Source organism: Prionailurus bengalensis, unplaced genomic scaffold (genome assembly GCF_016509475.1).
Source record: "Prionailurus bengalensis isolate Pbe53 unplaced genomic scaffold, Fcat_Pben_1.1_paternal_pri Un_scaffold_49, whole genome shotgun sequence".
In the NCBI taxonomy this organism is placed as follows: domain Eukaryota; kingdom Metazoa; phylum Chordata; class Mammalia; order Carnivora; family Felidae; genus Prionailurus; species Prionailurus bengalensis.
The window spans coordinates 241,676-313,764 of NW_025091154.1; the positions used below are offsets into that span (position 1 = coordinate 241,676).

Sequence of the window (72,089 nt, forward strand, 5' to 3'; positions counted from 1 at the left end):
ACAACACCACTCATCACCAGGGAAATACAAATCAAAATCATAATGAGATACCACCTCACACCTCTAAGAATGGCCAAAATGAACAACTCAGGAAAAAACAGGTGTTGGCGAGAATGCAGAGAAAGGGGAACTGTCTTGCACTGTTGGTGGGAATGCAAACTGTACATCACTCTGGAGAACAGTATGGTGGTTCGTCAAAAATCTAAAATATAATTACCCTATGATCCAGCAATTATACTACTAGGTATTTACCCACCCAATATAAAAATATACACATTCAGTGCAGTATATGTACCCCCAATGTTTATAGCAACATTATAAACAATAGCCAAACTATGGAAAGAGCCCAAACATCCATTGACTGATAAATGAATAAAGAAAATGTGGTATGCATGTTAATAGAATACAACTCAGTCATCATAAAGAATGAAATCTTGTCATTTGCAATAGTGTGGATGCAGTTAGAGTTTATTATGCTATGTGAAATAAGTCAATCAGACAAATAAAAATATCATATGATTTCACTTCTATGTGGAATTTAAGAAACAAAACAGATGAACATATGGGAGGAGGGAAGGGGGGGACAAATTATAAGAGACTCTTAACAATAGAGAAAAAAACTGAGAATGATGGAGGGAGGTGGGTAGGGGATGGGATAGATGGGTGGTGGGTATTAATGAGGGCGTTATTATGGTGAGCACTAGATGTTGTATGTAAGTGATGAACCACTGAATTCTACTCCTGAAACCAATATTGCATTGTATGTTAACTAACTAGAATTTAAATTAAAAAAAGAAATAAAAAATTAAAAAGGAAGTCAATAAGATGGCTTCATTTAGTACCTTCTGTCAGCAGGTTCTAGGAGAGGAGAGGTCGATGGTTACCTGGATAATGCACATAAAAGAGCGGCTGTGTATTATGCTAGAATGTAAAAGACAGGATTGCCTTGTGCCTGCTCTTTCTCTTTCTCTGCAAACCTCTTCTGATTGTAACAGATATATAGGGGCTCCAAAGAAGCCTGGCATCTTAGCCATAAACTTCCCAGAAAGAAAAGTCATTGATATTCCCTTGAAATGTGATGAAAAATAAATATCAGGGATCTGTACAAGCACATCAACCAGTTCCAGGGAGCAAAGTCAGCTGGTTCCTAACAGCTGGTTAAACTCCTTCAGGATTTGTGTACCAAACACACATGCATACACACACACATACACACACCATACCCCAAAACAAAAATATGCTCAATTTTATAGATGCACCAATATAAGCATACTATTCTCCTTGGTGCATCTTTCCACTCAGATTCAAACACATATGTCCATATAATATAAATACACACATGATTTTGAATAAGGTGCTTTATGAAAATATGTAACCAGCCTCACCCCCCTTTCCAAGCTCCTGTCTATAGGATGAGGCACAGTGAAAGTGAATGAGAGAACATCTGAGTAGAAGCTTGCATGTGTCACTAAGTGTGTCTCTGATTATATTCCACAAAACAAATAGACACTGTTTTTTTTTTATTAGTATTACTCACTATTTGGGATTATCCACTGTCTTTCAATTACCTCTATGACATCAAGTTTCAATGATCATCTATCCCTTACTGAGCCACTACCCTATGCAGAGTATATATAGCTCAGGAGTTATAGGCACCAGCTTGCTCAAAATTCATACAGATCCCAGCTTCACTATTCAATTTGCACAAATTACTTCACTATACTTCCACTTCTCTGAGCTTTAGTTTCAACTTTTGGAAAATGAGGATAACAATACTCACCTCATAAAACTTTTGTATTAAATAGGTGATTGAGAGAAGTGTTTGGGAAAAAGTATAGGGAATAGTATTCAGCAAATGATAGCTATAACTATCATCATCATTTTGGGGGAATTGGAGATGTAAAGAAGTAATTCATAAAAGAGATGTCCTTTTCCCTTAGAAGGTTGTTAAATCTCATCAATGAGACAAGATAAATACACGGAGAGAGGAAGGACATGGAAACCTAAAATTCTTTCTTTAATGTTGTTTGTTTGTTTGTTTGTTTGTTTGTTTAGAGAGCACAAGCAGGGGAGAGACAGAGAGACAGGGAGAGAGAGAATCTCAAGCAGGCTCAGCGCTGTCACCACAGCCCAACTTGGGGCTCAAACTCACAAACCATGAGATCATGACCTGAGCCAAAATCAAGAGTTGGGCATCCAACTTACTTAGCCATCAAGGCGCCCCTAAAACTCTTATTTGAGCCCTAACATGCAACTTATACTCTTAAATCTAAGCCCTGTTTTAAATTTTTAGATGATTTCAATTGTTCTAATAAGATTTTTTTTTCTTCTGTCATTCATAGCCCCCATGACTCATGCCATACATACACCATACATCCACCCCAGTCTTTCATTTCAAGAATTGAACAGATAAGTCTTTGGATAAAAAAAAAACATTTTGAGAGTTCATTTTGTACATTTTCCTGTTTCTGGGTAAGAGCCCATCTAAGGCATTCCAAACCTGAGTGAGAAGACCATGTGCATGGCCAGAGAGACTGCACCTTCCCATCTACCTTGTCTACCACTAATTTAAGAAAATTCTTCCTTACATTTAATCTCAATTGGTTTTCCATCACTATTGGCTTCTCTTTGTCACTCATTGTATTGGGAATGAGGTACACAAACCATCAAAAGCCTAAGAAAATTCTCAAATACCCACCTGGTGTCATTGTTTAATTGCTTGTCAGTCCAGGTCTCTGGACTTATATGTCTCATATATTTTGTTATTAACCTATTAAAATTCATCAAAAGATCTCTTTAAAAAGCATTAATTTGGTCCCTACCAGGGTATAATGCCCTCTGCAGTTATCTGGTCTCTCCCTAAATCTTTTGAAAGATGAAAATACTCTAATTTCCACTTGAGGGCACTTGTTGGGATCAGCACTGGGTGTTGTATATAAGCGATGAACCATGGGACTCTACCCCAAAAAACCAAGGGCACACTTTACACACTGTATGTTAGCTAACTTGACAATAAATTGTATTAAAAAAATGGTGACCACTAACTTCTGCACTTAGTATAATTTGTACTAAAATACTTTATAGCATGTATTATAATAAATATTTAAAAGTTGAGATACAAATAAAAAAAAACTGAAAAAAAAGAAAGAAAGAAAGAAAGAAAGAAAGAAAGAAAGAAAGAAAGAAAAGCTGCCTATTCCTCCCTATACACAGGCAGGCCTACACACAAACACTAGCCCTCCTATATCAAAGCATAAAACTCTGCATCAAGAAAAATGCCTGTTGTGCCCATGTTGGAGCCCAATATTATCTTCAGATATTCCCTGGAATCAAATCAATTAGATTGGGTCTTCTATCAATTTCACTACTTCTGGCCTCTCCCCCACATCCCATGGGAACATATGGAACAGAACCAGGAGAAGTCCTGTTCAGGCATTCTCCTTCCCCAGGGCTATATTTTTTCTGTTGCTCCTTTTAAATGAACAATACAGTTCTTTCTGTTGGGGATTACTCTAGGGGAGAATCTACTCCACGCCCTGTGCTACATTCCAATCTGATGGAACAGACAGGACAACCACCAGAACTCAGGCATAGCCACACAAAGGCAAAACTAGAACCGCCTGGGTACAGTTCTAGATGGTGGGTAAAGATCTAGATACAATTATAGATGTAGTTCTGGATGGAGAGAAATGCTGTTTGTCAAGGAAGTGCCCCAGAAGATAGTTTTAAAGGAGTAGCACAGTATTAGCCTGAAAGGAAGGAGCATTTTCTGTACCAAGGAAATGTGTAAGGCACAATTCAATTTAACATGAATTTGTTAAATGCCTGGTGCCCAGCTGGATGCTCTGGGGGAGTAAAAAGATATACTCCTTACCTACAATCAGGAACAAAATTTAAAAAAGAGAGACACATAGATAAATGTGGTATTTTATTTTTTATTTCAGCTTTATTGAAGTATAATTGACATACAAAATTATAAGATATTTAAAGTGTACATTGTGCGGGGCGCCTGGGTGGCGCAGTCAGTTAAGCGTCCGACTTCAGCCAGGTCACGATCTCGCGGTCCGTGAGTTCGAGCCCCGCGTCAGGCTCTGGGCTGATGGCTCAGAGCCTGGAGCCTGTTTCCGATTCTGTGTCTCCCTCTCTCTCTGCCCCTCGCCCGTTCATGCTCTGTCTCTCTCTGTCCCAAAAATAAAATAAAAACGTTGAAAAAAAATTAAAAAAAAAATAAAGTGTACATTGTGGTGATTTGATAGAAATTTACATTGCGAAATAATTCACTATGATTTCCCCACTGCGAAAGGATTAATGGTGGTATTTTAATCTATATGTTTAATTAAATGAACCTAAAGTTTCAAAAGGCATCTTGGTTTCCCTGCCCTCATCTTTACATGTGGAGGGATTTCAGCTGGCACTTTGGCTTTTGAAGTATGGTCCCTGGACCAGCATCACTAGCATCTCCTGGGAGCTTGTGAGAAGTACAAGTTCTGGGCCCCACAAGACCTACTCAATTTTGAACGCCGAGGGCAGAGCCCAGCAATCTGTTTTCACAAGCTCTCCATGTGAGGTGGCACCCACTAAAGGTTGAGCACCACTGAACAGAATACTGTTCCTCTTAGTGGGTTGAAGAGACAGTACTAACCATACCCAACTCAGCCCTTTCCAGTTTTTTTTTATTGGTTTTATTTATTTATCCAGAACCAACCTACCCACAGGACACATGAATTGCAATCTGTTCATACATAAGAAAATATAATAAATGCAGATTCTCTTCTGTGATGGGAAGCAGGGTGTGTGTAGCACTACCTGTAATAAGGAGTAAGTCAGTCTAATTGAGTAATGTGGGAACAGTAAGCCAATTAGACTGCTGAGCTAAAGCTAAGGGTTTAATCATCTGTCTTGATTATCAATGGGTTCCAAACATAGGAGAGGTAAATGGGTGTCATTCATTGTACCTCTGTAGCTCCAACAATGGGTTGTTGTAAAAAGTGGGCAGGATACAGGTTCAGGCCTTGTGCAGCAGAGAGAACTAGTTGAGAGAATAACAGGAAAGAAGAACCAGAGGAAATCCTAGAATTGTTTAAGTAAACAGAACTTTAAAAATGATCAGTTCTGACTTTTTATATTACAGATAAATAAGCAGAGCATTGAAGGCACTGAACGGCTTGATCATGGTCACATTGCTATTTAGTGGTGAAAACAAGACCAGAATCCAGGACACCTGCTCTCAGCTATTAACTTTCTGAGAGGTGGACCAAAGCAGACAACGGTAGAGAACTTTCAAGTCTAAGAATGCAGATGTCGTCAGGTAGGAGAATCAACCCCAAGGGTTTTCAACAAAGTGTTGGTTTTAAAGCCAAAGTGCTTTGTGCTCAGAGGAAAGCTCTGTCTCCAATCCATCTGTGCATGTTCTGTTGTCCCCTCTCACAGCCAAGGCTCAAGCTATACAGCCTGTTTCAGCGTGCTCTGAACACTGCTTCATTTTCTTTTGTTTTTCCTCATGGTGTTCTCAATCCCTATAATCTCTCCCTACTTCTCACATTGTCAAAATCCTATCTGTACTTGAAAAGAGCCAACTCAAATGCCATTTGTCTCCAAAGTCTTCTCTGATTTCACTAATCAATGCTCACCCCTCTGCCAGCCACAAATAATCATCCTCCATTCTGATTTCCTAAGACACTTTATTTGTATATTAAGGCAACACTTTCTACTTTGTGTTACAGCTATGCTTTAACCCTTGTGTTAGAATATAAGCTCCTAAAGACAGGGGCTATATGTCATCCTATTAGGTCTTTTTCTAGTTTCTTTTGCTTTTTTATTACAGAATAATTAATATACACTGTTTTTTAATTACTCTTAAGTGTACTATATAATGATTAAGCAATTCTATATGTTTATCAGTGTTTATCAAGATAAGTGTACTCTTAATTCCCTTTATTTCACCCATTCCCCCACCCATCTGCCATGTTGGAACCACCAGTCTGTTCCTTATGTTTAAGAGTCTGGGGCATTTTTTTTTGTTTTTGTTGTTGTTTGTCTTTCTTTATTTTATTTCCACACAAGAGTAGAAAATATGGTATTTGTCATTCTCTGACTGACTCATTTCACTTAGCATATACACTCTAGGTTCACTTAGCATATACACTCTAGGTTCATCCATGTTGTTACAAATAGCAGAATTCCATTCTCTCTTATGGCTTAGTAATATTCCATTACATAGATGATAGATAGATAGATAGATAGATATACACACACCACATCTTCTTTATCCATTTATATCAGTGGATGCTTCAGTTGCAGTCATTATCCTGGCTATTGTAAACAATGCTGAAATAAACATAGGGGTTCATATATCTTTTTGAATTCACGTAACTAAAAAGATTTTGCACTAAAATGAAACCATCAACCTAACAAAAAAGGAACCTAGTCAATCAGAATAGATGTTTCTGTTATATTCTGTAAGGGGTTAATACCCAAAATACATAAAGAATTTATATAACTCAATACCAGAAAAACAAATAATCCAGATAAAAAATGGGCATAGGATCTGAATAGACATTTTTCAAAAGAGGACATAGAGATGGAGAAGAGACTCATGGAAATATGCTCAGTATCACTAATCCTCAGGGAAGTGTATATTAACACTATAATGAGATACACTTTACACCTGTCAGAATGGATGAAATAAAAAAGACAAGAAAAGCAAGTGTTGACCAAGATATGGAGAAAAAAGAACCCTCATGCACTGTCTATGAGAATCACAACTGGTGCAGCCACTATGAGAAGCAATATGGAGGTTCCTCAAAACATTTTAAAAAGAACTACCATATGATACAGTTATTCTACTACTGGATATATTTTTAAGGTAATCTTTACACCCAAATTGCATCTGTAACTCACCAATCAGAGATTAAGAGTCGAATACTCTACTTACTGAACTGGTCAAAACCCTGCTGCTACTGGATATTTAACCAAAGAAAATAAAAACACTTTTCATAGTTTAAAAATAATTTTTTGAAGCCAGAGAGCAGCTACAGACACTTGAAAAGTGGATATTTTTTTTTTAAATGAGAAAGAACAAAGATACATCCTTCATGCCATAACACATACAGAGCTCAATAAGTTTTACCCTACCAGCATGTCATGAGCTTTCCATGTGCTAAGGGTACTCTTCATTATTGTGCAGGGGACCAAACCACATTCACGTGTGATAATGTTAAACCAAATATGTATTGGCACTGCTGAGTTCAAGGTCTGCAGTTTTGGCCCTAAATTAAGTGGAGTTTGTTAATATAATATTCATACTGTGCTGTATCCCATAGACAAAGGAGATAATAAACCCAATCAGCATCCAGACACCAGACAGGGCCCAGGTTCCAGCTACCATCTGCATCATAAGGTAAACATTCACAAAGATGCTCAGTAGTTGGAGGAAAGGCAGAGCCGGGACCTTAAAGTAAAGGGGACTGGAGTTCTGTGGCTGTCTCCAGATGACCCCAGTTATTCCAGTGATGAGAACCAGGAGCAGCACAACCCCTGAAATCCACACTGGGTCTCCAGAAAGCAGAACTGGCCACTGGGTCAGCACCAAGCACAGAAGAGTGAGAAGCAGAAAAAGCAGTGAGGAGCAAACATAGAAAACCTGGCCAGAGAGTGGAGTTGGGGTGGAGCTAACTGGAAAAAGTAGTCCCTGTAGAGTCAACCTCTCTGCTGCAAGTCCATTCTCCTCCTGTATCTCTGCTTAATTTGCCCCATTCCTCCTCTCAGGCTGATACCTGAGGATGAGAACACAATAAACAACCGGAGAGTGAGATATCAGGGACCCAGTTGAACTGAGATCCACAATATCAGTGATTCCCAAGAAGAATGCCATAATGGCTTCAATAATGCCAAAGATCACAGTGGCCATGATACGGATGTACACTCTAGTATCAATGCTAACAAAGACAGGTAACACGAGGCCATCCTGTGACATCACATGTATCTTTTGACGTATGGGGGGCATAAATCCCAAGAGAGTGGCAGCAAGACTACAGAAAAATCCAAAAGCTACAAAACAGTAGGCAGGGGCCCAGCCAATATGGAGAAATGCCTCGGGCATGGTGCTCCCAGGTGGGAGCTGGTAGTAAGCCTATAAGCCTAAGTGCTGAAGAGACACAAAATACATGAAAAAGCAGATGAACAGTGAAATCGCAAGGCCCATGGGGATGGAGCACTGGGGATTCTTGGCTTCTTCAACTCTAGTAACAATTTTTTCAAAACCTATAAATGCATAGAAACAGGTAGCTGTTCCACGGAGAATCCCCTCAAACCCAAAAGGCACAAATCCTCCAGAGCCCAGGGGGTCCAATGTAGAGGTGTCATTGAGTCCATCCATTACATAGTCCTCTTCTGTGAGTGTCCAGTTGTGCAGGTCCCCCTTAATGAAGCCAGACATGATGACAAAACTGAGAACCAAAAGTTTTACCAATGTGACCACTTTGGTAACCAAGACAAATGAAATATACCACAGATTCCAGAATTCTATGAGCAAAAATAAAAGGCCCAAAACAAAGAAGTCTAGATATCCTGTAAGGACATGGGAAACATATGCTGAGGTGCTTCCATGAAGGGTCTGAGAGATCTTGTCCAAACGTAGGTAGTCAAAAGCTAAGATCCATGCCCGGGCCACCATGGCTGTATCAGCAACAAGGGAGAGTATGAGATTCCAGCTGGTGATGAAAGCCCAGAGTTCACCAATAGTGAATAGGTGTAGAGATATGAAGAGCCAGAATGGGGAACAAGGGCACTAATCTCTGTATAGCCCAGCCCAGCCAACATAGAAGATAATCCAGCTACCAAAAAGCAGATCACAATGGATGGTCCTTCTTTACCTCTGGCCACCTCACCAGCCAGGACATACACACCTACACCCACTGTGTGGTTCACACCTAAGACCACTAAATCCAGAGTGCTCGGGCTTCTAGCTGGGTCATCTCCAGCCACTGGTGGCCACAGCTTGCATCTGTGTACCAGCTTTTGACCAAATCTGTGAAGTACCTGATCCTATGCCCATTCTAGCTGGCATTGAAAACAATTCTCGGATCAGAGAGCTGTAGCAAGCCCAGGGAGTGGAAAGTCTTGGATCAGGTTTGGTGAGGCTCCATTAATCCTAGTTAGGTGGGGAATGTCAAGTTCTGTTGCTCAGGCTTCAACTCTGCTGCTTCATATTTCATCTAGTGTGTGATCCTTCCACAATGCCTAAATAAACAATAAGTGTTTACTAAACAATGGTGTTCAACCAACCAACCAAAGCTTAGAAGTTGCATGTCACCTGTTGCATAGAAACTGATACCAAGAGATATTACAGACTAATTGACCCTTCTTTACCCACAGAACAAATGCCAGATACCTCCCAACATTCTATTTTTCATACACCACATGACATAATCCTGTTTGAATTCATCTAACTCACTCAGATTCATGTACTAATTAAGCTGTAAGTTCACAACAGGGCATGAATTTATTGTGCAATAATTCACATGTGTGATGTTTGCTTAGTGCTTGGGCATGAGTTATAACACATTAATTCATGCACTAGTGGGCCTCGCTGCAATTACAGAACCAGTTTTTAAATATCATCTGAGATTAAAATACACATATTAGTCCTCCAGTCTTAAAAGACAAATACCATATGATTTCACTTATATGTGGAATTTAAGAAATAAAACAGATGACCATAGGAAAGGTGGAAAATAAGACAGAAAGAGGGGGAAACAAACCATAGAAACTCTTAAAGATAGAGAACAAACTGAGGATTGATGAGGGCAGATTGGTGGTGGATGGGCTAGATGGGTGATGGGTATTAAGGAGGGCACATGTTGTGATGGGAACTGTGATGGGACTGTGTGTAAGTCAGGAATCACTTAATTCTTCTGAAACCAATATTACATTGTATGTGAACTAAATAGAATTTAAATAAAAATTTGAAAGAAAATTTAAATAAATAAATAAATAAATAAATAAATAAAACCCGTAGCCACAAAATCAGCTAGCTAGTGTCAGATGTCACCTTGGCCCCCTTTCTCCTCATTCTGCATCATCCATTTAGCTGTACTGATGGCAAAGAATGTACAGTCCAAACCTTTGCTTTAGGCATTTAGGTCCACAGAGGCACTGTGAAAACACAGGAAGAGGGGGAAAGGGGCAGGGACTTCATAATTACCTTCAGAAAGGAGAGGAACAAGCTGTCTGTCAAGAAAAACCTGGAGAAATTTGTGCAGTAGCCAACCAAGGTCTATTACTAAGAAGGAAGCAGACCCAGAAAGGCTGTTTTGTGATTTCTGACATTCAATAAACCTCACCCAAAGCAACCAGACAAAAATTCAATACAGATATTTCCACAGTTGTGAGAGTATGATGGGTATGGAGAAAAGAAATAAGTCATTTATCTCAGTAGGTCACAAACTAAACAATTCTGTCTGTCTCCCCCTTCTCTGGGTTCCAGGAGAGAAGGTGAGCTTACTTCTGCAGACAGTCACCTCTCTGGCCACACTGTGTTCTATAAACACCCTGTGTCATCCATGAGGTCAGCTATCAGCTACCTGAATAAACTGCCCTGCTCTGTAAACTTGCATTAAAACACTAACTAGCATGGTACTTACCTGGGTGGATCAGTCAGTTGAGTGTCAGACTTTTGATTTGGGCTCAGGTCATGGTCATTGCTCTTATGGGATCAAGCCCCATGCTGGGCTCTGTGCTGACAGAGCAGAGCCTACATGGGATTCTTTCTCTTTGCCCCTCTGCCACTTGTGCTCTCTTTCTCTTCAAAATAAATAAATAAACAAACAAGCAAACAAACAAACAAACAAACAAACTAAAAAACACTCACCTGTAATTCCCTATTAATTTTATGCAAGGAGTTACTTTTTTACTTTTACCATAAGCCAGTGTCTGAATATGGTAAATATATTTTCTTTTTCTTTTTTTTTTTTCCGCTAAATATATTTTCTAAATGAAGAAACACCACATGTGGTTCTTTCTCCCTCTGCCCCTGCTGCTGTTCGAATGGCACCTCCTCAAGGGGAGCAAGGCTTTGGATGAACAATTCACTACAATGGCCCAGAAATGAGTAGTGGAGAACAGAGAAAACAAAATAATGTAGCCCCCACTCCCCTCACTACTCTGGCTTTTGTTTTGAGAGAATTTTAGCAAATGTTGTCAGAAGTTTTTAAAGATAGAAAGATCAAGTCAAAATTGAAAAATCTTCTTTATAGATTATCAAAAGGAACCCTTGGGAAATGAGGTCAGACCTTCTGCCTACAAATCTATCTAGACCCCTTATTTGCCACTCACCATTTCCAATGTTATGGTTTACCAACCAGCAAGGGAGTTAGATAAGAAGGGTCAGTTCTTAACATGGAATCTTTATACATTATAAATGTGACTGAGTGGTTCCCCACCCACAGACTTCAAATCCTTCAGTGGTTCACCACTGCTCTCACCTGACCTGTGCTTATTCCTCTAGCCTCAAGCGCTGCCCAGTTCCTGCTCCAGATGCAAAATTCTACACTCATCCTGTTACCTTCCCTCTAATGCCCTCTTGGCCCTTTTACTTAGCTAACCCTCGCTTCTCTTTCACTTCCCAGCTCAGAAGTTACTTCTCCAGGAAGTGTCTCCTGACTCTTATGCTACCCTTCATGTGTGCTCTCATAGCACCGGGGCTTCCCCTATGTGCATTTATCTTGATGCATCAAAATTACACGTCGACTGCCTGTCTCCTCCATCAGACTGTGAGTTCGATGCTCAATAAACATTTGTTGAACAAATCTACAAACTGAGAAGAGAAACCTGAAAGAGCACAGAATCCAGAATTCCTACCTACTTTCCTTTGAGATATGTACTTTGTAGCTAAGCAAACTGTATAAACTTGGTTCAGATAAAGATATAAATTATATTAACTTCCTTATAGAAGTTGAGAAAAATGTAAAGTGTGGAGGGGAAACCAACATCTTTCATGGTAGGTATAGGCACACATGGTGATAAAGAATTATTTGCCTTTGAGGACATTTCTTTTAAAAATATCAGGCTGCTCTGGGTAATAGGCAACCAAACACCCATACATAGCCAGTTAGAGAAACCCCATTTTTTTTGAAGGCATCATGCTCAGGTCCTATAATCTAGGTGAGATGTCCTAAGGAAGAAGTTCTCATTTCAGGGGACAGAGGGAGGCATAATGAAGACATCTGGCATTTTCAAACTTCATATCCTTTCCCTCTGGAGATGCTTGTCCACTAGCCCTGTACTTCCAATGACTGTTCTAAACCACCTGAAACTGACAGGAAATTGTCTTCAGTTTCAAAGAGAAGAGACTCTAAAGGCTTCCTTTACAGGAAGACAGTACAGCTTAGTAGTTAGGAGTGAGGCTCTGCAGGTAGATGGTCAGGTTCAAATTGCAACTCAGCTTCATACCTGTTGACTCTGGGCAAATTAGCTCACCTCTTGGGGCCTTAGTTTCCACGACAGTCAAATGGGAGTAAAAGTAAATACTTCATAGGGTCCTTGTGAGGAGTAACTGAAATGATGCTTTTAGCTCAGTGCTTAGCAAACAATAAGTACTTAATATAATCTATATAATATAAGCTACTTAATATTGAAATCGGATCCAAAGTCTCTAAACTTTGAAAATCCATTAGTCTTTATAAATGTCCAGCCTGAAAATCATCCACTAAAACTCAAGCCTGTTTGTTAGCCCTCATGAAACAATGAAAAGAGTTGTATTCCATATAATTCACCTTGAAATGCTAAGGACTTTAACTAGACACCCTCATACATGTTGGTGCTAAACACCTGGGGGGGTCCTAGGCTGACTGAGTTAGATCAGGCATGAAAAAAATGCAAGGCTCAAATACAATACAGTATTACTACCATCACCACCACCACTACTACTACTACCATCTTTGCTTATGGATGTCTCATCCTATTTCTGGGAGAAGCAGTACTGGGTACTATAGAGGTAAGAGCAATGAACTTTATGTCAGAAAGTTTGGATTTGAGCCCTGGCTCTTCCACTTGAGTACATAAACTAGAGTAAATTTCTTAATCTCTCTAAGCCTCAGTTTCCTCATCCACAAGAAAACTTACTTGACTTTTCTTACAGGATCAACCGGAGAATTTGATGAGAAGATACAAACTACTATGCATTACTGGTGGGAGTGTAACTGGGGCCACCATCCTGAAGCACAATCTTAGTGAAATTAAGAATACACACTCCCTCCCACCCAGCATCCCTCTCTGAGGTAAACAATTCAAGGAAACTCTCTTCTGAGTCCACAAGGAGGCTCATATGAGCATGTTCATCACAGGACTGTTTGTAGCAGCAGAAATTTGGTAGCTATGCCAACATCTGTTACTAGAGAAACATATAAGTAAAATGTGCCACATACACACAATGAAATATTACACAGCAGTCAGAAGTGATAAAGTATATTTGCAGACAGCAACTTGTGTAGATCTCAGAAACAATGTTAGGTAGCAAAAGTAGAAAACAGAAAGAGATGTATAGTGCAATGCCACTTATATATTTAAAAACAGTGAAAAAATATTGTGTATTTGTCAAAGATACATACATATGTTAAAACTGTCACAACATTCCTCTGCCCACAATCTTCAACTGGTTTCCCTTGTATTCAGAATAAAAGCAAAGTCTGCATTTACATTGCCCTACAAAGTCCTACAGTATTTGTCACTGACTGAGCTACCTCTAATTTTTCTGTTTCTTTCTTTTCCCACTCATTTCTTTCCTAGTCACTGGCCTCCTAACCATTTTGGCCTCCTAACCTACCAGGCAAGACCCTACCTTAGGTATTTGCTGTTCCCTATAACTGCACCACTTCTAACCCAGATATTCACATGATTGCTCCCTTGACTGTATTTGGTGAAATAGCATGTTTATAGCATGGTCTTACTAATCACCCCATATAAAACTGAAATCTGCTCCTAACCACTGACAACAGACCTTATTGTCCTGATTTGTTTCCCCATAACATTTACCACTGTTTAAGGTACTATATGTTTTACTATTCTATTTGTTCATGTTTTTATCACTTCAAAAGAATGTAAGCTCCATGAAAGCAGGACTTTTTTATTGTTTTGCTCCTGGCTGTATTCCCCACTCCTATAACTGTGCTTGATACATAGACAACACTGTATTTGCTGAGTGGATGAATGCATCTAAATACACATATAGAGCATGGATTAGAAGGACATTGGTTAAATGCACTAAAGCAAGTGCCTCTAGTGAGGAGGGGAAATGAGAAGAGAAATAAGGATGAAACATAAAAAATAAAATGCATTGATACAGGGCCTGACAAGAAGCAATGGTGCTAACAGTCCATGATTAAGGGAGGGTTGACTCCATTCTGGGCACTTCAGGTTCAACAAAGGAATTTCAAGAGATGGTGTTGTGAGAGGATCTAGTTCAGGACAGACACTCAATATATTTAAATTGAAAGAGAAATGGAATACTGTAATCATCAGGACATGAAGAATACAGGGAAGGAATACCTGCTAGAAAGAGAGTGGAGAACAGGGAAGATGGGGAACCCCTCCTACTAGTTCCCTCTGAACCCATTTCCCTATTCCCAATTCCTCTTTCTCCTTCAGCTCTTTCAACTGTCTCTGGGGGCTTCTTACTGGGCACTCAGGATGCTTGCACCATGTTTCTCTCTCTGGAAACTGTCTCTAGCCAACTACCTCCCAACAAAATCACAACAGTGATTCTTGACATTTGTTAAATCACATACCCCTCTGAGGTTGGTCACATCAAAAAAATGTCCTACACCGTCCTGAAGTCCATTCATAGACCCTAAGCAGGAATCCCAGAGGAGAACCATCTGAATGGCAGGGTCAGAAATGGGTAAAATTTGGATAATTTCTGTTTTCCTCAACTGTGGAAATAGTTGTTCAGGGAAGTCCTAGTGTTCTTCCCACTTTTACTGAAGATGAGGGAGAGTGGGCTACAAAGTATGAAGATACCAGAGAAGCAACCCAGAGAACAAAACATCTGGGAACTAAACAACATGTTTTATGACTCCAAAAGAAGCAGGCAGAACAAATAAAAGAACAAGCAAACTTATATAAGAAAAATCAAACTCATGATAGGGAATACTGAGAGGCCCCACCACCTTCACCATCCACTTTGAACACACCATGATCACCACTCATGCCCAGGGTAAAAAGATTCCACAGCTCACCTCACATCATAGTTCTGATCCCATTACCCTTCTCTGTGGACTCTTTACAGAGGTCTTGGGTTACCTTTCGGCCTTTAATCGTGTATAATAAAAATGAGACAAAGACATAAGAGAAAGCTGCTCCTCTTACTCTCCTCAAGTAGAAAAATAATAGGCCTAAGTGGCAGTGAATGTCTGAGGTCATTCTTTCATTCATTCATTTGTTCATTGAATAAATATTTAGTACCTTCTAAATGCCAGTCCTAGCACTTGATGTTACAAATCCAATAGGAAGGAAAAAGACACATTCCCTTCCTACATGGCACTCATTGTTGTTAACATATTTTTACATAATATTCCGAACCAAAATGTGTGGGGTGCCTGGGTGACTCAGTCAGTTGAGACAACTCTTGATTTCAGCTCAGGTCATAATTCTAGGGTCATGGATCAAGCCCCACACCAGGCTCTGTGCTGAGTGTAGAGTCTGCTTGGGTCTCTTTCTCTCTCTCCCTCTATCAAAAAATGTGTAATCTGAATCTAATGATAAAAATGATCAGTCTATCAAACAACTCTGCAGAAAGTTTTCATTCTATAAAACAACTGAACAATGCTGTTCAAAACTGTTAATGTCAGAAGGTCACCTGGGTGGCTCAGTTGGTTGGCTGGGCATCTGACTTCAGCTTAGGTCATGATCTCACTACTTGTGGGTTTGAGCCCCTCATTTAGCTCTGTGCAGAAGCTCCTAGCTTGGACCTTGCTTTGGATTCTGTGTCTCCTTCTCTCTCTCTGCCCCTCCCCCACTCAAGTTCTCTCTCTCTCTCTCTCTCTCTCTCTCAAATATAAATAAACATTTTAAAAAAACTATTAGGAGGGCACTTGTTGGGATGAGCACCGGGTGTTATATGGAAACCAATTTGTCAATAAATTATATTTAAAAATAAAATAAAATAAAATAAAATAAACTGTTAATGTCAGGAATGACAGTCTGAGGAAGTGTTGTAGATTAAAGGAGAATAAAGAGACAGGACAATGAAATTTAATGCAGAACCCTGGATTGCACCTGGAATAGGGAGAAATATTCTAATATAAAAATATTGTGAGGAGTGTCTAGGTGGCTCAGTTGGTTAAGCATCCAACTTTGGCTCAGGTAATGATCTCACAGTTCATGGGCTCCAGCCCCAGGTCGGACTCTGTGCTGACAGCTCAGAGCCAGGAGTCTGCTTCATATTCTGTGTCTCCCTCTTTCTCTGACCCTCTCTCTCTCATGCTCAGGCTCTCTCTCTCTCAAAAATAAATAAACACTAAATTTTTTTTTAATATTGTGTAATTAGTAAACTTAGAATATGGACCATATTTCATACATGCACATACACACATATGCTCACACATTGGTGAGAATAAGCAAATGTGAAGAAATATGCATATTTGGTCAATCCTGGTTAAAGATAAATGGGTGTTAATTATACCACTATTGCGACTTGATGTAGGCTTGATATTTTCAAACAAAAATGATAGGAAGAAAACAACAATGACCTGATAATAAAGGTTATGGTTTCTCCTTCCCTGAATGCCCTTTATAAACAAGATTACTATCACTTTTGGCTGGAACCAAACCACATTCAGAATGATCTAGCCCAAAATTAGGAACTTTATTTTATTTTCAATATATGAAGTTTATTGTCAAATTGGTTTCGAAAGACAGATACCATATGGTTTCACTCTTATGTGGATCCTGAGAAACTTAACAGAAACCCATGGGGGAAGGGAAGGAAAAAAAAATTAGGAACTTTAGATCAGAGAAGTATGTGTGAAGATAAAACTCCCTGTCTTTGATTATAAGCAAAATTGTTACACAGTAAAAATATCTAGAAACAAGCCACATATTTGGCTCATGTTAGCACCGTTACAAAAACTCCATGATTTTATTGTCATTTTGTTGGACTAACAGAAACTACTGTACCAGAGCCCTAGGCTTGAACTCTAGAGGCACTGGGGAACATGTCCAGAGAGAGGAGGCAGAGAAAAATGGTACCAGGGTACCAGGTATATGTGCATGATTTAGGGGTAAATTAAGAGAAGGGTGAAAGATATCCAGAATATGTTCAGCTGTAAGTAATGCACAGATGTTATTTTATTTATTTCCCATAGCAGCCCAATGAAATAAGTATTATTATTCCACTTTACAGATCAAGAGGTTAGACAACTGTTCCAAGCTCATATAGCCAGTAAAAAGATGACCTGGAATTTGAAATTGGTTGTTTGTTACTTCAAAGACCATGTTCTCTCTCCTGCAGCATCCTTCCTCCACAAAGAGTCAAGACTCCAGAACATGGCTCTTAAAGGAGGATTTGAGGCAGTTCTCATCACTGTGCCTAGGTCACCCTCTGCTGATGTATCCCCTTTCCTCCCAAGTAGAAACTCATGGGCCAGAGCTAGAAGTACTGGGACCCTTAAATCTAAAAACTCCATCTAAACCAAGTTCTGCTAAAATCAAAATATAAACTAGGGGTGAAATATCTCCAGAATATCCTTTTAGATGCCAAGAAATATTCCAAAACATCCCTGTACCTATTCCAACAGTTACAAGATATAATTTTACAAATAATTATAATTCCTGCCCGTAAATTTAGCCTATATCCCTTTGCTTGACTTTTAGTGGAAATATAGGATACTAGATCTCTAGATGCCAAGTATAAGTCACCATCCTGAGACTTCTTTTATCATCCTATTTTTTTCATCATTCTACTTCAAATATTTTCTAGTCACTATCTCATTTTTAAGAAGAAAAAAAAACATCTTCAGTGCTGTTAGGGAGTGTTAGGGAAGAAAATGAAACCTTGATTATCATTGTGTAAAAGAAGATGGGGTGGGAAGCAGACATTTTCTCAAATGGGAGACCAATGACAGGAAGATGGTTACAATTTTCTTGACAACCTAAGTATCTCCAGTTTGCGCTGCCATCACCTAAGCCATCATTTAAGCCATCAGCCTTCACCCAAGGCTTCCAAATGCTTCTGGATCACACCATTAGGATTCATCTGTCAAAAAGGACAGTCACAACTGGGACAAAGAGGGTAGGAATGCAGATGGTGCCAATTTAATCATGATGGTTTAACAAAACATCTTTTTAAGTTTCCTAATTCACTTGGCCATTTTGTCCTCAGACTTGGCTGCCAATCAGGAGAAGCCTGGGAATGTTTGCCAGTGAATGGCAATGTCCTCTTATCTTTAACCCAGATGTAGTACCAAATGTCAGCTCTCTAGTCACTCCAAAATGTGACTAACTCAATTCCAGAGATAAGACATTAAGTGATGCTAGGGGAAAGGACTTTAAATCTCTCAGATTCATTGTTCTGGTTTGGCTGCTGTTGACAACAAGAGACCTGACCTAGCAGAATATAAAATGGTCATTCGTGTTCCTCATCATGACCCATGTCTGTAACCAACCCTGAACTCACAGCCCCTAGAGAATTGTTAGTATTTCTTAATCATCCATGGAAATAAGTACAAAGACCAATGGACATCAGACATCACTACATACCTCTTTGTCTATTTTTGGACCTCCTAATAATTTTTTACAAATTTATTAATGAATATGGACTTGAGATAAGAAACAATGGGTATTCTGAACATGCTGTTAGTATAGGAAGATCAACAGAGAAGATAAAGGATTGCCTTTCTATTTTAGTTCCAAAAGGAAGAAAACCCCAAATATATCCAAAATCAAGGGGATTGACAAAGCAACCTCTAAGGATCCTGAATTTACTCATTGAAATTCTATAAAATTTCGGAAGAAATCTAAGAAATTCCACCTGAGCTCACTGGTTTCAGGTATTTGGAGATCACTAACCTAGCCCTCAATTCAATTCAGCTGACATGAAGTCACTTATACACTTAGAACCTTGTCCACACTGGACCTCTATCTAGTAGGTTTCTATGGTTTGCAAGCACTGCCTATTCAGGGGCAGCCTCCTGCCATACTCCCTGGTCCACATTTCTGGTTAATAAAATGGGTAACTCTGAAAAAAATGATATCCTCTCAGCTCTCAGTCAGATTCACCCAGCAGCCTTCAGAGAGTACTGCCCTTGAAGAAGGATAAAGCCTTAAATCACATTGTTCCTGATCACTACATTGTAGCAGATAACTGAAGTGTGAGTGCTCTCTGCCCTCCTTCTGGAAAATGACACTTTCATCAAGTCTTAAGAACATTCCTGACATGCACATGTGTTCACATATACATGTGCACACAACAATCCCAACCAGAGGTACAGTTTCATGCTATTAAGTCTTAACTTCTACGATTATATTTCCAAGGCTTTGTTCTCACTATTATTCTACCACTTTCTATTACTGTTAACTTTTTCTGTGGCTCTCCTGCTTGAACAAGACAAATCTTTCCCCACATACGCACATCTTGCTGCCATTAACATCAGAAATGAAACAAACTGTAAACATGAACTTACTTCCAAAGCTTCTCTTTTCACACCTACAGATAGATATCTGATCTCTCCAGTATTTTCTCCTTGCTCCCTGCTCTCCCCTTATTCATGTTCAGTGGCATAACTCACTGGCTTAGAACTTTGCTCAAGGATAACACCCAGTTAGGGAAGAGGGCAGGAGTAGTAGTTAGTAAGGGGAGATCATGAGCAGAGCTTCTGCCTAATGACACTTTCAGCTTGTCTTTCTTTACCCCAGGGAAACTGGGATGCAAAGAGCTAACTGGCCACAGCCAAGGAAGTACCCCAGGATCTATAGGCCAGTTTGGTGATGTCAGAGATCTGACACAAGATCTGAGGTCCAAGTCTCTTCCACTACAACAAAGTCAATGTGCAAAGGAAGTAACACAAGTCAGCTCAAGGTGCATTATCTGTGACATTTATGATTTGCTTTGGTGTCATCTCCTTGATGTGCAAAAACTGAACAGACAGAAACAGAGAGTTTTATTAGTTCTATTGCTTTATATTATTTGGAAAATGAGTCACCTGATGCTTTGGCATTAGGCAACATGACACAACACTCAAACTTCAAAAACTACATTTAAAGCTAGCCTGCATAAGGGAGGAGTGTATAATAGTTAATTGATGGAGTGATGTGTAGAATGGGATTTCACTTGTTTCAGGAAAATAAGGAAGGACATGAAATATCCTTATATTGTAATCTCCCAGAGAAAATATTTTCTGATTTGCCCCTATTTTTCCTCTACTGCTTGGAAATAACTATAAAAATGGGCTCTTTGTAATTTGGGTTGGATCTAAAATAAGAAGTTGGGTGGTTTCTCAAGTAGAAACCACAACAAGTTTCTAAGAAATACTGTATTCAATCCATTAAAGATTAGATTTCAAGTAAGTGTAAATGAATACAAAGGTAAATTCCAAATTAGAAAATTCAGGCACCACACTGATTCTTTGTACAAAAAACAAACAAACAAACAAACACACAAACAAAAACAAAAGCAAAAAAAACTCAAGCAAAAGCAACATTTTTCTTCCTCCTAAATTCTCAACACCAACATTATTATCCCCAAATCATCACAAACTCAGCTACACATAGTGCAAGACAATGGTGGCAAATAAAGAATTCCCATCTCTGAGAACTTACAATTAAGGAAATTTCATGAAGATTTACTCACCTGCCAAAATAAGTAAAACATACATAACTAAGAACCAAGAAAGGTATTCCTGGATTAGAAATGAATAGTCAAGGCTAGGGCAAGCTAAGATCCCAGATGGCTTCCCAGTTTATGGAAGATAAGAGTAGTAAGGACATAATTTTCCAGTGTTGGCAACATTAGGAAATATCTTCTGTACATAGTGGATCAGCCTGACAAGGCCACAAGGGGAATTACCCCATCTTCATTGTGTATGATGTTTCCCCAGGAAAACATCAGTTCAAGCTACATCTTCAGATTAGGCCATGATTCAATGAATAGAGCCTCTTTTAGGCCTTCAAAGGAAGGTATCAAGGGTATCAAAGGATACCCTTCAACAAAAACGTGAAACAAACTCCACCACTACATGAGCTAGTAAATCCAGTTTTCCTGACAAGACACATTCATTTAAATATTTGCTACCAATATTAATACATTATAGATACTAAAATACAATAATAATAATAATAATTTCTCAGTCTGTGCAGAAAAGGAAAATAGAGAGAACCCATTGAAGTAGTAATAAATGTGTAACTTTTTCCCTGGGGAAAGAGAGGGAAAGTTCAGATACCTTCTCTGAAAGGTCTGAAAGAAAGCTAAAAAAAGCTGAAAAAGCAAACTCAGATCATACTAAAGAAAATAAATGTCTAAACATATCTACCAGGAGTCTTCTGATAACAACCTCACCAAGTGGATCAATTACTAGTCATCTTCCCACCTATGATCTTATTTCTACTGTATTTTGTTTGCTACTTACCAGGAAGAAGCCCTGTCTCTATAAAGTAAAAAATTCCTTAGGGTAGAACCTGCTTCATTGTCTCTAAATGAGGCTAAAAACAATAATTTTGTGAGTAAATATTATTATTTGCAAGCAAGACTTCAATTTGAAGGCATGACAGCCCCCAAAGTGTCTGTTCATTAGACCAAGAGGAAACATAGCACGTCCTTCTACTCACCTACCTTCCCTACCACCCCCAGCTTGACACCTCTCAAATCCTATCCCAGTCTGTCCGAAGCTGAATTCCAATTCACTGAAAACCAATTTAATACAGACTAACATGCTCAAGACTAAGTGTATGTAGACTAAATCCATCCAGCCAAATATAGACCAAAACCTATAGACACGTAGACCAAAACATTTTTCTTTCCTTCCCACAATATCTATGGAGTCCCTGCTACGTGCATACATTACACTAGTATCATTGCATCATTAATTAGGTAAATGTTCAGATACCCAGAGCCTCTCTAGAGGCTGTATAGACTCCATATTGTCTCATATCATTCTGAGACAGTTGTGAACAAAGCAGCTTTTCTTAGTTCCTCTGAGATAAGTTCAGGGAAGACAGAGTTAAATGCAATGTTTCTCATTCAGGATTTGACACATTTACAGGTTTAGCTTTAGTCAGAATCCAGTTTGGGAAATTCTTAACATTTCTATCACACCAAAACAAGATGATCAACCTGACAATTCAGAAAAGCCTGAGCTTGTGCTTCTAGACGTTTTCAGAAACTAGATGGGCTACGAGGAAGAATCAGAATTAGATTTTCCAAACATGAATCAGAAAGAGAGCTGGGAAAAGCCAGGAAGGGTATGTAATTAAGGGATTAGAAGGTGATATGATACTTTCATGTCCATCCAGTGGTTCCGTCTATCACTATACCTTGTCTCCACTTTTAGAGTAGCAGTTGTGGGTGGTCAGAGCCCATGGCTCCTTTTTCCATATACCTCCTCTCAATATACACCGTCAGTAATACACTGCACACAAGGTGGCTTGGGAAAGTCTAACTATCTCTTTGGTTACTCTCCTTCATATTTTTAAATGTGGCCTCTGCCCTCCTATGTAAGTACTTGGTTATCTTTTTCTCTGTCCTCTCTCAATAGACTGTGTTTGGTTCCTCTCACAGCCCTATATGGCTGCTCCACACCTCCACCATCTCCCTTGGAAAGTTAATTGTTTTTGCTTTGTTTTGTTGTAGGAAAAACACAAGATCATCCGAGTCATATGAAAGTTATTTCATGCCTCACAATCCTGAGTTCCTATCCAAATAAAACCATAGATCTACATGACTTTTTTCACCAACCTCCATCTGCCTTACCCCACCTCAGGCAACATAATCTATAACAAAGAGCCTCTGTCACCACATTTTGAGAGGCACTCTTTTCTCCTACTCCCTAGTTCCTTCTAACCTCTAGTCTGCTTTGAGATTTCTGCAATAATGAAAGAAAAAAGGGATGAGAAAAAAACAAAATAATATAATCCAAAAATGATTTTTATCAATTTGGAATATATTTAGTAAAGAAAGTTGGCCTTTCCACATGACTTTGCTTAAACTAAGTTTAAATGAATCTGACTTCTGGAAGCACATAAAATGTATCAAGTGATAATAGGGGAAAGTTCCCAAAATAACTACTAGAGAGCAAGAGAAAGACAACCTATAATGAAACATTTGCCACATATAATCAATAAAACAGGTGCTGTGCATGAGTAAGTGTTGTCTGGGCTTCTAGTATTGGGCTACAGCTGACAGTGTACAAGGAGGTAGGGAGTAAAAGATGGAGAACAACTTAAGATTCCAGGTGCCTTTCAAATTAAAGAGTTGCAAATATGTTTCTTGATAAAGCAAACTACCTCTTGGAGACCCAGTGTTTTAAAGACCACTAGGCAGGCACACCCTTGGGGAACTTCGTAATCTTTCCTCCTACAGGCTGACCTAGCCTATAATCAATCCCCACCACAGTTTTTAAAATTAGATAAGAAAGGCAGGGAGATACCTTCAGCAGCTGTAAAAATAGATATCTAGCTCCTTCAGCATGGAGGAAGAAGATTCTCGAATCCTGTCCTCATGGTGTACCACCTTATTAAACTGGACCTGCTATTCGGCAAAGTCCACACCAATGTCTTCCCTAAGGAAACATGATACAGAGACTCTCAGAATACCCAGTGAGAAATTGTGACAAAACATGAAGTAAGCAGCAGATCCAGGTGCAAGAATGTTCATTCATTCAAGGAACATGTCTAAGCATACTATGTGCTGGGCCCTGTGGGAAAGACAAAGATGAAGAAAGCAAGCTCTACACCAGGTCAGAAAGGAAAGGCCAGGAAGGAGGGCAGGGAAAATATGTGGGAAGGACTCTGTAGGAGAATCACCAAGGAATAACCTCCCCTAATATTTTCTGGTCTGGAGAATTGAGTGTAGGCCTCCAAATCACTCAGACCCCAGCAAATCTACCTTCCCTTCCCAGAATTGCAATGTCTCTGGTCTGAACCCCTCAATCCAAATTCTAGCTCTGGTGCCATGAAATACTTTCTGCTCAAACCCCACAGGGTTTGGACAGCCAGCTATACTGCAAAACCAGCCTTCTTCCTCTATGGCTGTCTCATTTTTCATGCCATCTCTATAAACAGGAGAAATCACTTACCAATGAACTTTTTCTGTCTCAGAAGCTAAGACATGAGAAGAAAGTGCAAGTCAAACCCAGGGGCATGTAAGGAGTTTGGCCAACCAGAGTCAGGACTTGGAGTGGAGCTTAGCTGGGCCCTCTGGACGTAGTGCCCTTGAGGAGGTGGGGCCTTTAGCGAGGCATGGCTTCAAGAAGGGTGGGAACAGGTGAAGGAGGTGGCTTTGCCAAAATTCTGGAGGAAAGCTGGAGATGGGAAATGGAAGACTATTAGGGCCTTGTCTGGTTGAGGTGGTGGGATGACGGCTTAAATGGGACTTTGTTGGAAACCTTGTTGGCATCAAGATGTGAACTTAGAAGTAAACAAGCTTCCTAGAGTCCTGCATATGGAGGGGATCCTTGCTAGCAGAATAGTATGAGGAGCCTGGTGGAACCCAACCTGGAAGCAGTGTGAGAGGCAGCAAGAGGGTAAAGCTGATGGCAGACTCACTCCTAGAAAACTTCAGAACACAAAATATTTGGAGTCAGAGAGACAGGCCCACAAACAGACAAATCTGCCTGACAGAGATGAGGGTGAAGGAGGCAAAGTAGGAAGGAAGAAGACAGTGTTGCAGTGAGGAGAGGGAAGGGAACAAGACAAAGAGAAGGGGGTAGGTGTGGAGTAGGAGGAGGGAGCCAGGCCAGGGAGGGGACATATATTTGCTTTATGATCCTCTTCCATTTCACCTGGTCCCTGCTGAGCCTGGTCCCCTCTCAGGTGCTGCTGGGGGGTGGATGTGCCCAGAAATCTGATAGGGTGAAGCTGTTGTCATCGCTGCCCCAGGCTCTTTCCCAGTGTCAACCTGGGGATCCCAGAGGCCCCTACATGGATATGAAAACTTCTTCCCCTACCATATCTCCCCAAATGCTGTAATCAAAAGATGCCTGAAGCTTAGACCTGTTTTTTAGAGTTAATGCAGCCTGTCACAAAGAGAAAAAGGGAGAGTGGGGGCTAAGGAGAAAGAGGAACAGAGACAGGGAGGCAAGGGAGTCTTACAAGCTCTAGGTAGAGTGCAGGGGACAGACTGGTAAGGGATCACATGGAGAAGAGGGAGGAGAGGGTAAGGCCTGGGACTATGCATTGAGAGCTAAATAAGTAAGCACCATGTACAGTCTGAGCAATACAAGATACTAGTGACTCTCCATTAATTTGGGGTCAAAAATGTAGACATCATCTGAGAAGTCACCATCAATGCTTTCAAGCAGCTCTTCACTAAATAGCCCCACAAATGGATATATTAAATTTTAGAAAAGGAGAAACTGAGGCAGAGAATAGAGACCTTGAGGCCAATATACATGCTTAAATCTATGTTTCAAGGTGCCAGTGATGAAGCAACCAGCCACATTTGTCAATACCCAAGACTTAGCATGGCAAGCTGAACCCTGACTTTTCCCCCAGGCTTTCTTGGGTCTCTACAAAGACTAGTAACCCCAGATCCTCTCAGCACCAAGGGACTCTAAGAATATTAACTCAAGCAATCTAAAGGGAAATTGTTCCTCCTGCCCTGTTCCTGCCAGTCACATTTGAAGGTTCCAGAGGCTGGATGTCTGGTTATAGCCAGAGCCCAAGGAATCTCTTTAGCAGAAGGAGGAAGGATGGAGAGGGAACATTCTGGAGAAGTCTTGCAGAGAAGAACAGGGAGCAAACCCGCCAGGTCCATCCCACTCCCATGTACATTTAGAAGTTTAATAAAGTTCAGAATGTCCATGATTAACAGGTCAGTAAAGCCAGGATCTGGGTAATTACATTTCTTCCCCAAGTCCTACCATTGAGCCCCCTCTCCTCCATGGACACTTACATTTTATTAAACACACTGAATCAGAAAGTGAATTCTAAAAATGCCTCCACTAAAGAGATGTTCTTGATTTTGGCCAAGAAATTTAGAATACATTTGGAAAGGATTTCCATAGATCTTGGATAAATAAATGGTAGAACCAGAGAAACACACATACACACAACACACACACACACACACACACACCCCAAATAGGAAAAGGAATGCTCTTTCTTGACTGTTTCTTTGCCTGTGTGATTGACCTCCTCATGATCTGCCCCACATTAAGGAGCAAAATGTAGTCTTTGTAAACATTAGGAAATTAATTTAGAGGTTTAGGAAACCTCTAAACCTTAGCTCCAGGAGGGAGATGATTGTTTCCCTTCTCCAGTCAGGGCAAACACTCTCAAGAAGGATTATATAGTTTGTAGGTTAAGAGCCCTACATGCAGATGCCTACTTTGCTGCCTTATCCCCCAAGGCCTCCCTCTTCTGTTTTATCACAACCTCTCAGTGTCCTTCTTTGTACTCACCCTGTGAACCCAGCCCAGGGGGAAAAACATTTCAAGGCAGGAGAAGACAGGGCCCTGTTCTCTGGGAGGTTAGAAGACAGACACATAAGACAAGAAAACCTGGCAGAGAAAAAAATAAATAAACCTATAGAGTGTAGCCAGACCCTTCCACTACTGAGGGACCTATGGAAAGGAGGATGAAAACAAACATTGAGAATACAAAAAAGATGAAATGGAAGGAAATGCCAGAATCAGAAGCTGAGGGTGCAAAGGGCTTGGGAGACAGGAGGCTAATGTGCTCAACAGGTCTGGAGAAAATAATCTGAGAAGATATCAAATATGAGGATGATTTAAAATGCCTAATATATTAGATGTTCAAATTTTATAACTGTACACAGTTCTTTTACAAAAATCTCATTTTATCCTCTTTATCCAGTTATAGAAGGAGGTATTAGTATTGGTAGTTTACAGATAATGAAACTAAGGCAAAGAGAGGTTAAGTAACTTGCCTCAGGTCCCAAAACAGATAATAGGCTGAGCAAACAATCAAATGACTGCATCACGATGGTGCCTCCTTCTGTAGGTTTGGCCCAGGAAGCAGGCAGGCTTCTCTGGGGAGAAGTTACTCCCCCAAGGGCAAAAGAACTGCCTCCTGGGGCCCTTCTCTGCATGTGCTACCCAGGAGAGCTTTGTTTGTCAAGTTTAGGCCTCTGCAAAGGAAAGGCCAAAACAGATCTTTTATGGAAGAACTTTGAGCTCTAAAACATAGGATTCACCCCATAGAAGGGGTAGGTAAAGGGGATAGTCAGCATAAAATTCTCAAAGACTTCAGTTTTCCCATTACCACATCCCTGTTTCCCTCTACCTCTTTCTGTCTCATCATGCCCACAGGCTTCTTCCCTACCTGTCTAGGCCCTGGCATCTGGCTCCCCCCAGCCATGCCTTACTAGCCTATGCAACCCAGGGTCACTCACCCTTACAGCCTATAAGGACACATCAAGGCCAAGGACGTCAGCCTAGCTTCCCAGCATCTTGCCCACCTGGCACAAGGTCATCGTGGAGTTACAACTATGGCACATTTTACATTGCTGCCCCACATCAGCAGACACCGCTTCCTCCATCCCTCTGCCTCCTTAACACACATTCACCAACACACACATGCACACACACACACACCCCTACATATTCCCTCCTCATCTGTCTCCAAGGTTCTATTCCCAACCCAAGATCATGCACTTACTGAGAGCTTTGACTTACCTGATCCTCTCCTATTTTCCTGCTCCTTGCCTAACTAAATATCATTCTCCTTGTCTCCTAGGAAACTTTCTATACTTCTGTGTCTTCCTCCATCTTTCTTCCTTTGGTCTTTGACAGTCATCCATCATCCAAGTCATGGGCCCTGATCCAGTTTCCCCCTTGACCAATTCAGCTCACAAACATTTGCTGAGGGAGCATCCAGAGTGCTGTGCCTCTGTCTTGGCTCTCAGCCTCATCTCACCAGCTCCCCAGGCGCTCTGGCAGGATGTGCCCCTGCTCCTCCCTCTGGGTCATCCCTGGGTGCCCAGCACACATAAAGGGTAGAGTGTGTGACCCACTGATTTTGCTCCCTAGGAGAAAGGAGGGAACTGCAAAAGAAACTCAAGCAGGGACATCATCCAAGCTTACACTGCCCTTTGAGGTTTAGTATCAGGGAAGCAGTCAGCTGGAAGGAATACATCTCTAGTGGTACAGAGAATATTTCTTGAGGTAAGAGTATTTCAGGAGCTGGACTCCCAGAACCTCTGCAGCCCCAGCAGACACAGGCCCATGACTGCAGGGACAGAGGGCGACCAGTACTGCCTCTGTAGGATGAACCATAGGGTGAACTTTGGGTGGCCTCCATCCTCTCTGGGTTTGAATTTGTTCCATCCCGTGCACCGATTCATATATTTTCTTATGTTCTGTGGTTCAGTCCAGTCCCCACCCTCCCTTCTTGCCCACACTCATGGGCATTTCCTGTGTTCAGTGCTTAGAGTACTTGTTAGGCTGAACCATATGAAATTCTTGAGAGTCAGTCAGTTTTGGCTTATACAATATATTACTTTTGCTCTTCTAGCATCTAAAGTTTTTTGACTCCAGGCTAAGAAGATGGGAGCAGACTGAGGAAGGTCAAATAATAAAAGTTAACATTTACTGAGTACTTACTATGTGCTAAGTATGTTGCATCCTTACCACAGCACTAATTCTCACTAAAGTCCCAGGGATTATTTCTTGCAGCCCCTGCAATTATTTCCCACCTTTTATAGGTAAGTGAGTCCAGGTGAAAAGGCTACATGCAGAGGAACAGGGCTGGGATTCCAGCTCACCCCAAAACCTCCTGCTTCACCACTGTCCCCCACAATCAGGTGAGTCTTGGAAGAGACTGGGAGCCAGAAGGCAATGCCTGCAGCTTCACGACAGGATTGGGGAGGAGAAAACAAGCCAAACTGAATTCTGGTGGAGCCAGAGGAGCCCCCATGGAATGAACAGGGGCAAAGACCAGGGACCACATGTGAAACCTTGAGAGAGAAAGGCCAATCCAAGAAAGAACCTGGGCAGAAACACAGAGAGGGCCATGTCAGGAACTGGGAAGTGGTGGCAGCAGAACCACAGTGCAAGAGGGTGGAAGGAAGACTTGTGGGGCCAGGCAGGTGTAGACAGAGTAGAAGGGTGAGGATAAGAAAGATTCAGGCCACAGAGTCTAGGACATTAGGGAGGGAATAATAGCTGTGGCATGGGGGAGGAAAGATCAAGTCCAGGCAAAAGGATTAAAAGGGGGAGGGGCCCTGTGGAAGATATGTGGGACTGAGACAATTAGAGGAACCTGAGGTTAGAGGTTAAGGGGAGCATGCAGAGGGAAAACTGGAGTCAGGGGGTTGGGAAGAGGTTTGATTTGGGATGGGGTAAAGGAGGAAGAGTGCGCTGCACACATGCACACATGTGTGCATGCACACACACATACACACACACACCCTTCCAGGAAAAAGGAGCAATTGTTTGATGATATACTCTGAGGTCCCACTGAGGGATCCTAAACCCATTGCTACAAACACTGGCTGAAATTTGAAGGTGATGGAAGGCAGGGCCACAGGGCTCAGAGGACGGGTGGGGAGATGATGTCATGAGTCAGTGTGTGTATGTCTTTCTGTGCCTGGCAGGCCTGTGTGTGCCTGAGAGTGTGTATGCATGTGAGTGTACCTGCTCCAAGGAGGAGCCTGTGCCTGCAGGACTCTGTGTCTTTCTGTTGGCCACCTGGCTCTTTGTGAGTATTTTTCCCCAGCAGGAAGACTGCGTGTGGTTTACAATGTTTCTGGTCTCTTTGGTCATAGGAGTTTGAGCATAGGGCTCAAAATCACGAACCCTATCACGAACCATGACCTCAGCCAAAATATTATACTTAACCAACTGAGCCACTCAGGTGCCCCACTGAGCTCCCTTCTCTGAATATTCCCTGTTGGTCATGGCTTTTCTGTCCAGAAAAGGTCTGACACACCTGTGATCCACCAGAATTAGCCTTACATCCTCTCAGTGTCCCTACACTCTGGACTCACTTCTCTATCCAAAAGAAACTACTTCCATTCTTGGGAGTGGGGGACTGGGTTCCAATTTTACAAACTCAGCCATGGTTTATAGGGCATGAAATACAAGGGGATTTGGGCTAGACTCAGTGTGAAATTCAGTAAGAATGCATATATGGTCTTATCAGAGACCTCCAAGAGACAAGGACTTGGTTTGGACCCGTCTGGGTACTGACTGGAGACTAAAGTTTTCACTGTTATTCTGATCATCCCAGTCTCAGAAGGTGACACATAAACACTTCTGGGGACTCTATGGCCCTCAGGAAGAATGGCTAGACCCCAGAGGTAGGAACTGAAGACTGGTTATATCATTTCCAAATCCTGGAGGTGGAAATATGGGGAGAAACTAGGCCAGAACCCTCCAATGTCTGGTCATCCTCTGACCCTGACCCCCTCTTTGTGACCCTTCCTGGTCAGAGCAAGGCTTCTGAACTCTTTAAGTGCAAGCCCTGAATGAAGACCTCAGGATCCAGTCTCCATCCAGCCTCAGTCCCGGGATCCTGATGTTATCCCCGTGTGTCTGACAGGGTAAAAACATCCACTGTTCATGGTACCCAACCCCTCCACACCCCAAGTGCTAACAGCCTTCCTCTTCTGGCCTCCAACCTTATCCCATAGCACAGTCTGAAACCTGCTAGAAATTTGCAAAAATCAGAGATGTCTTCAGCTATGAGTCTTCAGGGTCCCCTGGGACAGCACATACATACACACACACACACACACACACATGCACACATGTAGATACACAGATGCTCACACTCATATGTACACACAGATACATACCCTCAAATACACACATATACACACCCATACATCACAAACATTCTCACACATATGCAACACAAAGACACATAGTCATAAACCTGTTAAGACAGGTATACACACACTAACTTACATAATCAAACACTCATCAAACATACTTGTGCATCTATACACTCAACTCTATTCCTTTCTTCTAAGGATCTAGAGCCTAATCCTTTAGATTCTAGAGATCTAGAATGTGCAGGAAAAAGCATGGAAACCCACAGAAAACCCATTTCCAGTTTCTTGGCCTACATTGGAACTCCTTTGCTATATTCCCTTTCCTGCCACCAGAATCTCTAGGACTCTGACTTAACCATGTAAGTTGAACCTGCAGAGATAATGCATTCCTTCACACAACATTTTTGAGAACCTACCTGGAACTTCCCACCCCCAGGCCTCAAGCTGAGGCAGATACATAAAAGAGTTGGACCATCTTCCCAATGGTATGATGGAAAGAGCAGTAGCTCAGGAGCCTAGGACCTGACTTAAAATCCTGTTTTGCGGGGCGCCTGGGTGGCGCAGTCGGTTAAGCGTCCGACTTCAGCCAGGTCACGATCTCGCGGTCCGTGGGTTCGAGCCCCGCGTCAGGCTCTGGGCTGATGGCTCGGAGCCTGGAGCCTGTTTCCGATGCTGTGTCTCCCTCTCTCTCTGCCCCTCCCCCGTTCATGCTGTCTCTCTCTGTCCCAAAAATAAATAAACGTTGAAAAAAAATTAAAAAGAAAATCCTGTTTTGCTTCTTAATAGTATTATCTTGGGCCCTTACATATTCTTTGGGAACCTCAGTTTCATCACCTGTAATGTGGGATTAGTAAAATTTACCTAATACTTCTGTGGCAATTAAAAGACAGATAAAGCTTCCATCAGCAATATGTCCACCCATGGAGGGGCCCCATACTTTCCCCAGCCCCTGTGGTGAGCATTTCCCCAACATCATTCCAGTCCTGCTGTCCCTGAAACAGAATCTTGTCCCCATCAAACATAGACCCCCAGGTGGGAACAGCTAGGGAAAGTTGATCTCAGACTTGGCTGACTCCATCAGATTCCTTGGCCCACTACTTCCTAGTCCATCATGCCTCTTGCCCTGTTGCAGGTAGCATTTTCCCTAGTAACCTTAAATGCTGGTTATGAAAGGTGAAATGTTTGCACTGGAGCACTGAGCCTGTTTATTAATGGACATGAAGGGTTAATCGTCCCCAAGGGATCCGTAATGTACTATGGATAGTCATCATTAACTTCTCTGAATTACCCCGATCCCCAGACATTGTTATGGACAGACAGTGCAGTAGACAGTTATGGGACAGGACTTGCTGTGTTAAGTAGATGTAGGATAGATTGCATCACACCACAAATACTAAAAAGTCACTCCAACAAAACCCCAATAGACTGTGCTCAGAGCTAAGAAGAAGCCCAGCCCACTCCCACCGAAATGGGCACAACCTGAAGGTGCCTTGCGTCAAAGGGGAGCAAGGGTCCCACTCTTACTTCTGCTGCTCAGGTGGCCTCCTCAGCTCCTATCCACCCAGTCAGGCCTCAGTCTGAGTGGGAAGTGACCCTGGAGGACTTAACCTCACATTCCTGGGACCCTCCAAGGACCCACGAACACCCTTGCTTTCCCTGCCACAGCCCATACTCCCTACATTCCTCCCAAGCTCTGACTGCTTTTGAACTTCTGTCTGTCTTCCCCTTCTCCCAGTGGGATCCTCCTCCAGCCTTCCTTCCAGACAAGTGGCCACCCTGACCATCTCTGAGTATCCATCTGGCATTGTCCCATCCTGGTTCCTCCACCTTCCTGCCCTACTCACCTCCATCCCTCTGACCCCCTCCACTGCCTACCTCCCACTCTGTTCCCTCTCACCTCAACAACCTTCCACCTAACCCAGCCTGCCTGTCTCTCCCCTCCTGGCTCATCTCCCCAGATAACCCCACCTCCCAGTGGACTCCACTTTCCCATTACCTCCATCTCTCCAACCTGCTGCATCCTACCATTTTGCCCCACTTCAAGTCATTTCTACATTGTGTTCATGTCTCTCCCACCCTTCAGAATCTAGGGAGTAGATCTGGGCTCAGAGCCCAATGAAATAAAGCACATTTGCCCCCTTCTCTTTCCTCCTGCCCTCTGCCTACTATAAGCCCTCTCCTCCAGGGGGCAGACCCCCTCAGGTGTTAAAGAAGGCTGAAAAGACATATTCTTATCAGCAAAGTGATAGGCTGGTATGCAAAGAGAAACAGGGTGACCAGGAGAAAACTTGGCAGGTAATTCTGTCCCCCTGGGAGGAGCTCAGCTCACCATGGTGAGCCCAGTCACCTCCTGAGTGGTCTCAAGGGCTGGGCCAGCCCAAGCTCTCTCCTGCCAGATTGTAAGGGTCCCATGGCACTCCTGGGACCTCAGGTGGTGGGCCTGGTTACTTGGGCACTCTAAAGCCACTCCATTTCAGGAGAGTACACAGGCAGATGGCAAAAACTGCTTCCCATCACGTCATCCCACCACCTCTACCTCCACTCAGGCTGGAGGGAGACTTCCCTCAGCTCCTAACATGGGTTTGCTGGAGAGAAAGGAACATGTGTCGCCTCTGTGTCTTTTCTCCTTGAGGATCACTGATTCCTGGGAACCCAGCAGACTCTGAATAATTTCACAATTACAGTGTGTGTGAGGGACAGGACTCAGGCCTCCACAGGGGAGCCTAGATTCTCCCAGAGTCTCACCTTGTTTCCTGCCTGTTTGCTCCAGGTGGTCTCCCCTTCCCTTTCCACACCTTACTTAACCTCAACACTTCTGGGGACAGGATCTCCCTCTATAGGTCCTCTTTCATTCTGTTCCCTGTTTGTATAAGGCCCGGGATTTCTGCTTCAGAAAATAAGAAGCAATGTCTGCTCCTGGGAAGTTCTTCCTCTCATCTCTCTTGAATCTTTCTTGCTGCTGTAAGTCATCATCCTGTATGGGGAAATTGTGGGGCTCTCCCCCAACCTTTTCCTTACCCCCACCTCTTCAGGGTCTCCATGGTATGTCCCAAATATCTAGCTTCCAGATCCCAGCTTTCAGAAGAGGCTTCTGGGCTCCAAGATCAATTCAGGGGCTGAAAAGTCTGAGGATCTACATGGGCTGCAAGGGGAAGGCAGTGGTTCCTGGGGTGAGAATGGCCAAAGAACACTCTGGGGCTCTGTGCACACAGCGAGTGTGTAATAAGTGTGAAATGGCCCATTGATATGCTGGGCTTAGGGAGGTGAGGGAGGGTAGAAGGAAAGGAATGAGGCTGGACTGAAGTGCCTGCTCCCCAATCTTTTCCCTTCCCCTTGGAGTCACCTCAGAGAATATCTAAAAGACAAGCCTTGAGCTTGGAGTCCTTCTTAAGCTGAGGATGGTGTCCTCCCCTCCATCAACCTCCACCCAGCCCTACTCAGGGCACCAGGAAGCCCACCCAAAGATCCCAGCCACTGTACCCCCATCCCACCAACCACACACCCTCTCTTCAGCCAGGGCTTCACCCCCGACCTTGCCGTCCCCCTGGGAGGAGCTGAGTGCCCTCATTTTGGCAAATCTTAGGTGACCTCTTGAAGGTGCCTGGGCCCCTGCAGTCAACTTATTAGTCTTTAAGCATTAGTCATCACCCTTAGCCCACATGATTGATGAACTTTTTCTGTTATACCTTTAGATCATGCATCCTTTCCTAGAAAAGAACAGAACCCAAAATGAAACAGAAACCATAGACTGTTCCACAACCTTCCACCCCTAGCACCATGGAATCAGAGCCCCTTCACAACCCCGAGGCACTAAAGAAACAGAGTACTCTATACAACCTCAAAGCACTGAAGTAACATCTATAGATGGTACCATCATGTCTGCATGGAATCAAGAAATGTTAGGGATCACTCTATTCCCTTTACTGAGTAACTGTCCTAAGTTGCTTTAAAAATTCCTGGACCTTGGGGCGCCTGGGTGGCACAGTCGGTTAAGCGTCCGACTTCAGCCAGGTCACGATCTCACGGTCCGTGAGTTCAAGCCCCGCGTTCAGGCTCTGGGCTGATGGCTCAGAGCCTGGAGCCTGTTTCTGATTCTGTGTCTCCCTCTCTCTCTGCCCCTCCCCCGTTCATGCTCTGTCTCTCTCTGTCCCAAAAATAAATAAACGTTGAAAAAAAAAAAATTCCTGGACCAGGCAGAAACTTCAGAGTTGGCTTTTGTACAAGAGTCTGCCTTTTCCCCAGGTAGTCTGGCTCCTGAATAAAGCTCATATTCCTTCCCAATCAAAACTTGTCTCTTGAGTATTGGCTTTTAGAGTGATTTTTAGGTAACACATTTTGGTGAGCCAACAAGGTGTACCAGGACAGAGATTCCTCCTTGGTCTCCTAGGTTAGTAACTTGGGCGACCACATGAGGTTAGCTGCTCTGGGCTAGTTGGTGTCTGGGAAAGAATTTGAGGGATCTTGGAGGGAGCCAAGATAGCAGAACAGCATGGGAGTTTCTTTGTGTCTTGTGTCCATGAAATAGTCAGATCAACATTAAACCATCCTGTGCACCTAGAAAACTGATCTGAGGATTAAAACAACAATCTGCACAACCGGAACCACAAAATTCAGCAGGTACGCAATGCGGTGAGGTGAACTGGGGGTAAGAGAAGCCTCAGAGGGGCAGGGAGCTGGTTTTGGGTGCAGAGAGAGGATGGAGATGGGGGCAGAGTGGTGGGGAGGGAGAGGTGGAGAATATGGGAGAAGCACCCCCACACACTCCAAAAGTAGCTGGAGAGAAAGTGGAAAAGTGGAAACAGCATCAGGGACTGAACTAAAACAGGAGAAAGGAGAAAGGGGAAAGGAGAGGGTTTAAATTCCATTAAGACTCTATAAACAGGGGGAGTGCAGTGTCTGAAAATCTTCAGCTTCATACCTGGCAGTGCTCCAGTGAGATGGAAAAATCCCCAGGAGTAGAGTGAAGTCTGGAGGTCTTTGGGCCACATGGGGAGAGGTGGTTCTCTTGCTGGGAGGACATCTGGTAGAGGCTGTGACACCCCATAGGCAAAGGCCCCGGTGGACCAGGGAGAACAACCACATTCACTGGTGCTGGAACAAGGTCACTGGGGGGTGGATCCTGGTGCCAGATGCGTGTTGAGATCTTCCATAATCCCTGAAACACTGCTGCTACATGATTGCATAAACTTTTTCTGGGGCAGGCTGGCATCCAGCCACAGTCTCTAGGCATTGGCAGCAACACAGTCCCACGAACATTCCTGGGTGCACCCAGCACCTGGCCATTGCTCAGTGAGACCCTTCCTCTGAGGGTCAGAATGGGTCAAAACTGCAGTCCCTCAGAAATAAGGGGTCAGGAAAAACAGCCACATCTGAGATAAAACTCAAGAGGGAGGTGCTGCCTGGGGCTTTGTCACGGACAGTGTAAAAGCGGGGAGTGGATGGAAGCCAGAGACAAAGGACCAGTGCACAATTACTGATCGGGAAGAACAGAGTTCTGATACTAGAGACTGGGTAGCTGGGTGACGCCATTTTCACCACTCCCACACATGTGTGCGCCCACACACACCTACAAGCACCACAACAATCCACCTCAGTAAGCTAAGCAGCGTCATTTAGTGGAGAACGGAGCCATTACACTAAACCCCACCCAACTGGGCCAACCTCGCTCTTCAGAAACACAAACCTCTCCACCTGTGTAGTTTATGGACTATAAAGCACTTCATAGTTTGAATTCTCAGGAAAACAAATTAATTTCAGTCATCCTTCAGTCTGTTCACCAGTCCACTTTTCTTTTTTATCTTTTTTTCTTTTTTCTCTTTTTCTTTACTTTTTCTTGAATACAAAAAGAGGAAAAGTGTATTTTTATTTTCAATTTTTATTAAAAACATTTTTATTTAATATTTTCTCTACAATATTTTTTACCTTTGTGTAAATTTTTCAAATTCTATTTTACTTCCATCATTTCATTTTATTCTATTTCAGTGTATTCATTTTTTTAAATTTTCAAACTATTTTCTTTTCTTTTTTCTTTCCCCTTTTTTCTCTAATCTATCAAGCCCCTTTCAACATCCAAACCAAAAAACACCCAGGATCTAGCATCGTTTATTCAATTTTTTTGTGTGTGTTTGTTTTTAATTTTTTTATTTTAATATTTTTCTAATTTTAATTTTTTAATTTTAATTTTTTTAACACATTAACTCATTTCCTCCATTTATTTTATTTTTTTTCAACGTTTATTTATTTTTGGGACAGAGAGAGACAGAGCATGAACGGGAGAGGGGCAGAGAGAGAGGGAGACACAGAATCGGAAACAGGCTCCAGGCTCTGAGCCATCAGCCCAGAGCCTGACGCGGGGCTCGAACTCACGGACCGTGAGATCGTGACCTGGCTGAAGTCGGACGCTTAACCGACTGCGCCACCCAGGCGCCCCTCATTTCCTCCATTTAAAATGATGAAATGAAGGAATTCACCACAAAAGAGCATGAAAAATGACAGCAAGGGACTTCACCAACATAGATACAATCAAGATGTTTGACCCAGAATTTAGAATCATGATAATAAGAATACTAGCTGGAGTTGAAAATACATTAGAATCCCTTTCTGTGGAGATAAAAGAAGTAAAAGCTAGTCAGGATGAAATAAAACATGCTATAACTAGCTGAAATCTCGAAATGATTCCATGGAGGCAAGGATGCATGAGGCAGAGCAGAGAATCAGCAATATAGAGGACAAACATAAGGAGAATAATGAAGCAGAAAAAAAACAGGGAGATGAAGGCAAAAAAGCATCATTTAAGAATTAGAGAAATCAGTGACTCATTAAAAAGGAACAAGTTCAGAATCATAGGGGTCCCAGAAGAGGAAGATAGAGAAATAAGGGTAGAAAGGTTATGTGAGCAAATCATAGCAAAAAACTTTCCTAACCTGGGGAAAGACACAGACCTCAAAATCTAGGAAGCACAAAGAACTCCCATTAGATTTTACAAAAACCAACCATCAAGAAAGCATATCATACTCAAATTCACAAAATATGCAGCAAGGAAAGAATCATGAAAGCAGCAAGGGAAAAAAAAAGTCCTTAACCTACAAGGGAATACAGATAAGGTTTGCAGCAGATCTATCTACAGAAACTTGGCAGGCCAGAAAGGAGTGGCAGGATATATTCAATGTGTTGAATCAGAAAAATATGCATCCAAGAATTTTTTATTCAGCAAGGCTGTCATTCAAAATAGGAGAAGAGATTAAATGTTTCCCAGACAAACAAAATTGAAGGAGTTTGTGACCATTAAACCAGCCCTGCAAGAAATTTTAAGGGGGACTCTCTGAGGGGAGAAAATATGAAAAATAAATAAATAAAGACCAATGCAACAAAGATTAGAAAGTACCAGAGAACACCACCAGAAACTCCAACTCTACAGGAAACATATGGAAATAAATTCATATCTTTCAGTACTCACTCTAAATGTCAATGGACTCAATGCTTCAATCAAAGTACACAGGGTATCTGGGCTGATGGCTCGGAGCCTGAAGCCTGTTTCTGATTCTGTGTCTCCCTCTCTCTCTGCCCCTCCCCCGTTCATGCTCTGTCTCTCTCTGTCCCAAAAATAAAATAAAACGTTGAAAAAAAAAATTCAAAGTACACAGGGTAACAGAATGGGTGAGAAAATAATATCCATCTATATTCTGTTTACAAGATACCCACTTTAAACCTAAAGACATTTTCAGATTGAAAGAAAGGGGACGGAGAACCATCTGTCATACTTAACGGTCAACAAAAGAAAGCCAGAGAAGTCATACTTATATCAGACAATCTAGACTTTAAAATAGTGTGTCAAGAGAGGAAAAAGGACATTATATCATAATTAAGGGGCCTATCCACCAAGAAGACCTAAAAATTGTAAACATTTATGTGACAAATGTCGGAGCACCCAAATATATAATTCAATTAATCACAAACATAAAGAAACTAACTGATTATAATACTATAATAGTAGGGACTTCAACACCCCACTCACAGCAATGGACAGAACATCTATTCAAAAAATCAACAAGGAAACAATGGCTTTGAATGATACTCTGGACCAGATGGACTTAACAGATATATTCAGAACATTTCATCCTAAAGTAGCAGAATATACATTCTTCTCCAGTGCACATGGAGCATTCTCCAGAATAGACCACACACTGGGACACAAATCACTCTCAACAAGTACAAAAAGATTGAAGTCATGCTATGCATATTTTCAGTTCACAACACTATGAAACTCGAAATCAACCACAAGAAAACATTTAGAAAGGTAAAAACTACTTGGAGACTAAATAACATCCTACTAAAGAATGAATTGGCTAACCAAGCAGTTAAAGAGGAAAGGAAAAAGTTTATGGAAGCCAATGAAAATGATAACACCACAACCCAAAACCTCTGGGATGCAGCAAGGACAGTCATAAGAGGAAAGTATATAGCAGACCAGACCTTCCTAAAGAAGGAAGACAGATCTCAGATATACAACCTAACCTTAAACCTTAAAGAGCTGGAAAAAGCATAGCAAAAAAAACCCCAAACCAGAAGAATACAGGAAATAATAAAGACTAGAGCAAAAATTAATGCTACTGAAGCAAACAAAAAACCCAGTAGAACAGATCAATGAAACCAGGAACTTGTTCTTCCAAAGAATTAACAAAATTGATAAACCACTAGCCAGTTTGATCAAAAAGAAAAAGGAAAGTACCCAAATATATAAAATCAAGAATGAAAGAGGAAGGATCACAACCAACACAGCAGAAATAAAAGCAATAATAAGAGAATATTATGAGCATTATATGCCAATAAAATGGACAATCTGGAAGACATGGACAAATTCCTAGAAACATATACACTACCAAAACTGAAACAGGAAGAAATAGAAAACTTGAGCAGGCCCATAACCAGTAAATAAATTGAATTAGTAATCAAAAATCTCCCCCCCAAAACAAGAGTTCAGGGCCAGATGGCTTTCCAGGGGAATTCTACCAAACATTTAAGGAAGAGTTAACACCTATTCTCTTGAAGCTGTTCCAAAAAATAGAAATGGAAGGAAAACTTCCAACCTCTTTCTATGAAGCCAGCATTACCTTGATTCCAAAACCAGACAGAGACCCCACTAAAAAGGAGAACTACAGACCAATTTCCCTGATGAACATGGATGCAAAAATCTTCAGCAATATATTAGCCACCCGGATCCAACAATACATTAAAAAAATTATTCACCACAACCAAGTGGGATTTATACCTGGGTTGCAGGGCTGGTTAAATATCCTCAAAACAATCAATAAGATTCATGGAAAGACAAGAACCACATGATTCTCTCAATACATGCAGAGAAAGCATTTGACAAAATACAGCATCCTTTCTTGACAAAAAAAAAAAAAGAAAGTAGGGATAGAAGGATCATACCTCGAGATCATAAAAGCTATATACGAAAGACCCAACACTAATATCTTCCTCAATGGGGAAAAACTGAGAACTTTCCCCCTAAGGTCAGGAAAAAGACAGTGATGTCCACTCTCACCACTGTTATTCAACGTAGCATTGGAAGTCTTATCCTCAGCAAACAACACAAAGAAATAAAAGGCATCCAGATCAGCCAGGAGGATGTCAAACTTTCACTCTTCGCAGATGACATGATACTCTATATGGAAACCCCAAAAGATTGCACCAAAAGTGCTACAACTGATTCACGAATTCATAAAAGATGCAGGATATAAAATCAATGCACAGAAATCAGTTGCTTTCCTATACAACAACAATGAAACAACAGAAACAGAAATCAAGGAATTGATCCCATTTACAGTTGCACCAAAAACAATAAAATATCTAGGAATAAATCTAACCAAAGAGGTGAAAAATATATAATTGAAAAATACACAAAAAAATGGAAAAAGACTCCATGCTCCTGGATAGGAAGAACAAATATTGGTATAATGTCAATACTACCCAAAGCAATCTACATATTCAATGCAATCCCTATCAAAATAACACCAGCATTCTTCACAGAGCTAGAAAAAAAAAATCCTAAAATTTGCATGGAACCAGAAAAGACCCTGAATAGCCAAAGCAATCTTGAAAAAGAAAGCCAAACCAGGAGGCATCACAATCTCGGACTTCAAGCTCTGTTATAAAGCTGTAATCATCAAGAAACTATGGCATTGGCATAAAAACAGACACCCAGATCAATGGAATGGAAGAGAGAACCCAGAAATGGACCCACAAACGTATGGCCAACTAATCTTTGATGAAGCAGGAAAGAATATCCAATGGAATAAAGACAGTCTCTTCAGCACGTGGTGCTGGGAAAACTGGACAGCGACATGCAGAAGAATAAACCTGGACCACTTTCTTACACCATACACACAAATAAACTCAAAATGGATGAAAGACCTGAATGTAAGACAGGAAGTCATCAAAATCCTCTAGGAGAAAGCAGGCAAAAACCTCTTTGATCTTGGCTGCAGCAACTTCTTACTCAACACGTCTCCAGAGGCAAGGGAAACAAAAGCAAAAATGAACTGTTGGGACCTCATCAAAATAAAAATCTTCTGCACAATCAGCAAAACTAAAAGGCAACTGACAGAATGGGAGAAAATATTTTCAAATGACATATCAGATCAAGGGTTAGTATCCAAAATGTATAAAGAACTGATCAAACTCTACACCCCCCCCAAAAAAACACAAACACAAAGAATCCAGTGAAGAAATGGGCAAAAGACATGAATATACCCTTCTCCAAAAAGACATCCAGATGGCCAACTGACACATGAAAAAGTGTTCAACATCACTCATCATTAGGGAAATAAATATCAAAACCACAATGAGATACCACCTTACACCTGTCAGAATGGCTAACATTAACAACTCAGGCAATAACAGATGTTGGTGAGGATGCGGGGAAAGAGGATCTCTTCTGCACTGCTTGTGGGAATGCAAGCTGGTTCAGCCACTCTGGAAAACAGTATAGAGGTTCCTAAAAAAATTAAGTGGAACTACCCTATGACCCAGCAATAGCACTTCTAGGTACTTATCCAAGGGGTACAGGTGTGCTGTTTCAAAGGGGCACATGCACCCCAATATTTATAGCAGCTCTATTAACAATAGTCAAAGTATGGAAAGAGCCCAAATGTCCATCAATGCATGAATGGATAAAGAAGAGGTGGTATACACACACACACACACACACACACACACACACAATGGAGTATTACTTAGCAATCAAAAAGAATGAAATCTTGCCATTTACAACTATGTGGATAGAACTACAGGGTATTAAGCTAAGTGAAATTAGTCAGTCAGAGAAAGACAAATATCATATGACTTCACTCATATGAGGACTTTAAGACACAGAACAGATGGACATAAGGGAAGGGAAGCAAAAATAATATAAAAACAGGGAGAGGGACAAAACAGAAGGATTCTTAAATATGGAGAACAAACAGAGCATTGCTGGAGGGGTTGTGGGACGTGGGATGGGCTACATGGGTAAGGGACATTAAAGAATATACTCCTGAATTCATTGTTACACTATCTACTAACTAATTCGGAAATAAATTTAATAAATAAAATTTAAATGAATAAATAGATAGAAGATGCATGATAGATAGATAGATAGATAGATGATAGATAGACAGAACTTTAGGGATCTGTCCTTGCAGCTGCCAAGACTATTTTGGTCTCAGTCCCTGCTGATTTCAGACTCATGCTAGCTGCAACTCCCCTTTCTTTCTGGAGTGGGAATGGAGCATTGGGTATACTGAGGAGCTTCTGGCCTAAGTAAGTCCATGGGAGTACACAGTGATGCACTTTTCTCATTCGTGAAGCACTGTGTGTTTGTTTGTTTTTTTTTCTTTTCCATGCTTTTCTCATTAGAAAGGCATGGCTTTCAGGAGAAATGAAAAGTGACCTTAGGGGTGCCTGGGTGGCTCAGTGTGTTAAGTGTCCAACTTCGGCTCAGGTAATGATCTAGAGGTTTGTGAGTTCAGGCCCACATCTGGCTCCTGCTGTCAGCACAGAACCCACTTCGGATCCTCTGTCTCTCCCTCTCTGTGTCCTTCCCTGCTCATGCTCTCTCTCTCTCAAAACTAAATAAACATTTAAAAATAAATAAATAAAAATTACTTGAATAATGGCTAATATTTGGGATTTGGAACAGATATGTTTTGGTGTGTGGGGGGGCGGATTGATTGTGCTGTGTTGTGTTAAACTTGTGTACAATGTGAAGTCTATGTCTATCCCACCAACTATCCCACAGGGCTGAATTTGGAATAAGTGGAAGGAATATAGGCTGGAACCTATGACTAAGAAAAAGATAGTTTCTATTGTGACACCACCTTGTCATGTGTGTTAAGCTCAGAAGAAAGATGGCCACAAAAAGGCTCTCTTTGATCTCTTCTTCCCATTTGGGTTGTCTCCAAATAGGGGGTTTGGATTTATCTCTGGACCCCTGTCTAGGGAGCCTTAGCAGCACTCTTGACTGTGGGGGAGGAACGAGAAACTATGAAGACATTTGGTTCAGTCCATCATGCCTCAACTTTTGGGGATATATGAATGCCAAAGGAAGAAATACTGGCTTCATTTAGTCATAGTTTTATTACTTCTGTATTTCTTCTGAACTTTTGCCAAGGAATATAAGGAACACTTCAGAGGACTGAAAAGCAATCAGAAAACAAACAACATGAAACAAAAAACTGTTTTGCAGTAGGGAGAGAAGGAAGACCAAAAGATGAAAGGAATGCTAGTCCAAACTTTGGATTTGCCTCTGGCCTTTATTGAGGCACCATTGATCCCCTGCATCCTCCTCCTCCTCCCATTTCTGCACCAGCATGAACATGGCCTACTTAACTGTCTCCTATGCCATCCTTGGTTCCCAAGGCACCAGTAGGCTCCTGCTCCTCCTATCTTCACAACCAAGGAGCAAAAAGCACCTCAAGCTGTTGTGCCCAGTATTGTGATACTGGCAGACTGCATGCTCCTCACAGCCTTGGTTGTCTTCAACCTTGGAGCAGGGGCCCAGAAATGATGGAGGGAAGAGGTGGTCTCTAAAGTCACTCAAGGGATGTCTTCCTTCTCCCCTTAAGCCTAAAAGCCCTGACCAGTTCTCCCAAGTATACAGAGCCCAAAACCCACTGAGACTGAGATGGAAGGTGAAAGGGAGCCTCTGTGACAGCAGTTTGCCTATTTCTCTGAAAACTTTTGTCTCCATCTCTTCCCCAGCTTCTCACATCCCGGGGCATTATTTAGAGGCCTCTACCTTGATCCGTTTCCAAATTTCTAGCAAGATCAAAGCTCTTAACATCTGTTTTGCTTGTCCACTCCTAAACTAGAGAAGAGAGGGCAGGGCCCATTCTGAGGCAAGAGGAGAGCCCTGACTTCCCCTTTTCCTAAGGCAGGCGGAGGTTGGGAAATTGTGCCAAAGAAGGAGCCAGTCTTAAGGTTGTGTTGATAAACACGCCCCATCATGGGCAGGCTGTCCCTATTCTGTTATTGATTGTATTATTCTTTCTTTTCAGGTTAGAAATTAAATTAACTCATAATCATAGTACAATGAATATATGACAATGATGACGAAGGTTATTCATAACCACCCTATCTAATGAAAATTCCCTGTTATTCTTTATAGCAAGACCCTGTTTATTTCCTTTAGGTATTTATCACACTCTATTTGCACATTTGTTTTCTTGCTTATTGTGTATCATCCACTAGGGAAAGCTCTACATATTAATGAAAGAAAGAATGAAAGAAGAAAAATTATATTCTAATAGGATATATTCTAATAATATAAAATTTTCCTGATAATATAATCTATACCTGAATGTATCATGTGCAGATCTACATTAACAATATTATCCTTAATCGATATTCATAATGCCCCTACTTCCACCTCTCTATCCAAGGCCTCTGTTCCACAACTGTATCCCACATGTGAGAGTTGTTGAACAAGTCTTTAGCTCTGTGTTAAGCACTGTGGAGAGAATATCAGTATGTTCAGGCACAGTCTCCACCCTCCAAAAGCCCCCAGGCTAGTGAGGGAGGAAGGGAAGTCATAGGGGAACCACCAGTGAAGGCAATATGTGGAGAGTCAACCATGGGAGTTGGCAGCACAGGGGACCCTGGGGGCAGAGTGCCAGGGGATGCGTGCTGCTCCTCCCTTCCCACTGGCGGCCAGGCAATCCACACGTGCCTCGGAGCCATGATTTCCTCAGCTTAGAAACTGCCTGGGGTTGTTGTCTTCCCAGGACTCTAGACGCCTCTGAAGTGAAGAGCCCGAAGAAGCTGGTACCCAAGGGAGCCTGTGGGGGCAGGGCAGGGGAAGCGCAGCAGGGGCAGGGAGAACTTGGAGTCCAGGGGCGGTGGAGGCAGCCTCTGCACAGACTGGACGGGGACCTGGTGAGCTGCTGTAGCTGGAGATGTGCTGGGCTTGGCTGGTGAGTGGACGCAGTTGCCTCGTGCTTCTCTGGGTCCAGCCAAAGAAGCCTCATGCTAACTTCCAAACCTCAGCCTTGTGGCTTCTCATCTTCTGCCTGGACCCCAAAAAGGGACAAACCAACTGCTCTTCTCGTGCTTCTTATAAGACACCAACAAGGTGGGTCTTCAGGGAACTGCCAGCCAGCCCACAGTGGAGGTGGGACCGCCTACACCAAACCACGTTCCTCCAAGCCTGGTAACTGCATATCTTCTGCAGTGGGATTGACACCGAGGAACCAGACAGCCCCTCCAGACCAGTGGTGCCATCAGTTCCAAGGCTCCCAGCAGTTTTGCATTTCCTGATGTAATTCTTGGACAATTCCTATTGTGTGTGTGTGTGTGTATATATATATATTTTTTTTTTCTTCCATTAAGCAGACATATTTAATCCATTCTCTTTATACCTGTTCTGTATCTCCTTCTTTATTTTCCTCTATCTCTCTCTCTGGATTAAGCTGTATAGTTTCTCTCCATGGTCTATTATATTTTCTTATCTTTCTCCCCACCCCTGTCATTTCTCTCTTTGTATGGGACAAGGCTTCTTCCATCAACACTGCCCCCCACCACACTGTTTTTTTGTTGTTGTTGTTGCTGGTGTTTGGGGTTTTTTGTTTGTTTGCTTGCTTATTTTTGTGTTTTTGTTTTGTTTTGTTTTGTTTTATTTTTTGTTTCTTTTTTTGTTTGTCTGTTTTTTGTTTGTTTGTTTTATTTCCTAGGGCTACTTCAATGAAAAAATAAAAGCACACCTGGTAGAGTGTCCAAAACATCACTATGAGTAAGGAGATAAAGAAACCAGAATCACAACAACAGAGAGCAAGTAACACACTCCAAAAACCATCTCCTGAAGGGCCAGGCCCTGGACAGTGTATGACTCCTCTTTAATACAATAGTTCTCGCAGGTGCAGGACACATAAAAAGCTTTTAAAACACATAAGGGACATAAAACTAGCCAAAATGATGAAATGGAAGAATGCTCCTCAAAATAAATTCCAGGAAGAAAGGACAGATTTAGCTGCAATTCTTTAGAATTTATCTAAGCAGATATAAACAATATAACTGATCAAGAATTTAGAATAATAGTCATAAGATTAATCACTGGGCTTGAAAAAAGCATAGAAGACAGCAGAGAATCTATTGCTGCAGAGATCAAGGAACTAAAAAATAGTAATGATGAATTTAAAAATGCTATAAATGAGGTGCAAAATAAACTAGAGGTGGTGACAGTGAAGATTGAAGAGGCAGAAGGGAGAATAAGTGAAATGGAAAATAAAATTATGGAAAAAGATGAAGCTGAGAAAAAGAGATAAAAAAAATTCTAGACCATGAGGGGAGAATTAGAGAACCAAGTGATTCAATGAAACGTAGTAATATCTATACCATAGGAGTTCCAGAAGAAGAAGAGAGAGAAAGAGGTGGAAGGTGTACTTAAACAAATCATATCTGAGAGCTTCCCCACTGTGGGGAAGGAAACAGACATTAAAATCCAGGAGGCACAGAGAACTCCCTTTACGTAACAGGAATCTATATTCTACACAACACATCATAGTGAAACTGGCAAAATACAAAGATAGAGAATTCTGAAAGCACTTAGGAACAAACAGCCTTAACCTATAAGGGTAGACACGTAAGGTTGGTAGCAGACCTATCTACTGAAACGTGGCAGGTCAGAAGGGAATGGCAGGAAATATCAATGGGCTGATAGGAAAAATATGCAGCCAAGAATCCTTTATCCAGCAAGCCTGTCATTCAGAGTAGAAAGAGAGATAAAGGTTTTCCCAGACAAAAACTGGAGGTGTTCTTCACCACTAAACAAACCCTACAAGAGATCCTAAAGGGGACTCTGTTAGTGGAATGTTGCAAAGACCACAAAGGACCAGGGACATAACTGCAAGCATGAAACCGACAGATAACACAATGACACTAAATCGATATCTTTCAGTAATAACACTGAATGTAAATGGACTAACTGCTCCAATAAAAAGACATAGGGTATCAGAATGGATAAAAAAAATAAGACCCATCTATTTTCTATCTACCAGAGAACCACTTTAGACCTGAGGACACTTTCAGATTGAAAGTTAGGGGACAAAGTGCCATCTATCATACTACTGGAAGTCAGAAGAAAGCTGGAGTAGCCGTACTTATATCAGACAAACTAGATTTTAAACTAAAGCCTGTAACAAGAGATGAAGAAGGGCATTATATCATAATTATGGGGTCTATCCATCAAGAAGATCTAACAATTATAAATGTCTATGCACCAAATTCGGAACCACACAAATATATAAAACAATTAATTATGGACATAAGCAATCTTATTGATAAGAATGTGGTAATTACAGGAGACTTTAATACTCCACTTACAGAAATGGACAGATCATCTAGCAAGAAAAAAAAATGGTCCCGAATGATACGCTGGACCAGATGAACTTGACAGATATATTCAGAACTTTCCATCCAAAAGCAGAAGAATACACATTCTTCTCAAATGTGAAAGGAACATTCTCCAAGATAGATCACATACTGGGTCACAAAACAGCCCTCAATAAATATAAAAGAATTGATATCACTCCATACACGCTTTCAGATCACAATGCTATGAAATTTGAAATCAACCACAGGAAAAAGTTTGGAAAACCTCCAAATGCATGGAGGTTAAAGAACATTCTACTAAAGAATGAATGGGTCAACCAGGGAATTAAAGAAGAAATTAAAAAAAATATATGGAAACAAATGAAAATAAAAGCACAATAATCCAAACCCTTTGGGATGCAGCAAAGGCAGTCCTAAAATGAAAATACATTGCAATCCAGGCCTATCTCAAGAAACAAGAAAAATCCCAAATACAAAATCTAACAGCACACCTAAAGGAACTAGAAGCAGAAAAGCAAAGAAACCCCAAGACCAGCAGACCAGTGTTTAAGCCCTTATGCAGTCATGTGGTCTTTTCTTAAGCTTTTGAAAGATAAGGGGCACCAGGGTGGCCCAGTCAGTCAAGCATCCAACTCTTGCTTTCAGCTTAGGTCATCATCTCATTGTTCATGGGTTCAAGCCCCACATTGGACTCTGCACTGAAAGATTGAAAGCTTGGAGCCTTCCTGGGATTCTCTGTCTTCCTCACCGCCCTCCCCCCGACCCTCCCCTGCTCACACCCTATCTCTCTCTCTCTCTTTCTCTCAAAATAAATAAATAAACATTTTTTAAAATCTTTTGAAAGATAAACATATCATAATTTCCAGGAAAGATAGTTAAGAACTCCTGTTTCAATCCCCACAACATCTATAGTGTCCTTAATTAGTATCATCATGTTATCACTCATTTGATTAAGAGACAGTACAACCCTGAGGTAGGGCATGACTAACATGACTTCCCCATTCCCTTTCAGGACATCACATGAAATAGGGGAAACATAATTGGCAACAGTCAGAAACCACTCAATGCTTGACCCAGGAGAGTCCCTGAGACCAAGTGGACTCCAGTGTGGGCAGGGCAGGCATTTTCCAAAAATGGGAAGAGTGCTAAACTCTATCATAGTGACAGGTGTGGGAATTCTGGGGACAGGAGAGCTGCCAGACCCAAACTTCTCCCTCTTCCCCAAATTCAATTCCCGCAGTCTAGACACCTCCTCTTGTGCTCCCAATTCTAAAGTTTGCAGATCTTCCGTAGTGCTCATCTGAGGCCAGACACCTATACATGGACCATATAAGGCCTGTGCTTTTCAAACTTGATAAAGCATAGAAATAACTTAGGAGCCTGTTAAAAAGGCAGATTCTGATTCAGTAGGTCTAGGTTAGGGCCCAAGATTATGCATTTCTTTTAATTTTCCTTTCTTTTCTTTTCTTTTCTTTTCTTTTCTTTTCTTTTCTTTCTTTCTTTTTTTAGTAGGCTTAATGCGCAGCCCAGAGCCCAATGTAGGGCTTGATCTCAAGACTCTGATACCAAGACCTGAGCTGGGATCAAGAGTTGCATGCTTAACCCACTGAGCTTCCCAGATGCCCCCTAAGATTCTTCATTTCTGACAAACTTCCAGGTGACATTCACACTGATGATCCATGGACCATACACTGAAGAGCAAGGATCTACATGACTGTAGCACTCATTACAAATATCTCCCAGGAAGAGTCTATCTGCCCACATCCTTCTGTCTTTCTATCCTCCAGATATCTGCGAGAACCCTATCTCATCCCTTCCTGATTCAGGAAACTCACTCCATGGCATAATACACAATACAAACCTGGCTCATAAATTGCCTTCAAATGTGAAACAAAATATCTCCCCCCGCCCAAGAGTCTTATTCTTCCATGACTCTTTAAGGTCCATGTATGCTAGAATTACTGTCCTTTTTCTTTTCCAACTCACTTATTCCTCTTTTACTTCCCAAATTGCTTCATAGGCATCCTCCACCAGGAAATGTTTCTTGACCAACACCTCTTTCTCAGTTTCTACTTACATCTTCCCTTCCAAAAGAATGATTCCTCAATCCATATCCAGTTCCTAAATCCCCCTATTTCAGTGGGGTTTTCTCCCCATTTGGAGACCAAATTCTCCCTCCACAAATAATCTTAGATGGGCTCATAAGGTTTTTGAATCAGTCCCTCAAAGAACCATCTAAGGGACTAAAGGCAGGCTTCCCTGCAGTCACCTACTCCCTCTTGAATATGAGAAATTCTTCAATTAAGAAAGTAACTTCCCATCCTTCCTTCCCAAGGCAGGCCCCATACATAAATGCAAGGTATGCACTGGATTTATATGCCAACCATAAAACTCTGAAAGATGCCTGTTATTCCCAGGCTGAAGCCAGTCTTATCTTCAGGGATTATCTGAAGTCAGGTAGAGCTCCTTGGGCCTTCCATCAATATCACTACTTCTGGCCCTTCCCCCAATCCTCTGGGAATAGATGGAGCAGGAACAGGGAGATGATGTCAGGCACTCTCCTTCCCTAGGTTTGTATTTTTCCTGTTGTTTGTTGAATGAACAATACCTTTGTTAGTGTTGGGTCTAGAGGAAAGGGGGAATGTACTCCTTGCCCTGAACAAGATTCTACTGTGATGGAACAGACAGGACAGTCACCAGAACTCAGGCAGAGCCACACAAAGGCAAAATTTGGAGTATCTGGGTACAGGTCTAGATGTTGCATACAGATCTATATACAATTCTAGATATAGTACGGAATGGAGAGGAATGCTGTTTGTCAAGGAAGGCTCCCAGAAGATCATTTTAAGGGAACAGCACAGTGCTAACTTGAAAGGAAGGAGAATTTTAAGTACCAAAGAAATGTGCAAGGGTCGATTCAATTCAACATGAATAGGTTAAATGCTCATTATATACCTGGATGCTGTGGGGGAGTGAACAAGATATACTCCTTACCTATGATCGACGATCAGGGAACAAAAAAGAAAGAAAGAAAGAAAGAAAGAAAGAAAGAAAGAAAGAAAGAAAGAAAGAAAAGAAAGACACATAGATAACTGTGGTATTTTATTTTTTATCTCAGCTTTATTGAAGTATAATTAACATAAAATTATAAGATATTTAAAGTGTACATTGTGAGGATTTGATAGACATATACATTGTGAAATGATTCACTAAGATTTCCCCACTGTGAAAAAATTAGCGATGTTATTTTAATCTAAGTATTTCATTAAATGAAGGTAAGTATTCAAAGGGCACTTTTATTTGTATATAACTTATGTCAACACTTTCTATTGTGTGCTATAGCTATGCTTTACCCCTTGTATTAGAATATAATCTCCTTAAAGGAAGGGGCCATATTTCATTTTTTGTGGCCTTTTTCTAGTTTATTTTATATTTTTTATTGAAGTACAATTGATATACAGTGTTGTTATATTATTCTCAGGTGTACAATATAATTATTCAACAAATCTACGTGTTTCTCAGTGCTCATAAAAATAAGTGTACTCTAGGGGTGCCTGGATGGCTCAGTCAGTTAGGCGTCCAACTTTGGCTCAGGTCATGATTTCCCAGTCTGTGGGTTCGAGCCCTGAATTGGGCTCTGTGCTGAAAGCTCAGAGCCTGAAACATGCTTTGGATTCTGTATCTCACTCTCTCTCTGCCCCTCCCCCTCTCGTGCTCTGTCTCTCTCTGTCTCTCTGTCTCTCTCAAAAATAAATAAACATTAAAACATTTTTTAAAGTGTACTCTTAACTCACTTTATCTAAATCACCCATCCCCCTACCAACAGTGCATGATGTTTCCATTTTCTCAACATATTCAGTAACAGTTGTTTTTCTTGTGTTTTTGATTTTAACCATCCTGACATGTATAAAGTGATATATGATTATCTGATTACAGTTTTCATTTGTATTTTCCTGATGATTAGTGATGCTAAGTTTCTTTTCATAAGTCTGTTGTCCACCCATATGTCTTCTTTGGAAAAACGTCTATTTAGGGCCTTGCCCTTTTTTTAATTATATTATTTGTATTTTTGGTGTTGACTTGTATAAGTTCTAATGCATTTTGGGTATTAACTCCTTTTTGAGTATATCATTTACAAATATCTTTTTCCATTCAGGAGGATGCATTTTTGTTTCATTGATGGTTCCCTTTTTTTGTGCAAAACTTTTTTAGTTACATTTATTTGAAAAGATATATGCACCCCAAGCTTATTGCAGCATTATTTACAATAGCCTTGATATGGAAGCAACCCAAGTCTCCACAGATAGATCAATGGAGAAAGAAAATGTGGTATACACGTATATACAATGGACTATTACTCAGCCATAGGGAAGAATGACATTTGGCATTTGTAACAACTTGGATAGACTGGGTGGGTATAATGATAACAGAAAAATGTCAGGCTGAGAAAGACAAATGCTATATATTTATGCACTTATATGGAATTCAAGAAATAAAACAAACAAACAAAAAGAGACAAACAAAATCACCAACTCCTAAATACGGGGCACAACTGGGTAGCTGCCAAAGGGGTTGGATATTTTCTTAAATAATCTCTATGGGCAACATGGGGTTCAAACTCATCACCCTGAGATCAATAATCACATGCTCTACCAACTGAGCTAGCCAGGTGGTGCCACCCCCCTCCCATTAGTCAATACTCAAAGAAAAGGAAAACGCTTTCCCAAGTTCCCTTTAATAATAATTTTACAAAGCCAGTAAGCAGCTATAGACACAATTGAAAAGTAGACAGGTTTAAAAAAGGAGAAATAGCAAAGATACATCCTTCATCCCATCATAAATACAGAGCTCCATTAGTATTTCCCTCACCAATATACCATAGAACCCTAGCTTTCCACGTGCTAAGAGTACTCTGCATTATTGTGCAGGGGACCAGATCACATTCAGGTATGGTGGTGTCAAAACAAATATGTACTGGAACTGCTCAGTTCTACATCTACAGTTTTGGCCCTTAAGCGAGGTTAAGTGACCAGGCTGTGCTGAATCCCATAGGCGATGTAGACAGCAAACCCAATCAGCATCCAGACACCAAATCTGGCCCAGGTGTCAGCTGTCATCTGCATAATAAGGCAGACATTCACAAAGATGCTCAGTAGTGGGAGGACAGGCAGAGCAGGGACCTTAAAGTGAAGGGGACTGGAGTTCTGTGGCTGTCTCCAGATGACCCCAGTGAGCCCAGTGATGAGCACCACGAGCACCACAACCACTGAAATCCACACTGGGTCTCCAGAAAGCAGAACTGGCCACTGGGCCAGCACCAGACACAGAACAATGAGCAGCAGAACAAGCAGTGAGGAGCAAACATAGACAACCCGGCCAGAGAGCGGAGTGGGGGTGGAGCTGCCTGGAAAAAGTAGTCCCTGTAGAGTCAGGGTCTCTGCTGCAGGTAAATTCTGCTGCTGTGCCTCTGCTTCATTTTCCTCATTCCTTCTATCAGGCTGATACCTGACAATGAGAACACAAAAAGCTACCAGGGAATAAGATATCAGGGTTCCAACTGAACTAAAGTCCATAAGATCAATGACTCTAAAGAAAAATGCCATGATTGCTTGAATAACACCAAAAACCACAGTGGCCACAATGGAGGTGTATGTGCCAGTATGGATCTTGGCAAGGACAGGGAACAGGAGGCCATCCTGTGCCATCATGTATATTACCAGACGTATATGGAATATAAGGCCCCAGAAGATGCCAGAAAAACTACAGAGAAATCCAAAAGCTACAACATGGTAGGCAGGGGTCCAGCCAATATGAAGAAATGCCTCAGGCAAGGTGCTCCCAGGTTGAAGGTGGTAGTAAGGCACCATAAGTGTAAGTGCTGCAGAGACACCAAAATACACCAAAAAGCAGAAGAACAGTGAAATCACAATGCCCATTGGGATGGAATGCTGGGGATTCTGGGTTTCCTTGATTCTGGTAACAATAATGCTGAAACCTATAAATGCATAGAAACAGGTAGCTGATCCATGGAGAATCCCCTGGAAGCCAAAAGGCACAAATCCTCCAGAGCCCAGAGGGCCCAAGCCAGAGGTATCATTGAGTCCAGCCTTTGCGTAGTCCTCTTCTGTGAGATTCCAGTTGTGCAGGTCCCCCTTAATGAAGCCAGAGATGATGACAAAACTGAGAAGCAAAAGTTTCACCAATGTCATCACTTTGGCAACCATGAAGTATCCACGATTACTCAGCTGTTGAATTTCTATGACAAACAACAGAAGGACCACAGAAAAGTAGCCTAGCTTGTCTTCAAGGACTTGGGAAACACTCTGTGAGATGCTCTCATGCAGGGTCTGAGAGATACTGTTCCCAATCAGGTTGTCAAAAGCTAAGGCCCAGACTTGGATCAGAATGACTACATCAACAACACAGGAGAGGATGAGGTTCCAGCCAGGGATGAAAGCCCAGAATTCACCTATAGTGACAAAGGTGTAGAGATATGCAGATCCAGGATGGGGAACCCGAGCACTAAACTCAGCATAGCACAGGCCAGCCAATAGAGAAGATAGTCCAGCCACTAAGAAGCAGATCATGATGGATGGTCCTGCTTGATTGCTGGCTACCTCACCAGCCAGAACATACATACCTGCACCCACTGTGCTGCCCACACTCAGGGCCACTAAGTCCAGAGTATTCAGGCTTCTGACAAATTTAAACTCAGGGACTTCTTTTTCCAGTGTACGTCTGCGTATCAGCTTTCCACCAAATCTGCAAAGTACCTGATACAACATTGTAGCTGGAATTGAAGAAGTTCTAGGATCAACGAGATGTAGCAAGTGCAGGAAGGCTAGGGCTTTTAACTGGGTTCTGTGAGGCTAAGTTAAGGTGAGTTGGGATGGGGCAGCCAAGTTCCTTTGCTCAGTCTTCAGATCTGCTGTTTCATATTTCATCTGGTACGTGCTATCCATCCATAATGCCTAAGTAAACAATAAATATTTATTGAACAATGGTGTTCCACCAATCAACCAAAGCTCAGATGCCCCATGTTACTTGTTGCAGCACAAATATCAAGGAATATGACACCAAATGACATCAAAGAAAGATCAACCTTGCTTTTCCCCAGAAAAGGGGCCAGATACTTCCCAACATACTCCTATTTACACACTACATGTGTATAATACCATTGGGTTCAGCTAACTGATATAGCTTCATATACTAATTAAGCTGTAAGACACAACAGGGCATGGATATATTGTGCAACAATTCACATGTGAGATGTGTGTGCAGTGTTTGAGCAGGAGCTATGACACATTAATTCATGAGCTAGACGGCTTCATTGCAATAACAGAACCATTTTTAAAAATATCATCTGAATTTAAAAGACATTTTTAAAGCCCTTATCCCCAGGCTCAGTTGGTTAAGCATTAGACTCTTGTATGGCTCAGGTCAGGATCTTGTGGTTTTGAGATCAAGCGTTGAGTAGGGCTCTTTGCTGACAGCACTGAGCCTGCTTGGGATTCTCTCTCTCCTTCTCTCTGCCCCTCTCCTTCTCTCTCTCTCTCTCTCTCTCTCTCTCTCTCTCTCTCTCTCTCTCTCACATACACACACACACACACACACACACACACAAAATAAATGAGTAAACATTTTTAAAAAATAAAGAAAAACTTGTAGCCTCCAAATCAGCTAACCAAGGTCAGATGTCAGTTTGGTCCCCTATCTCCTCATTCTGCATCAGCTTATACTGATGGCAAAAAAAAATGCACAGTCCAACCCTTCTATTTAGTCACATAGGCTCAAATGGGTGCAATAAAAAGTGAGGAAGAGGGAGAAGGGGGAAGGGTCTTCATAACTACCTGCAAGAAGGAGAGGAACAGTCTGCTTGGTGAGGAAACACTGGAGAAATGGGTGGAGCAGCCAACCAAAGGTCCATTACTAAGAAGGGAGAAGAGCCAGAGAGATTGTTTTGTGAATTTTGATATTGAATAAACCTCACCCAAAGCAACCAGACAAAAATTCACTACAGTTATTACATCTACAGTTATGAAAGTGAGGTGGGTAGGGAGCAAAACAGTAAGTCACCTAGCTCAGTAGCTTACAACCAATGTAATTCCTTCTGTGTCCTTCTCTGGGTTCCAAGAGAGGAGGTGAGCTCACTTCTGCAGAGTCTCCTCACTGGGACACTGTGCTCTATAAACACTCTGAGCCATCTGTAATGTCAGCAGACAGTGGCCTGGAGAATCTTCCCTGCTCTGTGGACTTGTATTAAAACACTTACAACTCCCGATTAATTTTTCACAAGGAGTTATTTTTAACTCAATAAAACCATCGTCTTAATATTTTCTTAATGAAGGAGCACTGCCTATAGTTCCTCCTTTCCCCTCCACTGCTGCTATTCAAATGATCCATTTCTCAAGGGGAGCAAGGTTTTGGATGAACAATTCACAGCACTGCCCTAGAAATCAATAGTAGAGAACAGAGAAAAAAAAGTCATTCAGCCCCCATTCTCTGCAATACTCGGGCTTTGGTTTTGAGAGACTTTTAGGAAAAGTTGCCAGAGGTTTCTAAACACAGAAAGATCATGTCAGAATTGAAAAGTCTTCTCTATAGATGATCAAAAGTAACCCTGGGGTTATGGGTCAGTCTTCTGTCTAAAAATCCATTTAGAATTATTTGCCACTCACCAGTTCCAATTTATGATTTACAAACAAGCATATGAGATAAATTAGGAGGGTCAATTCTTTTTTGTATTTTTTTTAATGTTCGTTTATTTTTGAATGAGAGAGATAGAGAGAGAAACAGAGAGAGAGAGGGATAATGAACAGGAGAGGGTCAGACAGTGAGGGATACACAGAATCTGAAGCAGGCTACAGGATCCAAGCTGTCAGCCCAGGGCCCAATGTGGGACTTGAACCTACAAACCATGAGATCATAACCTGAGCTGAAGTCAGACACTTAACAGACTGAGCCACCCAGATGCCCCAGGAGGGTCAATTATTAACTCATGGAATCTTTTTACACTATGAATGTGATTAGGTATCCCACACCCACACCCAGGCTTCAAACCCTTCAGTGGTTCCCACTGCCCTTCCTCCTAGTCCTTCCTTCCTTCATCATCTGACCGGTGCTGATTCCTCCAGCCTCACCCCCTGACCAGTTCCTGCTCCAGCTGTGAAATTCTATACTCACCCTGTTCCCCTGCTTCTAATGCCCTCGTGTCCCTTTACTTAGCTAACCCCCACTTCTCTGTCACTTCCCAGCTCAGATGTTGCTTCCCCAGGAAGCCTCCCCAGACTCTTATGCTGCCCTTCCTATGTGCTCTCATGGCACATGGGTTTACCCCATGTGCCACTTATCCTAATGTATCAAAATTCCAGGTTAGCTGCCTGTCTTCTCCATTAGACTGTGAGTTAGGTGCTCAATAAATATTTGTTAAACAAATGTACAAACTGAGAAGAGCAACCTGAAAGAACACATAATCCAGAATTCCTATCTACTTTACTTTGAAATACATATGTTATAGTAAGAAATCTTTATAAACCTGGTTCAGGTAAAGATATAAATGGTATTACCTTCCGTGCATAAGGCAAGCAAAATGAAAAGTGTGAAGGAAAAACCACCTGATGAAACCTTGACTGCACATCACTCATGGCAGGTATAAGCCACACAGGGTGATTAAAAAAAAAAAAATGCTTGCCTTTAAGGACACTTGCTTTAAACCTATCAGGCTGTCTTGTGTTATAGACAACCAACAAACCACACCCAGAGAATCTCTGCTCTATAAACTCTGTGCTCATGGGATCACGGGATCATGCTCCGGTCCTATAATCTAGGTAGGAGGTCCTAAGGCAGAGGTTCTCACTTTGGGGGACAGAGGGAGGCATAATGAAGACACATGATGACATTTTAAAACATCAGGTCCTGTCCCTCAGGAGATTCTTATCCACTAGCCCTGTACTTCCCATGACTGCTCTAAACTACCCAACTGACAAGAAATTTTCTTCAGTTTCAAAGGAAAGAGATTCTAAAAGCTTCTTTCACAGGAAGGCAGCACAGTTTATAGTTAGGCAAACAGTTCAGGTTAAAATCACAACTTCAGCCTCAAACCTGGTAACTCTGGACAAATTAGTTCACCTCTTTGGGCTTTCGTTCCCACAATGGTCAAATGGGAGTAAAAGTAAATAATTCTTAGGGTTGTTGTGAGAAGTAGATGAAATGATGTCTGTAAAGTATTTAGATCAGTGTCTAGCAAACAATAAGTACTTACTATAATCTACCTAATCTTTAAAATTAAAATCTGACCCCAGTATCCAAACCGTAAAATCAATTAGTATTTACAAATGTGTAACCTCAAAATCATCCACTAAAACTCAAACCTCTTCGCTAGTCCTCATGAGACAATGAAAACAGTTTTATTCCATGTACTTCATCTTGAAACGCTAAGGACTCTAATTAGACACACTCATACGTGCTGGTGCTAAACACTTGGAGATCCTAGGCTAACTGAGTTAGGCCAGGCATTGAAAAATCCAAGACTCTAACAACAACAACAGCAACAATAATAATAATAATAATAAAACATACTACCCTGCGGATACTTCATCTTGTTTCTGGAAGAGGCAGTGCTGGGTACTATACTGCTAAGAGCAATGAGCATTATGTCAGAAAGTTTGGATTTGAGCCCTGGATCTACAGCTTGACCATATAACCTAAGGTAATTTTCTTAATCTCTCTAAGCCTCAATTTCCTCATTTCCTCAGGTTCCACAAGGAACCTTACGAGACTTCCATTACCAGATAAACATGAGAATTTGATGAGAAGGTACAAAATATCATGCACTGTTGGTGAGAGTGTAACTGGGGCCACCATTCTGAAGCACTGTCTTGGGGAAATTAAGATGCACACACCCTCCCACCCTGCAATCCTTCTCTGAGATAAACACTCCAAGGAACTCTCTCATGAGTCTCTAAAGAAGCCCATATGAGCACGTTCCTCACAGGACTGTTTGTGGTAGCAGAAATTTGGCAGCTATGCCAGAGTCTGTTACTAGAGGAATATATAAGTAAAATGTGCCATATGTGTACAATGAAATATTACACAGCAGTCAGATATAATAAAGCAGATTTACATACAGCAACTTGGGTAGATCTTAGAAACAATGTTAGGTAGCAAAAGGAAAAGTAAGATGAGGTGTATAGCACAACGCCATTTATGTACCATGCCATTTATAAAACAATAAAAAATGTATATTTGTCAAAGATACACATGTATCTGTTAAAAATGTCATGTCATTCCTCTTCAAAACCTTCTACTATTTTCCCTTTCTGTTTAGAGTATAAGAAAAAGTCTTCATTACACTGGCCTACCTAGTCCTACAGTATTGGCCACTGATCCAGCTACCTCTCAGCCTCTGTTTCTCTATCTTCCCACTCATTTTTTTCTCTAGTCACTGTCCTTCTAACCATGCTGACCTCCTGATCTAACAGTCAAGACCCTAACTCAGGGCCTTTGTGCTTGCTGTTCCCTATAACTACACTACTTCTAGCCCAGATATCCACACGTTTTCTCCCTTTACTGCATTTGGTGAAATAGCACATTTGTAGCATGGCCTTCCTTAATCACCCCATATAAAACTGCAGTCCATTCCTAAGCATCCATAATGTACCTCATCCCCCTGCCCCTTCCCTTTTTTTCCCATAGCATTTACTTAAATACTGACAGTAGTTAAATAGTGTATGTTTTATTTGTTTATTTGTTCATGATTTGTTTCACTCCCATAGAATATAAGCTCCATGAAAGCAGGACTTTTTTTTTTTTTTTTTTTTTTTTTTTACTGTTTTGCTCCTGGCTGTATTCCCCACACCTACAACTGTGCCTGAAACAGTTGCTACTGTGTATTTGTTGAATGCATCTAAATGCACATACCGACCATGTATTGGAAGAGCATTTATTAAATACACAAAAGCAAGTGCCTCTAGTGAGGAGGAGAAATGAGAATAGACAGAAGGATGAAAGAGGAAAATAAAATGCATTGATATGGGCCTGACAGGAAGTGGTGTGTGCTACCAGTCCATAACTAAAGGAGGGTTGACTCCAGTCTGTGCACTTCAGATTCAACACAGAAATTACATGAGATTATGTTGAAAGAATACTTGGTTCAGAGCCTGGTAAACGACAGGCACTCAACAGATTTAAATTGAAGGGGAACCAGAATCCTGTAGTCGTCAGGATGTGGAGAATATAGAGAATAAATACCTGCTAGAGGAGGGTGGAGAACGTCAGACGATGGGGTAGCCTTCCCATCAGTTCCCTCTGAACACATTTCCCTTTTCCCAATTCCACTTTCTCCTTGAGCTCTTTCAATTGTCTCTGGAGGTTACTTACTAGACACTAATGATGCTTGTCCACCTTTCACTCTCTGTGGAATGGTCCCCAGCCACCTACGTCTCAACAAAGACATAACAGTGGTTCCCAAAATTTGTTGAATCAAAGACTTCTCTGAGGATGGTCACCTCAAAACGTGTCCTACACTCTTCTGAAGTCCATCCATGGACCCTGAGCAGGAATCCCAGAGGAAGACCATCTGGATGGCAGGGTCAGAGATGGGTAAGGCTTTTGATCATTTCTGTTTCCCTCAACTGTGTTGTGCAGAGTGGTCCTTGTGCTCTTCCCACTTTTACTGAAGATGAGGGACTGTGGGCTACAGACAAAGTATGAAGATATGAGAGAAGCAACCCAAACACAAAACATCTGGGAATTAAATAATCATGTTTTATGACTCTAACGGAAGCAGGCAGGACAAATGAACAAGCAAACTAACAGAAGAGAAAGAAAACTCATGATTGGGAATCCTGAGAGAGCCTACCACAAACCTAGCTTATAACAATACAGAGAGACATCGTCCTCAAGCACCATTTTCAGAAATGTCCCTTCTCCTTGCAATAATCTGTGATTATTCCAATAGTGTATATTCAGTCCAGACTGTCGGACTCAGCTGTCAGAGCCCCATCCTAATTCTCCCCTTACATTCAGACCATCAATCCTTCCTAACTCAGATCTTTACATCCTGACTTAGCCTTCCTGCGATGAGCCTCTGGCCTGGGTAAGTTACCTGCCCTGCCAGGGATGCCCTCCTGACTCCTTTCTTACAGTCTTGACCCTCTAGCTCTTCTCAATCCTATTCTACAATCTTTCCCCAGTTTAGAGGCCTTTCCTAAGCCATCCTGACTGACCCACATCTCCAACCTTCCTCCTCTTCCCTCCAGCACTTAGAGCCAATCTGAATGTTCAGCTGAAACTAATTTTTCCCTTTCTGTCTGCTGATGTCCTGGGTGTGTCACTTAAATTACTTTACAGTCTAAAAGCTTCCAGAGGTCAGGGCCAGGATCCATATACCTCCACCTTCTGAATTCCACACTCCCACCCTTAACCCTCACTACCCAGGACAAACACTGCTCATAACTCTATCAATAAACCTTCAGAGGTATTTAGAACAGAGAAAATGAATATATTGATATATTAAAGACTACCACATCTTCACATTCCTGTATGTAGGATTTTTTTTAAGATAAAGGACCAAACCTAGTTGGAAGCAGGAGACTAGAACATGCACTCTCATCTATTTCAAGAATATTTCCTGAGTACATTGCCTAAGAACCTTAGGTTTGTGAATCTCAGTTTAATTAGAAACCAGACTCTCCCAAAGAAGAGGCTAGGTGCAAAGGAGGTGTCGAAAGAAATGCAGAGAAAGGCCAGAAAACATGAGGATAGCTTGTATGATTCTATAATGCCTCGGGCTCCCTTTTCCTTCCCTCTTCCCTGTGTTTCTGTCAGTCTCTCAGCTCCTTCCAAACTCCAAAACAAAAGTTCCATCCCAAGTCCACAAAAAGAGCTCCTGTCAAGTCCAACAAACCTCCCACTAAACTGCAGGCTCTCTTGCTTTCCCAGCCAGCCACACCCACTCTCCTTTGTCCTGGAGGTCATTGTGTTCACTCCTCTGTCTAGAAGGGTACTGTCCTCACTATGGACCTTTCCTTTTCAAAAACAATTTTCCAAGGAAGTAAATTCACTGGTTCCCTTGGTTGGGTGTTAACACTCCTGCCAAGCAGGAAGTTGGCCTTGTGGCTCCTGAATAGTCTCGAAGATAGTTTGGATACTAGCTGTTTTGCTAGAAGTTTGATAAAGACTTGAGAGAAATACCTATGACACTGTTAAATAATTATTTTCAAGCTTTAAGTGGAAAATCTGCAGAGATTATATCAATCTTTGGTAATCAAGCACAGCGCCTTCCTGATCTCAAACTATATAAATTCCCTCATCCTTAAAATTTTCCAGGCAATGAAAATTCAGGAGCCAATCAAACCAGTGTCTCCTAAACAAACAAGTATAATTTGTTTTTGGATGCTAAGCTTCCCCTAAGTTTCCAAACTTTTAAATCAAGCAGCCCTGCAACTCTGGTAGGGGCAGTCCAGAATACAAGAGAGGCTTTGAGTTCATGGTTAGAGCTTTAAATAATAGTAAGTGTGGTGCATGTGTACACCCACACTGCCATAATGGAAACAGTTGAGAATACATAGGTAAACTGAACAAAAACTACCATGAACACAGGCCCAAAGCAGGAAGCCAGATTCTTCACTTAAGGTCTAAGAGTCACTGTGAGACCTTCATTGTTCCTCTGGGTGTGATGGAAGCCCTAGAAAAATGGACAGTTTTCCATACTGCCACTTAGACAGTTAGCACCTCGTCCACACTACCCCTCTATCTAGTAGGATCATACAATTTGCAAATACTGCAAAGCCAGCTTTCCAGAGCCAGCTTCCTGCCATACTCCCTGGTCTACCCTCTCTGAGCTCTCAAATTCACTCAATAGCTATAAGAGAATCCTGCCCTTAATGGAGGATGAAGTCCTAAATCACATTTTTCCTGAACACCGCATTTCTGCAAATAACTTAAGTGAGAGTTCTCTCTACCTTCCTTCTGTAAAACTATACTTTCCTCAAGTCTTAAAAAGACAAAGACTTTTGCACATGTGGACACACACACACACAGAAACCCTCAACCAGACCTGCAGTTTCTTGCTCTCTGTTAAGTCCAAACTTCTTTTTTTTAATGTTTTAATGTTTATTTATTTTTGAGAGACAGAGAGAGTGGGCACCAGCAGGGGAGAGGCAAAGAGAGAGACAAAGAATCTGAAGCAGGTTCTGTGCTATGGGTGCAAGGTTTGACACAAGACTCGAACCCAGGAACCATGAGATCATGACCTGAGCTGAAGTTGGATGCTCAATGGGTTGAACCACTCAGGTGCCCCTTAAGTCCAAACTTCTAAGATTGTATTTCCAAGTGTTCCCCCCCACCAACACACACACACTGGTCTTCTACCACTGACTCCTACTATTTTTAAAAACAATTTTTAAGTTTATTTGTCTATTTAGAGAGATAGAGCGAGTAGGAGAGGGGCAGAGAGAGAGAGGGAGAGAATCTCAACCAGACTCCTCACTGTCAGCATGAAGCCTGATGTGGGGCTCAAACTCATGAACTGTGAGCTCCTGACTTGAGCTGAAACCAAGAGTTGGATGTTTAACTGACTGAGCCACCCAGGCGCCCCACTTACTCCTACTATTATCCATTTTTGTGGTTTCTGCTTCAACAGGACAAATCTTTCCCCCAAAATGCAAGTGTTACTGGAATTAACATTAGCCCTCGCACAGACTGTCCTTCTTTGCTTATAACACACACTTTCCAAACCCTGCTCAACATGACCCTCCTTCCAGAGGGTTCTCTGGGCATACCTACGGATAGATATCTAATCTCTCTAGTATGCTCTCCTTATCCCTTGCTCTCCCCTCATTAATGTCCAGTGGCATAACTCACAGGCCTATAACTTTGCACAAGCAGAACACCCAGTTATGGAAGATGGTAGTAGTAGGTGGTGAGGGGTTGCAGAGGAGCAGAGCTTCTGCTTGATGATACTTTCAGCTTGTCTTTCCTTCGCCAGGTGCAGCCTGAGGTACAAAGAGTTAACTGGCCACAGCTATGTAAGTAGCCCAGGATTTACAGCCCAGTTTGGTCATATCAGAGATCTGACACAAGAAGTGAGGTCCAAGTCTCTTCCACCACAGCAAAGTGAAAGTACAAAGGAAGTAAGTCCTTTGTCACCTATGTCAGGTGAGACAAAGTACAATATCTTTGACACTTATGATTTTTTTCCAGTCTTATTTCCTTGATGTGTCACAACTAAACAGACAACACAGAGCTTTATTATTTTTACTGCTTTACTTTATTTGGAAAACAAGTCACCTAATGCTTTAGCATTAGGGAATGTGACACAATACCCAAACTGCAATAACTACATTTAAGGTTAGCTTACAGAGTGGAGGAGTGAGACAATAGTCAATTGACTAAATGGTGTGTAGAACAGGATTTCACTTATTTCAGAAGGGTAGGGATGTATCCATGAAATGCCCTTACATTTTAAGCTCCCAGAGAAAAGAATTTTCTGGATTTCTTTTTCCTATACTGTCTGTAAACAAATAACACAGATGGGTTCAGTGTACTTTGGATAGTGTCTAAAGTGAGAAATTGGATGGTTCCTCAAGTAGAAACCACAAAAATCTAATAAGAGACAAATACTATATTCAGTCTATCAAAGATCAGACTTTAACTCAGTGTAAATGAATACAAAGACAAATTAAAAATTAAAAAATTCAAGTACCAGTGATTCTTTCTATAAAAGAACTCAAGCAAAATCAACATTTTTTTTTCTTCCTAAATTATCAACACCACCATCATTAACCACCAAAGCATCACATATTCAATTACAGTCAGTGCAAGACAATGGTAGCATATTCAGAATTCCCCTCTCTAGTAACTTATAATTGGGGGCATTTCATGAACACCTCCCCACTTCCTAAAAGAAATAAAAGATACATAAACTATGAACCACGAAGATACTCCTCAATTAGAATTGAACAGTCAAGGCAAGGGCATGTGAAGATCCCAGATGGCTTCCTACTTGATGGAAGGTAAGAGTAGTAAAGACCTCATTTTCCATTGTTGGCAAGACTAGTGAGTATCTTCTATGCATGGAAAAGGGGGGAATTGCCACATCTTGGCATTGTGCCTGTTTCTCAGGAAATAATCAGTTCAAGCAACATCTTCAGCTTGGGCCATGATCCATAATATAGAGCCTCTTTTAAGCCTTTGTTCCATGCCCCCCACAAAATACACCAAACAAATTCCACCACACTTAAACCAATAAATCCAGTTTTCCTAGCTAGACAGATCCTGTTAAATATTTGCTACAGATAGAGATACTAAGGTATATTATTAATAATAATTAGTAAAAATAATTCTCAGTCTTAGTCTGTGCAGAAAAGGAAAAGAGAGACAAACCCCTACAGTGGTAAGAAATGTGTACCTACTTCCCTAAGAAAAGAGAAATACAGGTCAGATAGCGTCCCTGAAAGGTTGGAAAGAAAGCTGAAGCAACCAAATTAAGTTCATACTAAAGAAACTGAACGTCCAAACTTATCTCCCAGGAGTCTTCTGAGAACAACCTCAACAAACTGATCAACAAACTGATCATCCTCCCACCTATGATCTTACTTTGTACTGTATTCTGCTTAAATACTACTTGGAATAAGGCTTTGTCTCCCTTTTTGTAAAATAAAAGCTCTTTACAGTAGAACCTGCTTTATGTTCTCTCAATGAGGCTAGAAACCATAATTCTGCAACTAAATATTACTAAGTGCAACGAAGACTTGAACCTGAAGGCATGGAAGCCCCTAAACTGTCTACTCATTAGACCCAGAGGAAACATAGCCACCTCCTCCAACTCATCTACATATCCCCCTCTCAGCACTACACCTCTTAAATCCCATTCCCAGTCTGGCAGAGGCTGAATCCCAAATTTGTGAAAACTCATCCTGATGCAAACTAACACAAACCAGACCAACTGCATATAGACCTAATCCATCCACACAAATGTAGACCAAGATCTATGTAGATGTAGACCAAAACTTTTCCTTCCTTCTAACAATATCTATGGGGTCCCTGCTACATGCACACACTACATTAGTATCATTGCACCATTATTTGTGTAAACAAGCAGATAGCCAGAGCTTCTCTAGAGGTTGTGTAGACTCCCAATTATCTAGTAAATTTCTGGGATGGTTGTGAACAAGGAGGTTTTTCTTAGTCCCTCTGGGATAACTTCCAAGAAGACAGAGTTAAATGCAACATCCCTCATTCATGGGTTGACACATTTACAGGTTTAGTTTCATTAAGAATCAGTTTTGGAAATTCTTAAAATTTCTGTCACACCAAAACAAAATGATCAGCTTGACAAGTCAGAAAAGCCTGAGCTTCTGCTTCTAGAGATCTTCAGAAACTAGATGCACTACCAGGAAAAATCAGAATTAGAATTTCCACACAAGAATCAGAAAGAAAGCTGGGGACGGAGCCTGGAGCCTGCTTTGGATTCTGTGTCGTTTTCTATCTCTCTCTCTGCTCTTCCCCTGTCCTCTCTCTCTCTCAAAAATAAATAAACGTTTAAAAAAAAAGAAAAAGAAAAAGAAAAAGAAAAAAAGAAAAGAAAGAGAGCTGGGGAATGCCAGTCTGCATATGCAATTAAGGGATTAGAAAATGATGTGATACATTGATGCCAACAGTGAAAATCAATTTCTTCTCTACTTCCTCCCTACGATTTTCTACTCCCTTTTCTCAACCCCGAATCCTGTTAACACAGAACATCTAATAAAAGTTCTCTGGAGAAAGCATTAGAAGGAAATCAGTCTTCTTGTCCACATTATTTTCCAAACTGCAACTGTAATGTAAGATGGACTATGTCTACAAAAAGCACTGATCTAAACTTATTTTTTCCAGTAAACCTTGCTAAACAGTTTTTTTTCCTCCTAATCCTTCCTTTCCTTGTAAGCACAGAATCTATATCCATCCAGTGCTCCCATCTATCACTATGTTCTGTCTCCACTTTTAGACCATCAGGTGTGAGTGGTCAGAGCCCATGGCTCCTTCTTCCATGTACCTCCTCCCTATATATACCATCATTAATACACTGCATGCAAGGTGGCTTAGGAAAGCCAGCTATCTCTCTGATTATCTTCCTTCATATCTTTATATGAATTCTTCTGTCTCCCCATGTAAGTACTCACCTGTCTTTTTCTCTCTGCCCCATCTCACCAGACTTTACTTGTTTCCTCTCATAGCCTGAGGCAGCTGCTCCACAAGCAACAATTTCCTTTGGAAAGTCAATTTGCTTTTGTTTTGTTTTGCTTTGCTTTCTTTTCTTTTGTTTTGTTTTATAGGAAATGACACCAGTCCGAGCTCTTATCCAAATAGATCAACATGACTCTTTCACCAAGATCCATCTGCCTCACTCCAGCTCAGGCACCGTAATCTACAACAGAGCCTCCATCATCATTTTCAGGGACACTCTTTATCATTCTTTCCCTAATTCTTTTTAATCCTCACTCTGATTTAAGATTTCTGCAATAATAAAAGAAAAAGGGACAGGGACAAGGATAAACCAAAAGAATGCAATCCAATAAAAATATTTATCTTTGTTTCCCTTCCCTTATGTTCATCCGTTTTGTCTCTTAAAGGTAAGGGGCATTAAGGAATCTAGCCCTGAAATCATTGCTTCACTATATGCTAACTAATTTGGATGTAAATTTTAAAAAATAAAAAAATAAAGTTAAAAATAAATAAATAAATAAATAAATATCAGTAAAGAGATGAAAAAAGTATTTATCAATTTGGAGTATGATTGATAAAGGAAATTGGCCTTTCCACATGATTTTGGTTAAACTAAGGTTAAAATGAATCTGCCTGATGGAAGACATAATATGTATCAATTTATAATGAAGAGAAGTTGCCCAAGAACTGCTAGAGGGCAAGACAAAGACAACCTAGAAATGAACATTTGCAACATATACTCAGTCAAACTCAATCAAACAAGTGTCATGCATGGGTAAGTATTGTCTAGGCTTCTGGTGTTAGGGTGCTGCTCACAGTGTATAGGAAGATATGGAGGGGGGAAGGGAGAGAACAGGTTACAACTCCTAGGGCATTTAAAATTAAAGAGTTGCAAATGTGTTTTTTGATAACAGCAAACTGCCTCTTAGAGGCAGTTTTAAAGACCACTAAGTAGTCACACCCCAGGGGAACTTGGTAATCTTTCCTCCTACAGCCTGACCTGACCTATAATCAATTCCCAGCACACTTAAAATTTAGATGAGAAAGGCAGGGAGATACCTTCTCAGCTGTAAAGATAGATATCTAGCTCCTTAAGCAAGACGGAAGAAGACCCTCTCCCTGATAAACTCTCCCTGATAATGGTGGACCACCTTATCAAACTGGATCTGCTGTTTTACAATGTCCACACCAATGTCCTCTCTAAGAAGATGTGATACGCTTTCAGAATCTCTAGTGAGAAAGTGTGGCAAATATGAAAGAGGCAGCAGAGCCAGATGGAAGAATCTTCATTCATTCAAAGAACATGTCTAAACATGCTATGTATTGGGACTTGTGGGAGGGACAAAAATGAATAAAGCACGCTCTGGACCAGGTCAGAAAGGAAAAGCCAGGAAGGAGGGCAGGGCAAACAGGTGGGAAGGACTCTGGAGGAGAAGCACCAAGGAATAACCTCCCCAAACTTATATTTTCCTCAGCAGAGCTGAGAACCTTCCTGGTTTAGAGGAGAACAGAGTTTACACTTCCAAATCACTCTGACACTAGCAAACCTACCTGCCCTTCCCAAACTTACAAGGCCTCTGGTATGCATTCTCGAATCCAAAGTCTAGCTCTCGAGTCATGAAATACCCTCTGCTCAAACCCCACAAGGTTTGGACATCCAGCTACCATCCAAGTCCAGCCTTTTTCTTCTCTACTATCTCAGTTTTCTTGCCAACTCTACAAACAGGAGAAATCACTTACCAATAGGCTTTTTTTCCCCTCAGAGGAGAAGGGTCTGTGAAGAAAGTGCAAGTCAAACCCAGAGATAGGTGAGGAGCTTGGCCAAGCAGAGTCAGTATGTAGACTGGAGTTTAGTGAGGCCCTCAGGGTGTTAAGGCCTTTGGGAGGTGGGGCCCTTGGGAGGGAGGAGGGGCCCTTGGGAGGCTGAGAACTAGCAAGCCTGGGCCTCAGGGAGTTGGGGCCATAAGGAGGTGGGGGCATTCAAAGGGTGGGAAAGGGTGAAGGAGCTTGATGTGGGCAGTGGAAGACTAGTGGGTGAGGAGGTAGACTGAGGGCTTAAAGAGGACTTTGTTGGAGACTTTTTTGACAGCAAGATCTGAATTTAAAAGTAAATAAGCTTTTCAGAGTCCTGGGTATGGAAGAGGTCCTGGCTGGTGGGAAGAGAGTGTAGGAGACAGGTGGAGAGAGCCTGTGGTGATTGGGAGGCCAGCCCCAGATTCAGCTAAAAAGCACACTCATTAGGCCTTTAAACAGTGACAGAAGCACCCTTCAGCAACTTCTCCCATAATGTCCTACTAGGCTAAGTTCCTCTACCAGTACCACCCATTCCCAACCTATCACCTATGTTTCCCATCACTCCAGGAAGAAAACAAAAGAGAAATGTCTTAAACTTCATCAGAAGATATTTCCTGAAACAGTCATTCAGCATTCATAGCAGATTCTAAATAAATAAGCATTAAGCATTGTGCTGGAAGAAGTAAAGTAAAAGATATAGTCCCTGCCTACTGGTCTCTCCTTGCTCTGTATAATCAAAATATAGTGTTCCAAGACTTTGAAACAGTGACCAAATGAAGGGGCCTCTTCCTTCCCAGAATGTTAATCTTCAAACAGAAGCAAGACTTCTCAGAGATGAAGAGGGCGGAGCCTACTGAGAGACAGAGGGCTGAATGCCTAAGTGATAGGCCCAAGAATGTATGGGTCTCAAGGAAAAAAAGCACAACTGTCTCTGCTTGATAGTGCTGAGATGCCTCTAAACCCAAGATTAGGTTTCTTAAAGACTAGGGTGAAGATGGAGCTAGGGGAGGGAAGGGTAGTGGTGGATACCTTAAGGAACAGACTCTGTACTAGCTATACTAAGACAGAGTGTTGAAACTGGAACATAAGAAATTGCTCCAGATAGATCTCAAAGAGAACCTACAACTGAGAAATACCTAAAAATGTATTGATCCTGCCCTAATATATCTCCAGTACACATGGACCAAGGACAATAATTGATCACCTATTTTGTTCCAGTTTCTATACAAGTAGTTGATGAGTGGCCCAGATAAGACTACAGAGCTAAAATGTTAGAAACAAACAAGATGGGCAGGAATTGGAAGGATGGCTGTCATGACAAAACAGTAAACGAGGGGCATGTGTTTGATTTGTGTTTGTTCCAACAGTTCTAGGCTGTCTTCCCCTGCCTCAAGCTGAGATTTTCCAAGATATGCATCTGCTTAAGGGAAAAATAAAGGAAAGTTCAGGGGGAGCATCTCCCTGTTCTTACATCTGGTCCCAAGAACATCCCTTCCCCTTTCCCTGTGCTATTCACTGCCTGCTTGGTAGAGGGTAGGAGCCTGGGTGAAATACCAGGGACCCTAGATAATCACCAGGTAAGGAAAAGAACTGGCCCAGACCTGTGGGGAATACAAAGGATGCAGAGTTGAGGCCCTCTCCAGGAGGAGGGGCAGCAGAATGGAAGATCTGGAAGGTGGAGCCCATTCAGGTGATTTCAAATGAAGTATCTGAACTTTGAGGAGTGGGAGGAGATAATAAGAGAGGAGGCAGGGGTGTGAGCCAGAAATAGAGGAAGAGGCTGGAAGACACAGAGATAAGAGAAACAAGGCAGAGAGTTAGAAGAGAGGACAAGAGGGGGAACAGCGATGGGGGTGCAGCAAAAAGAGACAGAATGGAGGAGATGTGGGTGGAGAAACAAAAGGTCACACAGGGTGAATCTCATAATATGTGACTAGAAGAGAGACCCTTAAAGACTGAGGGAGGGAATCAGGAAAGGAAACAGCCACAACAAAGAGCTGAGGACAGACTCAGTTGTGGAAAATCTCAGACCACAAAATATTTGGAGTCAGAGAGACAGGCCCACGGACAGATCTGCATGACAGAAATGAAGGTAATGGAGACAAAATAGGAAGGAAGAAGACAGGGCTACAGGGAGGAGGGAGGGAGGAAGACAAAGAGAGAGAAGGAGGCAAGTGTGGAGCAAGAGGAAGTAGCCAGGCCAGGGAGGGGGACATATTATTTGCTTTATAACCCTCTTCCATCTCACCTGATCCCTGCTGAGCCCCTGTCCCCTCTCAGGTCCTGTCATCCTTCTCAGGGATGTACCCAGAAAGCTGACAGGGTGAAGCTGCTGCCATCACTGCCCCAGGTCTCCTCCCAGTGCCAACCTGAGGCTCCTACAAGGATATGAAAGCTGCCTCTTCTACCGGCTCCCCCAAAATAGTTAAATCCAGAGAGGCCTGAAGCTCAGCCCTAAATTTTGCAGAGTAAATGTAGCCTGGCAAAAACAGTGAAGGAGGAGTGGGGGCCAAGGAGAAAGAGAAACAGACAGGAAGGCAAAGGAGGCAGATTAGCTCTAAAGAAAGTGGTGGGGACAGACTGGTTAGGGATCACATGGAGAAGAGTGAGGAGAGGTTCAGAACTGAGAGGATGCACTGAAAGCTAAATAAATACCATGCAAAATATAAACAAATAACATACTAGTGACTATCCATTAATTTGTAGTTAACAATACAGACACCTTCTGAGCAGTCATGATCAGTGTCTCCAAGCAGCAACTTACTGAATGCCCCCCACAAATATACATATGAATCCCACATAAGGAGAAACTGGGGCATTGAAAAGAGATCTTGAGGTCAGTTAGATGCTTGAATCTACGTGTTTGGGGACCAGTAATGAAGCAACAAACCATGTGTGTGAAAACCCAAGACATGCATGGCAAGCTGGACCCTGCCTTTCTCCAAGGCTTTCCTGGGGCTATGCAAAGACTAGCTCCCCTAGCTCCTCTCAAGGCCAGGGGAGACCCTAACAACACTAACTCAAGCAATCCAAAGGGAAATCATTCCTTCTGCTCCCTCCCTTGCCAGACACATTTGAAGGTCCCAGGGCCAGATATCTGGTTATAGCCAGAGCCCAAGAGTCTCCTTAGTAGCAGGAAAGAGGGTAGAGAGGGAACCTTCCAGAGAATTCCTGCAGAGCAGAACAGGAAGAAAAACACACCATGTCTGTCTTACAATCATGGACACTTAAAAGTTTAATAAAGTTCAAAATGCCCAGGTTCCATGTAATTAAAGCCAGG

At 41.6% G+C, this 72,089-nt stretch overlaps 1 protein-coding gene and 1 pseudogene across 1 annotated transcript; both read right to left on the reverse strand.

The window, feature by feature from the left end:
* Positions 1-7,216: 7,216 nt before the first annotated feature.
* Positions 7,217-34,511, reverse strand: LOC122478326 (annotated as a pseudogene).
* Positions 34,512-52,523: 18,012 nt separating this feature from the next.
* LOC122478315 (cationic amino acid transporter 3-like) lies at positions 52,524-54,776 on the reverse strand. Its single transcript, XM_043571947.1, has one exon. It carries the CDS (start codon positions 54,592-54,594, stop codon positions 52,831-52,833), a length of 1,764 nt encoding a protein of 587 aa, XP_043427882.1. The 5' UTR covers positions 54,595-54,776; the 3' UTR covers positions 52,524-52,830.
* Between the last annotated feature and the right edge of the window lie 17,313 nt (positions 54,777-72,089).

Coding starts and splice junctions, on each gene's coding strand:
- LOC122478315 (XM_043571947.1), bottom strand. CDS start 54,594: ATGTTGTATCAGGTACTTTGCAGATTTGGTGGAAAGCTGATACGCAGA.